Raw genomic sequence first — 72089 nt, forward strand, 5'->3', positions numbered from 1 at the left:
CATAGAGGCACACATACATGCAGATACACACACGCACAAACACATACATATACATACAAACACACACACACACATACATACATACAGACACACACATACACAGTGGTGGAACTACCAGGCACTCCAGGGTATGTATGTGTGTGTATATGTTTGTATGTGTCTGTATATGTGTGTCTCTGTGTGGGTGTGTTTGTACATATGTGTCTGTATGTATGAATGTATGTGTGTGTCTATGTGCATGTCTGCATGTATATCTGTTTGTCTGCGTGTGTGTGGGGGGCGTATGGGAGGGGGAGGATAGACGTATGGAGAATGGCGGGGGGTAGACATATGGGGGGGCCCAGGGCAATTTTTTGCACCTGGGCCCTGTGGGCTACCACACTGTCTCAAAGGTAACATTACCAATCGGGCAAATTTTAATGTGAAACAAACGGAAAAAAGGAATGTGCTATATTTGACCCTGTAACTTTCTGAAACACTGTAAAACCCTGTTAAAGGGGGGTACTGTTGTACCCGTGAGACTTTGCTGAATACAAATATGTGCATTTTTTTTGCAATAAAAGCTAACAGTATTATGACATTTACAGCTTTAAAGGACCACTATAGGCACCCAGACCACTTCAGCTTAATGAAGTGGTCTGGGTGCCAGGTCCAGCTAGGGTTAACTAATTGTTTTATAAACATAGCAGTTTCAGAGAAACTGCTATGTTTATCAATTAGTTAAGCCTTCCCCCTAATTCTCTAGTGGCTGTCTCACTGACAGCCGCTAGAGGCGCTTGCGTGATTCTCACTGTGAAAATCACAGTGAGAGCACGCAAGCGTCCATAGGAAAGCATTATGAATGCTTTCCTATGTGACCGGCTGAATGCGCGCGCAGCTCTTGCCGCGCGTGCGCATTCAGCCGACGGGGAGGAACGGAGGCGGAGAGGAGGAGGAGAGCTCCCCGCCCAGCGCTGGAAAAAGGTAAGATTTTACCCCTTTCCCCTTTCCAGAGCCGGGCGGGAGTGGGTCCCTGAGGGTGGGGGCACCCTCAGGGCACTCTAGTGCCAGGAAAACGAGTATGCTTTCCTGGCACTAGAGTGGTCCTTTAATGTCAGGCGGAACTACAATTTTTAAAAAAACATCTTAGTTTCTCACTGTTTATTTTATTTTATTCATAATAAATTATGTTTCATATATGAATAGTTCATGAGAAATTAAAGCCCTGTTTCTCCTGAACAAAATGATATATAATAAGTGAGGATGCACTTAATATGAAAGAGGTGAATTACGGTTGAACAGACATATAGCGCAAATTCCAGTTTTTGTTTACATTTTGTTTTAATCAGAACGTGTACAATGGAGAATGGCGGGGGGTAGACATATGGGGGGGCCCTGGGCAATTTTTGCACCTGGGCCCCGTGGGTTCTAGTTACGCCTCTGCACAAACACAAAGAGAAACATACATACAGACATACATACACAAACACACACATACAAACACACAAGGTTCTCTACAAAACATTTAATTGTTTAACCCTTTTCATGACTGCACAATGTTTTTGTTGCAGTGAAACAACATTTTTGCTGTGTTCACAGTGACATCAGCCTCATTCAAATTGTGAAGTAAGATTTATCTTGCACTTTTCCTACAAACATTGCATAAGATTTCATGCACTGGGTGTGTAGCTATGTTGATTAGATTCAATTCTTTTTTTTTTTTTTTTTAATTCTTTATTTTTGATGTGCACGATAGTTACATGAATTCACACTTCGACATACCAGTAAAAGCAAGACAGATTTTTACATTATGCTGAACAGTGGTGGCATATAAGCAATACTGGTGCACATTTTTTTTTTTTTTTTTTTTTAAAGAATCAAGTTTGGTACATCTGTAAATATAGATATAATATGAATAAAGAAAACAACCGATTAATTAGTTAACACGCTTGTACATGAATGTGAGTAGCTTGACAGGGTAAGTTGCATTTTTCTAGAAGTACTTCACACACGGATGTTTAATAAGGCAGAATAGCCAGTGGTGTATCCTGGTTTTGTGCTGCCCTAGGCAGGACAAAACTCAGGCGCCACCCCTCCCCCCGCGCCACCCCCACCCAACCTTTCCCCCCGCCCCGCATTCTAAATACACACACACACACACACACTCGCTAACAGAAACACACACACACTAACAGACACACTCACTAACAGACAAACACACTCACTCACTAGCAGACACAAACTAACATACACACACACTCACAGGCAAACACACACTAACAGACACACACACTAACAGACACAGACACACACTAACAGACACACACACACTAACAGACACACACACTGACACACACACACTAACAGACACACACACACACACACTAACAGACACAAACACTGACACACACACACACTAACAGACACACACACTAACAGACACAGACACACACTCACCCACCCACATTAACCCTTTTTTTAAATTTATTTTTAACACATTAACACATTTTTTTTAATTTATTTTTAACAAATTGTTTTTTAAATTTATTTTTAACACGTTTTTTTTATTTTATTTTTAACACTTTTTTTTTAAATTAATTTTTAACACATTTTTTTTTTTAATTTAACACCCCCCTCCTTACCTTTGGGAATGCTGGGTGATCGGGCGGCACTGCCTGGCTGGCGGGCGGGCGGCTGGCCGGCGAGGGAGCACTTCCCCTGAGCTGTCTGCTCAGCTCCCTCGCCAGCCGCAGAGTGAGGCTGGGAGGCGGAGCCGGAATATGACGTCATATTCCGGCTCCCAGACTCACTCTGCGGCTGGCGAGGGAGCTGAGCAGACAGCTCAGGGGAAGTGCTCCCTCGCCGGCCAGCCGCCCGCCCGCCAGGCAGTGCCGCCCGATCACCCAGCAGCCCGCCGGCATGTCTGTTAGCCGCAAGGCTAACAAGACATTTGCCTTGGGCATTTTGGGGGCGGCTTTTTTTGCCGCCCCCTGGAAAATGCCGCCCAAGGCAAATGCCTTGTTTGCCTCGCGGCTAATACGCCCCTGAGAATAGCGTAATATATATAGCACAATGCTGGACACTTTAAGACACGTTAAGGGAAATCTAGTTGAGAGGGACAGCTTACACTTGAGGTTATGCACGCTTGATTTTAAGTAAGTGTGACATAGGCCTATAGGTAAATGCACAGGGTTTAATACACAGAGGTTGCAGCTAGCTAAAACTAATGTTGCATAAATATGATAGTGCCTGAGAGGTCATGGATCTGCTAAATTGGGACATGCTAAATTAAACATTAATATGAGGTGGATGTAGGAGACAGAGCCCCAGGCAGAGCTTTAGTCCACAGATCATTACAATGTCCCGTAGGGTGGCCAGCTGCACAAACATGTCCCCAGCTCCACATAACTCACGGCCCATCTCCTTTCAACCTATGCCCGTAGGGTTTACCGGAGTGTCCAGCATGGTGGTGGTCTGCCAGTCTGTGGCTCTCCCGCTTGGTGAGTGGATGCCTAGGCCCGGTCTGCTGAGGGGGAAGCCAGGAGGTGGCCAAAAGCCGTCTAGCAGGGCCCCCAGGGCGTCCGGTGTGGTGGTCGTAGGGCCTGCTGTGGCAGTGTGTGGCAGTGACAGGCCTCGCGTTGCTGATCCTGGTGCGGTCGCCATCTTGTGAGGCTCCTTTCCTGCGCTTGTGTAGCTCAGATTTGTTTTGCACGGCTGCAAAGTTTGGAGCTGGGTTCGCCGTCTCTTAGTGTTGCACGGCCGGGAGGTTTGAGCCGCCTTGTTGGCTGTGGGCGGGAGATAGGAGCAAATCTTCCCTTTGCCGTCGGTGCACATGGCGTCCGCCATTTTAAGTGTGGCGGGCGGGCTCCCTGGCCTCAGTTGGCGTGTCGTGGTCAGTGCCGCAGAGTGAGGACCGGGATCACCCCCCCGGTCCAGAGGGGGGGGAAACGGAGCCGGACCCGCTCTGATCTGCACTCGTGGCTGGGTTCCGTGGCGCAGGATAGCGGGGCAGCGGCCGTCTGCCCCACTCACCGCAGGAGAAGGCCCTGGTTGGGGCAACATGTTCCTCTCCCCCCGGGGGACTGAAGCACAGTGAGCCAGCCTCTCCCCGGGTCCAGCGGTCTCTCAGCCTCGGGTAACTGCTCTGACGGTCTGATTTTAGGCGATGAAATTTGGTTTTAGAGGGTGACTTTCAGTGATTTGCAGGAGCTTCTCAGGCTTGCGACCGTCCAGCTCGGCGGTCCGGCCCCGCCCCCGATTAGATTCAATTCTTAATAGATATAATTTTAGTGTTTCAGATGTGCTATTTTTTTTTGCTTTTTAAATTAAATTGTCCTTCTAGCCAAACATTTTTTTATTTCCTAAAGTACCAGTCATATAAATCTGCTTTATTTCCCACTAACCCACCACACAAACTACCTACAGTGCCTACTAGTACAAAAGGAAATATAAAAAAAGAACCCTTTAGCTTTAATGGGGTTAGCAACTGTGGGCCACACCAGATCTGACCCTTGCAATCAGTGACTTAACTAGAAACCACAGGGCTCCAATGCGAAAACAGATACACATGCAGACACACATACACACAGACACAGACTTGACACACACACACATACACACACATAGAGGCACACATACATGCAGATACACACACGCACAAACACATACATATACATATAAACACACAAACACATACATACATACAGACACACACATACACAGTGGCGGAACTACCAGGCACTCCAGGGTATGTATGTGTGTGTGTATATGTTTCTATGTGTCTGTATATTTGTGTCTCTGTGTGGGTGTGTTTGTACATATGTGTCTGTATGTATGAATTTATGTGTGTGTCTATGTGCATGTCTGCATGTGTATCTGTTTGTCTGCGTGTGTGTGGGGGGGCGTATGGGAGGGGGAGGATAGAAGTATGGAGAATGGCGGGGGGTAGACATATGGGGGGGCCCAGGGCAATTTTTTGCACCTGGGCCCCGTGGGTTCTAGTTACGCCTCTGCACATACACAAAGAGAAACATACATACAGACCTACATACTCAAACACACACATACAAACACACACATATAGAGACACATACATACATACAGATACACATACACTAACACACACACGCAAAATGTTTTAGTCACCCTCCTGTTTCCTACCTTTTAGGTGCAGGAGGGTGACTTTCCGTGGGGTTCAGTGACTCAGGCTGATGGCAGTCAGAGTTCCCACTCTGACTCCCTCCTCTCTTTCCTCCTCCCGTGCGGTTCTCTATGATTGCTCGGAGGAAGTGACCCGGGCAATCACTTCCACCCAGCATCTAACATAATTTAACAGTGCGACCGGGCCCCCTGAACATTCATTGCCATTTGGTGGCACTAACAGCATGGGTCAATGGACCCCTGAACGCGCGACTATGTAACCGCCGGGGGGAACCTCAGTCGCAATTGTCCACAGGGTGGCTTGACCTCCTCGAGTGACGGGCCCAGTCACAGCTGCGACCCCTGCAACAGAGGTAGTTCCACCACTGCTTGCAATGTACCGACCTGTCACCTTATGTACTGGAATAACAGGCTCATAGAGCTCCGCACACAGCACTGGGCAGATCATACTGTATTGATGCCGTGTGTTAGTACAGAGCGGGCCGCAAGGGAGCAATGTGTAGAACTAAAGCAAGCTGCTCTTCATGGCTCCCTCACATGATGGCAGATTTGGGCATATCTGCTAAATGTTTAAAACTAGTCACTGGGCAGCAATGGCCATATCCCATGTTAAATAACTGGAATGGGGGGCATTTTCCACCCCCATGTCTCATCATGTGTTTTTTTTTAAAATAAATAATTGGAGCTGGACAGATCATTGCCAAGCCCCCCTGTCCTGACCCATGTTTTGAGAGTGGAATTTGTAAAAGTATAGGGGGGCCTCTAGCATTCTCCCCTGCCTCCACACATTGGCGATGGGGCTTCCAATTGTAATATTCAGGGGGAGCATCCAGCGGGCAAATAGTTTCGTTTTTTTTTTTTTTAAAGATTTGAAGCATTTGGGTCCAGATTTCAGCCATCCATTTGATCTACCTGAAATCCAGACCAAATTCAAGCCCATTTCTTTACTGTAAATGCATTTGTAGTTCTCACTTTTCCAAATCTCCTGATAGCGTAAAAAAGCAATAGTTAATAATGTGCACTAAATTTAAAATGACTATTAAACAAACATATAGCAAATAATGTCCTTGATTTTTTTTTTTAAATGTAAAGCTTGAATCCTTTCTAAATGACATCAAGAACCTCCCATTGCACAGACTAAATCTAATCCCAGATCTAGACTTTGCAATTGAATTATTTTAGTCCAAACTCCTACAAGTTGGGAATTTGCATGCCACTGCATAAGGTGCGAGTAAAAGGAGCATATATGAATTGGATTACAGCTGACCTCATTCAAACGTACCAGTTTAGAGATTCATTGTGGTCAAAGTTCAAGCATACTGACTCCATGAACGATCACTGTGCATATAGACAATGGTGAAATGCATGCATAAAACAAAAAATTTGGCCATGGCCCAATATTTCAGTGAAAATCTGAACATTTCAAACCCTAGAAACTTTTGAAAAATCATAAATAATGTACAAACTCCCCCAATCCCCTCCCAACCCTGCACTGTCAAAGTGGACAACGAAACCCTGCAACACCCCTTAGATGTAGCAATTGCCTTTAATAATTATTTTGTTGGTTGTTCCACCACCCTGATTGCCAAGCTACTAAATGTCATTCTGAAACTACAAATGTGGATCAGGCCCCACTAAATTTACAAAGTCCCAATATAGAGAAGTTCAATTTTAGACCTGTACCTATAAGTATCATTAATTAACACCTTAATAATCTAAAAATGAAAAAACAGGCTGGACCTGATCAAATCCCAGCAATGCTTTTGAAGCTCAGTGCGCTGGCAATTGCTAAACCTGTTGCGACCCTAACCATCAAGTCCTTGGTGTCTGAATACATACCCAAACTTTGGAAGATTGCGAGAGTGGTACCTATCCATAAAAGTAGTGACATTACTTTGGTTTCTAACTATCGCCCAATATCATTGCTCCCTGTATTGTCAAAAATCTTGGAAAAATGAGTCCATACGCAACTATGTGAGTATTACCAACAATCAAACTTTCTGATTAATCAGCCTTTCCACTGAATTAATCAACTACAACTGCCTTCTCAAAAGTTTGCAATTACATCCAAACTGGCAAGGTACAAGACCTAACTGGAATTATTTTCCTTGATTTTGCCAAGGCCTTTGAGACAGTAGAACACGACATTCTACTGCTAAAACTCAAAAAAGGTATTGGTGATCGTCCGCTAACCTGGTTTCGATGATATGTATTGGATCGATCGCAATATGTGACCATTTCTGGCACGACTCCCTCCCTCTCCCTGTCACGTGTGGTGTTCCCAAAGGTTCCATACTTGGCCCCCTACTATTAAAATTATTCATAAATGATATCTGCAAAGCCTCAACTGCACACGTGTATGCAAACAGTAATCTGCGTAAGCAAACCAGATCTATTGCAGCTTTAGGCTGTTCTCCGAGACCAATTCAGAGAGGTAAAAAAGTGGATTGCAAAGAAACAATCTCTTCCTAAACACTGACAAAGCTGTCATAATGATCTTTGGAACAGTACCTAAATTACACAAAATACAAGAATAGCATCTATGCATCAAAACAAAATCAAATAACACACTGACCACAGTCCATTCTTTGTGTGTTGTTGGACCCCAATCTATCTTTTGGCCTCCACATAGAACAACTTTCATCAAAACTCTATCCAAAACTAGGCGCCCTGGACAGAAACAAATCCTGCCTAAGACCTTGAGTAAAGGAAAAGATTGTACAGCAAATACTAATGTCAATCATTGATTATGGGGATGCAGTGTATGTACCTGCACCGCAAACCCACCTTAATAAACTACATTGTATAACTCATTCTGCCACTTTGTGCTAAAATGTAATTACAGGACCCACCATTGTGACATGTTAAAATAACTAAACTGGTTATCGCCGCAATCCAGATGCACTCTTCATCTTTCCAGCCTTGTGTAAGAGCTTTTCTGGGAAACTCTCGCCCTACCTGAGCAGAATGCTCTCCTCGGCTGTTCCCACCTCCTATCACCTCCGTTCCCTTAAATCTTCCCCAAGCCTAAAATCCTTTAAGAGATCCCTCCCTACATATCTTAAAACAGAATGTACTTGTCATGGTTGATTATATATTTCTTATCTGTTCTATGTTAAATTTTGTATATATTTTGTATTTTATTGTACCCTATTGTGACGATGCAATGCTTTGTGGACCCAGGACATTCTTAAAAACGAGATTAATCTCAATGTATCCTTCCATGTACCTTCCTGGTAAAATATTTAATGAATAAATAAATATTGTTGGATAAGCTTTTCAAATGATTTAATAGTGGAGTTTAAACTTTAAAAATTATCTTTTCATATTATATATATAAAAAAGATATAAAAAATATTTTAAAAATATCAGAATATTAACAAATATTTTTTTTTCACAATATTAAAAATTGTTTAATTCAAAAGCTTATCCAACATTATCAAGCTGAGACCAATGTTTTTATGATGTAACTGCATTGCAACATTGAGCAGTCGGGTGTATGATTAAAAGCAAGCTTTAGGACTTGCTCAGTTTTACATAAAGTGGCTATTCACAAATTGTTTAAAAGGTACAACATGAACTTTATCCCAGTTCCACACACTCTATGTCACACCCCTTTTGCAAATTAATAAACCCAGCAATTTTGAGAGCTAGAACACTGCTTACAGCAAGATGGCTGAGACTGAAGCCGAAACAATACAGGCAAAAATGCAGAAGCTTTTAGCAGAGGCTAGCAAGAAATCCCCAGAAGAGCTAGTGTTCAACTATAAAGGGGTCCTGTACCCCAGATTCATGTGCAGTAATGAGAGCTTTCAAGCCTTGGAATCTTTGGAAGCCAGAGAGGATGATGTGATGGTTGTGACATATCCCAAATGTGGTAAGTGTTTATAACTAAAAACAAAAGGTCTGGTTTTATAGCAGTCACTTAGCATTTTAAAGAGTGATTTAAACCAAAACTAGTGTTTCCATAAAGTGAATGCAGATTTTGTGTTTAGTGAATGTAGTGTGTTTGTATAATGAATACAGTGGATGTAGTGTTTGTGTGTATAATGAATGCAGAGTGTGTTTGTGTAGCGGATGTATTGTGTATATAGTGACTGCAGTGTGTGTCAGTGTAGTGGGTGTAGTGTGTATAATGAATGCAGAATGTGTGTTTGTGTAGTGGATGTAGTGTGTGTATCGTCAATGCAGTGTGTTTGTGTAGTGGATGTAGTGTTTGTGTGTCTAATGCATGCAGAGAGTGTGCTTGTATAGTGGATGTATCGTGTATATAGTTGACTGTTAAGTAGTGGATGATGTGTTTGTGTAGTGGATGCAGGGCCGGTGCAATACAGTTTCTTGCACCTCCCCTCCCCAATAGAAAATGATTTTTTTTATTTGTTGTTGTTGTATTTCTATTAATCTTTTAGTGTATCCTGGGCCCCTTTCGGAATATATGCACATTTGAGGGTGGGGGGCCCAGGCACAGAGAGGATTACCAGTGCAATTCTGGCCCCCCAGGACCGTCGAGCCTGTGACAACCATCATGGTTGTCACCCTCTGATTGCGGCCATGTGTGTGTATGTCTATGATTATATGCATATCTGTTGTATGTGTTTGTGTGTATGTCTGATTATGTGTACGTCTGTGGTTGTGTGTTTATACGTCTGTGAGTGTGTGTGTATGCAGTTATGTGTGCATGTGTCTGTTGTTATGTGCGCCTGTATGTTTGTTTTTTACTGTATGTATTTGGGCTGATGTGTTATATATAGGGATTAAAGAGAGAGGGCAGGTAACCTTTTTTCTTTGGTTTTTACTATATATTGTGGCTGATGTGTACTGTGGTCGTTGCTGCCGCCCAGGAGTGATGGGAGTGAGCGCAGGACTTATCTTTTTGTATTTGTATTTACTTTTTGTATCACACAGATTTTCCCTATTTCCCTATTAAGGGTTAATAAGTATTATATAGGGGTCTATACAAAATACCCCTCTCTGTCTCATTAGAGATATCTTTGCCAGAAGCTCAAAGAAGCAAGGTGAAGGGTCAGTGTTAGGACCCGCTTGGGGGGTCTGCCTTGATGTTGGCAGGCAGGCATTCCCTCCAATGGCCATTGGAGTAACTAAATGACCTCCATTTGTCTAAATATACATAGGAGAGAGCACAGGTCACTTTTTTTCCTTTGGTTTTTACTATATATTGGGGATGATGTGTACTGTGGTCGTTGCTGCCGCCCAGGAGTGATGGGAGTGAGCGCAGGACTTATCTTTTTGTATGTGCGCCTGTATGTCTGTCAGTGTGTATTTCTGAGTGTGTGCGAGTCTGTGGTTATGTGTGTATATCATTGTGTGTGCATGAATATGTGTGTTTAGTAGATAACTTCCTACTATCCATTAAACAGCGCTCTAATTTGGTGTCCTTAAATATGGCAATTCCTCATAAGGATAACAAATAAGGGAGTTATCTACTATACAACTTAAAGATAAAAATTCAAAAAGGACTATTCAAAATTTTGATCTTTAAGCTGTTTAGTATATAACTACCTAAATTTGGTATCATTATTAAGGAATTTTTATATGCAAGGATACCAAATGAGGGTGCTGTTTAGTAGAAAGCTCCCTTACTTGGTGTCATTAAATATGGCAATCCCTCATGAGGGTCGGAAATTAGAGAGTTGTCCACTAAGCAACTGAAATATCAAACGCTGGTGGCAGCTTGCACATTACTCCCCCCCCCCCCAGTGGAAATTAGTAGTACCCCCTCAGTTTTGAATGTGATATCTTAGGTACCCCTGATATATTGCTCTTAGAGTCTCCACTGAATTATAAATATATTAACCCTTCACTTTCTCACATAGCATGACAGGATTGAGGGGGCTATTCACTGAGCATACACCCACAAAAAGTTTCCTGACTCTTAGCTGCACTCAAGTTTGCATCTCTACTAATCTAGTATGGACACGTATTTGTTTAAACAGTGGCATACTAAGGGGGGGAGGCGAAGGGGGAGGTACGCCTCGGGTGCCACTCACTAGGGGTTGCTCGGGGCAGACTGTCGGGTCCTGGGTTACTGACCGAGGACCCAACACCAGGAGGGGGCCCGGCGGCTTGCTCGATATGCCGCCGGGTGCGATGTTCCTTCTGCGCCCATCGCAGACACCGGTCTGCAGCTCCGCAGTGTGCAGAGCTGCAGACCATGTGTCTCGCAAGATCGGATCAATCAGAGCGTTGCCGCGGGTTACCACGGCAACGCTCTGACTGGATCTCGCGAGATTCATGGTCTGCAGCTCTGCGCATTGCTGCAGACCGGCACCTGATATCACCACCGGACCACGAGGGAGCCCACACTTGATCACCAGGGTATTAAATAAGGTATTTAGTCCCCCCCTCCCTCCATCACCCCCTCTCCCTCACACCATCACCCCCCCTCCCTCCATCACCCCCTCTCCCTCACACCATCACCCCCCCTCCCTCACACCATTACCCCCCGCCTTCCTCACACCATGACCTCCCTCCCTCACCATCACCCCTTCCCTTTCACCATCACCCCTTCCCTCACACCATCACTCCCTCCCTCACACCATTATCCGCTATACAAGCACACACTGCATCCACTACACAAACACACTGCATTCACTATACAAACACACTACATATACTATACAAACACAACTAGACACACACTTCTACATGTGTGTCTGTATGTGTGTTGGTATATGTGTATCGGTATGTGTCAGTGTGTGTCTGCGTATCTGTTTGTGTGTTTGTGTCTGTGTGTCTCTCTCTGTGTGTTTGTATCTATGTGTGTTTGTATCTGTGTGTAAATCTGTATGTGTGTCAGTGTTTGTCTGTATCTGTGTATGACTGGGTTTCTATGTAACTGCATGTGTGTACCTATGTGTACCAGTATGTGTATATGTGCATACATCTCAGCATTTCGCCTACACTACACTACACACAAATACAACCCTGCATCCAAATGTCAACACTACATAAAAACACACCACCATATTTAAAAAAACACACTACAGAAAAATGCACGCCTGCATTCAAATGCCAAAACGTGCAAACAAACCCGTAAATTCACTCACACATACTCCATACAAAAACATGCTTACATTCAAACACACAAACGCTGCTCAGTGCTAAATACATAAAAAAATATACAAAAAACTGCTCAGTGCTAAATACATGTAAAAAATGTGGTGGGTGTTTTTAAATTTTTAAGCTGGGGGGTGCAAAATATAGGATCCGCTCCGGGTGCCAAATGCTCCAGGTATGCCCCTGTGTTTAAGGTCAACTTTTGTAGTATTTAAAACAGTGCAATCCAAAAACACATACAGTACATATTAATGACAAGTTATATTAAAACTAGACAGTGGAAGAAGAGACAGGAAAAAAGCTGGCTATGTTTTGCACTGAACTCAGCACTTTGGCAACAGCCTCCCCTGGGGGAGCTCTGGTCATTCCTTGCCTTGACATCTTTAGGACAATAAGGTAAAATGTTGGCTATATAGAGTTATTGTCACAGACACACACTCATACATACAGACACATGCTCACAGACAGAAGTTAGAATTGCCTACATCCCATTCTTACAAGGCATTGAATAATAATCTTAGAGGTTGTGTTATTTAAATGTTTCGGGCTCTTTATTCTTCCCTGTAGCTGGGAGGACTACAAGTATCTGCATCATCTCATTCTTACCTTTTCCCGACACACAAACATTTTAAAGGATATCCCACAAACACTGCCAATAAACTCTTTGTTATTAGTAGTCTGGTCCCTACGTCTGGTGATTCAGTCTTTTATATTTTGGAGCCTCTTCTTGTACACTTGCCTGTCTAAACTGATAGGTATAATGTCATCTAGCCTTGAGGCCTTCATCAATGCATTGTAAGGGAGCAATGGCCTGCCACGGCTCCACGCATATCCCATCCCCTGCTTGGCCTGTCCATTCTGCAGACATTTAGGTACATGTGTATGTTATTTTTTCAAAGTTTTCATTGATGACAATTAGGCTCACAAAGGAGAGGCTTGGTAGGAAATATCTGGATTTGTTGCTGCAGTTCACCATAATAAAAATGAAGTGGTACAGTTTAATACATGGAATTATATATTGTATATTACATATCAGAGGCTCATAGATTTGCCTTTTTCCCCCTTAACTTTAAAGGAACACTACTATCTGTATGTGTGACTATGTGTAGTATGTCTGTATGTGTGTCAGTGTGCAGAGCATGCAGAGCAAGGAGACACTGAACGCCAGTGCTGCACACTGTGGCCTCTAGTGGCCATCTGAGTGACTGCCACTAGAGGTATTATTAGGCAGTAATTTAAACTCTGGCTGTAACGGATGTTCTGGCACCCCCACTGGGTACCTCTGTTGAAGGATGCTCCTAGCACTTCCTGAGGGCTCCAAGCACTCCAGTCGACACCATAACCACCGTGGACTCCTTCAGAGAGCAGGACAGGAACAAGCTCTTACAAGAGCTTAGCAGTGAATATAGCAAGAGAGTATGCAGAGCATTGCAATCCCTTGTAGCAGATTCCCCCAATAAGAGACGGCACTCCAAATTGAGGGTGACGTAGAACTGACTGTACTGGCACATACAGCCTCTTTTATTCACATTCTACAAACATAGTACTGCCCACAGGGTTTTGAAGAACAACCAATCAACACATTACAACACAGTTAACACTGCCATTCATTACATCAGAAATCCTCCCCTCTGCCTGTGATACAATTATCTCAACCCAATAGACTAACTTAATTATCACAGGCAGGAAAATACAGTATTATAAAACATATCACAGGGACCCCAAAACATGCAATAACCCCATAAAAATATATACTCGGAACCGGGTGATCTGGGTGAACCACATATCAAAAATTCACCCAGATCCGTTCAGTAGTTTGGAAGATACGGTTTAATGCAGATTCAGCAGAACATATGCAGGCTATATGAAAAATAATTACTGTTAAATGTGTCCCCAGTTTTGTAGTTTAAAACTACTGAACGATGTCTTTGTGCACCAAATACCGGCGAGATGGCACCGTGTAGAAAAGTAAAAAAAGTCTGTGAGTTAAAATGGCCGTCATCCATTGTTCTCACCATGTGCCTCTGATACATGACATGGTGGCCACCCAGTAACTCCACAGTTTGTCTGGTAATCTATCCAGCCGAACCAACAGATAAAACACATTGGGAACAGTGCAACAAACAAAGGGAATCATAAAAAATATGTGCACAATCTCCAGTTTTGTCACAGAGCACAAATAGTGTTTTCAAATGCCATATATCCCAGGGCCATAGTCAGAAGGTAGGAGGCGGGTAAGCAGCCCCCTCCAAGAACACGTGGCGAGGTCTGTTCCGCCACACTGGCTTTTATCTGAAAAGGTGTGTTTACATTAAAGAGCCTGCAGGGACTGGATATAGATACCAGAACCACTACATTAAGCTGTAGTTATTCTGGTGACTATAGTGTCCCTTTAATGACCATACTGCAGGGATTGAGCCTGGAGATCCTGTTAGTATGGGAGGCAGAGGGGTATTTGGAAATTCTGGTCAGGGTCTCTAAAGTTTCATATTGCATAACACCAGACTTCATAGTTAAGTTTTTAGAACTTCACCATGATTTTAGAGCTGCAGGTGATATCCGTGTAAGGTTGGTGCATCCATTCATTCTTTCTCCATTGTCAATAAAATTAGTCCTATTAAATAATATCTAAACTCCATGATATAGTTCCTAACTGTCAAAAATAAACATACCTTTCCTGGTTAAATAAATACATTGATAATATTTGATTTGAAGTCATGCCTATATATATTTTGTTTCTGGTGCCCTATTCTTGCCAGTGACGCAAAATTGATGCATAGGGCCTGGGCCTATATATGTCCGCTCTGTTGTAAGCTCAGGGCCCTTTCATTAAGTTTGGTAACACCTTTTTTTTGTCACTATTTTTTGTTTTATTGAGGAGAATGCTTTTAATAAAGAATATGCCAAACAAAGCTGTTTTCCTGGCACGATAGAATCCTACAGTGCCCCCCTCCCTCACGCCCCCCCTCCTGCAGCGCTGAAGGGGTTAAGACCTTTTCAGTCACATAACAGAATCCAACACCTATGTCCCTCGGTGCTAGGTCAGACTCAGCCCACGCTCATCTCCTGCTGACTTCAGCCGATGGGGGAGACCTAATGCGCATGCGCGGCAATGACCGCACATTTGCATTAGGATTTCCTCGTAGGAAAGCATTAGCATAGCATGAGGTTGTCCAGCATCATTTAGGCGACCGAAAGTCTCTCTTGTAAATGTCTACTAAATGTGGTAGACAGCCACTAGAGGGGGAGTTAAAGAAACAGATGTAGACGCTCACTATAATCAATCAATAAGAATGGGCTGCAGTAGATCAGCAAGGATTCCCAAACCTTGCGAAGTGTGCAAATTGTGAAAAAAAAACAGCAATGATAAACCGCGATAAAAGAGGGAGAGTTAACCTCTTAATTACCACTGTAGGGTTAAGGGATATGGGACATTGCACCCAGACCACTTCAATGAACTGAAGTGGTCTGGGTGCCTACAGTGTCCCTCTTTTTTGGGGTGCATGGAATACAAAGCAAAAGAAAACTATTGTAAATAAGTACACTTATATCAGACACATAAGATCACCAGAGAAACACATACTATTAGGTAAAGCTTGATCAACAAAACATTTGAGTCCTTAAACATGAGGTCTACAGCCTAGGTTAACCAATTCCAAATCTCAAGGAAAGGTGAGTCAGAAAGTATCTGTAAAGCACCCATATTCCATTACTTCAGCCATGAGCCTTGACTAAAACCCTGACACATCGCTCAGAAATCCTACCCCCTTTGGTGCACAGGTCAATGTCCCCAGTGAGAAGATTAGGTCTCTGACCATGCTGAACCCTCCTGGGAAGTGAAGAGGAACAGTGTTGAGAATCCCTTATGGCTCCAGGCCTAGGAAAGAAGCAGTTTATGATTTCAGCACTGGCATGTGCGCTCCTGTGGTGGAATCTCAGTAAAAATAAATTTACTAGGACAAGATTGCCATGTGGCATATGTGTAAATGTTGTATCAGTTAGTTACACGTAGCTAAGATACAATCAACACCGTATTGAGCAAATGCAGGAATGCAGAAACTGAAAACACTTCCCCCCTCCTCCATTGTTCTGGGTGAGCCATGTGGTCTAACAAGTAAGGGAAGTTAGGCTTTGTTCAGCTGATTGTGTAAAGAATATATGTGGGTAGAGTTAACTATAGGAGGAGCTATATGTCTATATCATGCATTTACACAGTCAGTTCTGGGCTCAGATCTTGTTGTATTTTGGTGACATAAGTCCCTCTGAGCCCCGGTCGGTGAATCGAATAAAGAATCTCTTCCTTCCTGAAGAAACCTGTGTCCATCTCTCTGTGCTTGGCTTCCGTCAGTTTCTCCGGTATCATTTGGTGCATTGGGCCGGGAAGCTCATCGTTCAACGGTAGCTGAGAAGCAGAGGCGTGAGACGGTCTATCTTTGCCCACGTTCTCTACGGCTGCACCCCTGAACTTCTGCGTGGACCTCCCTTTGTCTCGGCGCCACTGGTCTTTTGTCCAGGAGATCATCGGCCTCTACGTAGTAAGTGCTGGGGTGTCCCCGTCGATGAGTGTGAACCCAGGTTCAGGAACGAGGAGGTAAGACAACTGCTGTTTTAGACGGCAGACCCACTAGGGGTATACCGATTGTGCGGTAGGCCCAAAAGGGGTTTAAATCTGTGTATGGAATCTGCCCCCTCTGTCGGAGGGAAGGAGCAAAGGCGCACCGCTCAATCGAACGCTCTTTAGTAAGACCGTTTGATTTGGTTAGTCAGGCGGGGTTGTGGTGTAAATAGCCCTAGCCGGACACCGGTGTCTTGTCTAGACTAGCGTTCTAGGGTGTATATTACGTTCGCTAGGTCGGAGGGACCGGGAGACTAAGCGGCGTCTGTGTAAATTCGGTTCGCTAGCTCTCAACCTATCTTGGCTAAGTGGGAAGGCGTGTAAATTTGGAACCCACTAGATTTTTGATAGTAATCGACTAAGAGGCGTCTGTGTAAATTCGGTCCTCTAGCTCGCTATATGTGGTGCTTGGGCAGTGTGGCTAACCAAAACGGATGTAGATAGTTTTAGGTAGTCCATTCAAGGTACTGGCCAATAGTTTAGTTGGGATTGTAAATGTGTTAAAGATTGTTTAGTAAAGTGTATATCTTGTTAGATAGCGCGAGCTCAGCCGTCTAGCGAGAGTGTTAATAGTGTGTTGCTGTATCATAGTGCACGGTACCATAACCCTGTATATTTACTGACACTGTATATAAGTACTAATCATTGTCGTCTAATGCATGTTTAACACCATAACCACTAATAATTGTATTGTAACCTTAAATTGTGCTTTGACTTATGCTAACCGTACTGTAACCGCTATTTGTAAAAGACGATGTTACTGGGGTGTGTTATAGACGGGTAATTCATATATAGAGAATTATAGCGTGGGTGACTGTATAGTTTCGCCAAAGGGCATAATATTAGTTACTTAGTGACTGGTGTAACAGCTGTGTGTGTACGGGAATTCCCTGTATGTTTTGTTGTATGAGTTTGACCTAGTAACTGTGCCACATGGCGCTGTTGCCAGGGAAACGAGTGTGACTGTTGGAGGTGTGTTTGTTGTGTTTCTTTGAATTAGACGCTCCGTTGCTAAGTATGGCAGCGCCGGAATTTAAAGATTGTTGATCCCTTAGAATGTATGCTAAATAACTTTAAAAAGGGATATAATGTGTGTGATTTTGGGGACTACCTTATGTAGTAGAGAATGACCAGTTTTTGACTGTTAACACAGTTTGTGTTACTAGATGGTTATCAAAACTGGTCTGTCCATCCCCAATGGAATCTGACCCATCTGACCATCCCTCAACTAAATTCTTTAGCAAAAACTGGTGCAGCTGGTATGTCCCCCTGTGCTCTAATTGTCTCTGGCTCTCAGATGCCTGTCCCCTCCTTTTTCTGTGCCTACCTACCCCCCCAACTGGTTCTTTGTATTCAGTTTTATTATTAGCAGTCAAAATTGTGAGGAGAATTCTTAATAACAGTAACTGAATCCACTGAAATCAGATAATTCTCAGCAATTACAAAACACCATAACCACTGAAAATACCATAACCACTGATAATACCATAACCACTGAAAACACCATAACCACTGATAACACCATAACCACTGATAATACCATAACCACTGAAAACACCATAATCACTGAAAACACCATAACCACTGATAATACCATAACCACTGATAATACCATAACCACTGAAAACACCATAACCACTGAAAACACCATAACCACTGATGATACCATAACCACTGATAATACCATAACCACTGAAAACACCATAACTACTGAAAACACCATAACCGCTGATAATACCATAATCACTGAAAACACCATAACCACTGACATAACACTATAATTACTGAGCCTTGTGTGCCTTTAGTAACAGTAAATTAGTTTTGAAATACAACTGGATGAAATGGTCAATGGTATAGGACGCTGGAATACACTTTTACCATTTTTGGTTACTGGTCAGGCTCCTCCTAGCCCTGTCCGAAACATTTTGTTAACCAAGTTACTGACCAGTAAAATTAATTTATCCATTTCCACCTACCTCACCACTCCCCGACCGGAACCTATGACTAAACAACCCTATCTAAGTCCCACCCTAACCTGACAAATGACCGGTGCCCTCCAACTTTGACATTTACAAATGCCACTGCAGCTTAACCCTGGTCCACCACACATTGATATTAATGGTCAATTACAGTTGGCAGACCCTGTATTTGTTTATGTCCCGTTCACCATGACTGATCTGTTTAATTGGAAGACCCATAATTCCTTTACGAAAGCAGACGAGTAACCTAATGCTTTCTATGAGAGATTGCTGGAGTCATATAGTTTATATACTCCTTTTAATCCAGAGGCCCCTGAGAACTCTCGAATGAACAACTCAGCATTTGTCAGCCAGACCCAAGGTGATATCAAAAGAAAATTGCTAAAGTTAAAGGGATTTGTAGGAATGTCCATATCACAGTTCAGGTGTATATGAACAGGGAGATTGAAACAAAGCAGGAGGAAGAACGTAAAATGAGGATGAAGGCAGATATGCTAGCTGTAGCTATCATAAGTGTAGAGAGACAGGGAAGGGAGGTGAATAGAGGAGTTGAGAATAGCCTGAGTAAGGGAGGAAGTAGGAATCACTGTGCGTATTGTAGAGAGGAAGGATATTGGAAAAGTGACTGCCCACAGAGGGAATATAAAGCAAGTTATAGATAAGACAAGAGAGAAGGTTACGAGATGGTTACAGAGGTGGCTATAGAGAAAGTCTTGGAGGGAATGACAGTAGTATACTATTCCCCTACCTAGAGATTAAGGGATAGAGAAGATAGAGATTTTGTCAGTCTGGCTGACACTGTCATGGAAGACTATTGATACCGACTGGGCTCCATCCCCCTTTAGCCAAGTGCAGCCTATGGTCGATGTATCAATAGAGGGAAAGAGGAGCTTTTTCATGATTGACACTGGTGCTGAGTACTCTGTGGTAACTAACCTAGTTGCTCCTCCTTCAGGAAGACTATAATTATGATAGGAGCTACTGGGAAAAGCGCTGCTAGACCAATTCTCAGGAGTCATACTTGTATTCTAGGAGGCCATTTGGTTAAGCACCAGTTCCTATATATGCTGGAGTGTCCAGTTCAGCTTCTAGGACGAGATCTATTATTAAAGCTTCAAGCCCAGATAACTTTTAAACCCAACGGATCAACGTCTCTGAAGTTTAATAGATCACCAGGCATAATATCAGTATCGGTGCAAAGGGAAGAAGAATGGCACTTCTACTCTATAATAACAAATACAGACCCTAAGAGTGATGAATCCTTATTTGACATTTCAAGAATATGGACAGAGAATAATCCTCCAGGACTTGCTCGCAATATTCCACCAATACACATTGAATCAAAGCTTGGAGCATATCCTGTTAGCCTTAGTTAGTACCATATATTATAGAGGGCTAAGGAAAATATACAAACCTATGTGGATAAGTGTGCAAAGTATGACATCCTAAAATTCTGTACCTCCCCTTGGAACACTCCATTATTACCTGTTCAGAAGCCGGGATCAGATGAGTATCATCCTGTACAAGATCTAAACGCAGTTAATAATGCAGTAGTCAATATACACCCAGTGGTACCCATCCCCTATAATCTGCTTGCTTTAATACCAGGTGGGGCAACCTACTATACCTTCCTAGACCTCAAAGATGCTTTCTTTTGTTTCTGGGGTACTGCTGAAAAATTATGTATGGGCATCCACCTTCCATACTTGGTAACTTAACGGGGGATTTGAGTCAGTTGGGAGAAGGAATTACCCGGCAGCAGGTTGTAGAGTTGGGTAAAACTATGGAGGAGGTACAGAAATGGGTACAAGATAGATTACCTGTGAATATTTATCCACCTGTTCATTCTTACCATCCAGGGGATCAAGTGTGGATAAAAAAATGGAACACTGTTCCATTAGGTTCCAAGTGGAGAGGTCCCTATGTTGTTCTTTTATCTACCCCAACAGTTGTAAAGGTTGTAGAAGTGACTCCGTGGATTCATCACTCTAGGGTAAAAAAAAACAGCGGCAGATTCCTGACAAGCTACCATAGATCCAGAGAATCCTTGCAAGATCCAGTTGAAGCGTGTGACCGAGTTGGATTAAAAGTGTTTTTTTTTGCGAAGATAATATTGTTAAAAGGGAACATCAACAAAGATCTACAAGTGAGTGTTTTTGACGGCCATAATAATGCCTGTCCGCTCACCAACGTGTTATTAAAAGCCAGGAAAGTCTCGAAGGGACCCCTGTGAAGACGAGCAGAACTCCATTCCCTGCAGCCCTTACATCCTGGAAGCTGAGGTGCCATCGCACGGACGAAGACTGAGGATGAAGACGTCGAAAGAAGTGCTTTTGATAATGTATATTTTTGTGTCTTTTTATATTCAGGAAGGTAGAGGTACCGACACTCCTAGCTGTGAGGTTTGCATTAAGACTACTAAGACAGGTTATCATATTTCCCAGACCCTAATTTGGCATTCACAATATGAGTGTAAAGGTGATGTGTCTAGGTGTATATATCTAGGTATAGAATATAGTGTATGCCATTTAGGAGTAGGAGAACCTAGGTGCTTCAATCCGGAGTATCAACCCCGTACAATTTGGTTGACCCTCAGGAATGGAGATCCTCAGGGGACCCTAATAAATAAAACTGAGTTAGAAACCGTACATTCTTCGGGTGTTCTGCTATTTGATGCATGTAAAGCAATATCAAGTGGTAGAAAGCCGTGGAATGTATGTGGGGATCTTAAGTGGGAGAGAACGTATGGGTCTAATGATAAATATATTTGTCCCAGTAGTAAAAACAAGTATGTAAGTCCGAGATGCCCAGATAGGGAATATAACTTTTGCCCATATTGGTCTTGTGTGGGGTGGGCAACTTGGGGACCGACAGTAGATAAGGATATGATTGTTACTAAGTTGCCTACAAAGCCATATTGTAAGTCTAGGGAATGTAACCCAGTCCATATACTCATAAATAATCCTGAACGATTCATAGATAGGTTCGGTAACTTATTTGGGTTCCAAATATATGGGACGGGTTTAGATCCTGGGACAATATTATTTATAGGGATAGAGACCGATACGGTAACCTCCCAAACTCATCAAGTATACCATTCTTTTTATGAAGAGATGAGTATAGATAATAAGATCCCCCATAATGCTAAAAACCTGTTCATAGATTTAGCCGAAAGTATTGCCGGTAGTCTTAATGTTACCAACTGCTATGTGTGTGGAGGTACTAACATGGGAGACCAATGGCCTTTGGAAGCAAAGGAGGTAATTTCCGGTTCTGAGGCAGTTGACCAATTAATATCTACACAAGCCGATTATCATATGAGTGTTAGAGGTAAATCTGAGTGGAGATTAAAGACCTCCATCATAGGTTATGTTTGCATAGCGAGGAAAGGAATGATGTATAATACTTCTGTAGGAGAATTAACTTGTCTAGGGCAAAAAGCTTATGATGATGATACGAAGAATACAACTTGGTGGTCGGCTTCAAATGTCTCAGAACCATCTAACCCGTTTGCTAGATACGCCAATTTAAAGGATGTGTGGTTTGACCTATCCATCACATCTACCTGGAGAGCCCCAGCAAATTTGTACTGGATCTGTGGTAAGAAAGTATATTCGGAGTTACCACAGGACTGGGAAGGGGCATGTGTATTAGGTATGCTCAAACCATCCTTCTTCTTGTTGCCAATTGAAACAGCAGAGACCTTGAGAGTTAAAGTTTATGATGTGAATCATAAAAAGAAGCTAGCATCCTTGAATGTAGGTAGCTGGGAAGATAATGAGTGGCACTGGCTACCTTAGCGCGCTTCATTGCCAATAGGAGGGATGTAATATGTGAGGGAACTGGTTAACAGCCAAACTGTATGCCCATGAAGTGTTATTGTATTCTAATACAGGGATTCAAGCCTCATTCTACCATTAGGCAATTATGGATTCCTCTGTAAAGCACATAGCCTTCTTACCAGGTAAACCAGTTGGGCTGTTGATAAAGTCCTCCATTCACTTCCAGTGCAAATAGAAGGAGGTGTATGTGGAAAGTTCAATCTCAGCAACTGTTGTCTGCACATAGCTGATGAAGGGCAGGCAGTGGCTGATCTCACAAGCCACATGGCTAAACTGACGCATGTACCGACTTAAGCCTGGAACGGGTACAATTCTAGTAGTTGGTTTGGAAGTAGGTACGAGCAGCTTGGAGGGATCAAGACATTGGTAGGAGGAGTCATGTTGATTATAGTGTGTCTCTTTCTACCATGTTTGGTTCCATTGGTAATTAGGTCCATACAGAGTGTCATAGAGAGCACGACAGAAAGGAAACCAGCTGCGCATGTAATGGCTGTTTGCAAGTATGAACCCTTAGCCCAGAGAGAATATATTCAGAATGAGGAGTGCTGAAGGAATTTGTAAGGATGCTAAGATGCTTACGAGGTCTGTTCTGATTCATGGCAACCTGAGGTGTAAGCAAACTATGGGTAAGTGATGCATCTGGAATTGTGAAATATCAGAAGCATCAAAGGGGGGAATGTGGTGGAATCTCAGTAAAAATAAATTTACTAGGACAAGATTGCCACGTGGCATATGTGTAAATGTTGTATCAGTTAGTTACACGTAGCTAAGATACAATCAACACCGTATTGAGCAAATGCAGGAATGCAGAAACTGAAAACACTTCCCCCCTCCTCCATTGTTCTGGGTGAGCCATGTGGTCTAACAAGTAAGGGAAGTTAGGCTTTGTTCAGCTGATTGTGTAAAGAATATATGTGGGTAGAGTTAACTATAGGAGGAGCTATATGTCTATATCATGCATTTACACAGTCAGTTCTGGGCTCAGATCTTGTTGTATTTTGGTGACATAAGTCCCTCTGAGCCCCGGTCGGTGAATCGAATAAAGAATCTCTTCCTTCCTGAAGAAACCTGTGTCCATCTCTCTGTGCTTGGCTTCCGTCAGTTTCTCCGGTATCACTCCCAGAATTGTAAACACAGGGATCCAATTACGTTTTTTGGTGAATGGGCTCAATGTTCAGAGATTTGAACAAAACACAGTAACTTAAACTCTTTATTGATTAAACAAATGGCATAATCTGGAAAATCCAGGGAGTAAACAAATGTAATAGGACCATTCAACAAATAAAGTTTAGAAAGTCTTCTAGACAGGATAAGCAAACAAACGTACTAAGTCTTAGGTTGGTAAATAAAATAGGCAAAGTTTACCATAAAGTCCAACACTTGAGATGAACAAAGGCAAAGCCCAAACTGGAAAAGGTCTAAAAAGGCAAGTTCAAACTGGTAAGGATCAACAAAAGCAAATCCGGGCTGGCAAGGATTAACAAAGGGAAGTCCAAGTTGATAAGGGTTAACAAAGTCAAGTCCAGGCTGGTAAGGTTAACAAATGCAATTCCAATTGGTAAGGTAAGGCAAAGTCCAGGCTGGTAAAAGTTAATAAAGTGCGCTGTTCCTTTAAGACCATCAAACAATATAAGTGAATAATTTTCACACAAATATTAATTAGTAATAATTTTCAAAAATTATATAGAGTGCACTGTGCTTAAACACACTACAAATCACTTGTTGAGTGATATAAATACCACATACATGTGCAATACCATAAAAGTGCACTAGTGACAAAACACATAAGTGCAAAGTGAGAAAAATTATTTAAAAGATAAACTCACTTTTAAAAGTTTTGAAGTTGCACATGGCGTGTTTACACGGAATGAATGTTAAGTATTGCCAAGCACACATATAATGCATATGGTAATACACTAATACAGAAAATGTGGAAAAGATCATTGCAAATCAGTCTTAAAGAAGCCTGAAAAGGACCGACGAAACTGTTTGGGACTATACCACATTTGCGAGGAAGAGGACGCATAGCCAGACAACTGCTTTTAAAATTTGGAGTGTCAAATAAAGGATTTTTACTGCCATCACAGCCTCAAGCCTCTATATACTGAGATGCCAACACAGTCCAGAGCAGACTTCATTGCTCTACTCTTGTGAGTGTTTTTGATCTATATTTTCAGTATTTATGTTTTATGCATATTGCCCTGTGAGGTTTTTTGTTCTGTTTTTCTTTTTGAGTATTTCACTGAAATTTTAACAGAAGCAACTTCAAAACTTTTAAAAGTGAGTTTATCTTTTAAATAATTCTTCTCACTTTGCACTTATGTGTTTTGTCACTAGTGCACTTTTATGGTACTGCACATGTATGTGGTATTTATATCACTCAACAAGTGATTTGTAGTGTGTTTAAGCACAGTGCACTCTATATAATTTTTGAAAATTATTACTAATTAATATTTGTGTGAAAATTATTCACTTATATTGTTTGATGGTCTTAAAGGCACAGCACACTTTATTTTTGTTTTTTGTAACTTGTGTGAGAGGAGCTTTTTCACGACATATAGTGCTGCTTTAAATTTGTATTGTACTGTGTATATTAGTTTTATCGCCATTTTTACTTGTTTTTTGGTACCATTTGGTAAAAGTTAATGCAGGCAGGTAAATCCAGGCTTGTGATCACTAGGGAATTCACACAACAACTGAGTACAGAACCCAGGCGGTTATGTGCTTAAATGGAAGAGAGGGAGTGGAGATCCTCCCACAAGGAGGCGTCTCTGGGCCTATATAATAAGGAGACCCTCTAGTTCAGGTAGGCCACCTATGTGGGTGGGATGCTATGTCCATTTAGCTATTCAACTGGTTGTTTCCCACACTGCCACTGAGAAAGCCACCATGGATCCCTCAAGGTTCCAACACTCGAAGGGAGCCATGGGGCAGTGTGGAGAATATAGTAAGCATAAAAAAGGTGTCCGCCGGAGGGCAGACAGTGCTCGCCTGCCTTCCCCTGCATGCCGCCATTCATTTGGAGCAGCTGCTCATAGACAGATATATTCTGGTGGGGACCAGGATAATTGGGATGGTGGACTGGGTGGACCTCTTAATAAAAAAGGTGTGTATCTGTGGACACTGACTCAAGAGTCCTTTAAGGGCACTGGTCGCTTCCAGGCAGGTAATTGGCCACTTCACTGTTCTCAAGTCGTACCAGGCTGCAACTTCAAACAAAAATTGGAGATTTGTGGGTTCTTCCGGGATTGTCAGTAAAAGTTAAAAATAGCAACCCCAGATTAGTTTATGGCAGGCAAGGTTAGCTCTCAAATGAACAACACGTCTGCTTAGCTTAGCCAACTGTTCCTTTATTAGTAGCTGGATTACATTTACAATAAAATAACCAAAGCATCTTAGAAACTGTATATCAATATATACTTAGCTTGCTAAGCATGGCTGTATTTATAATGACAGCTACCCATTAAGGCTCCTCCTGAATAGCCACATTAACATCAATCATACCAAATCCATACACATGGGGTATCAGCTGTTCTAAACAACAATATAGATACAAATACAATACTTAGTTATTATCTATATTTTTGTTTAGGAACAGCTGGATTACATCTTGCTGAGGATCCAAGCTTTTTCTGACAGAGCCCAGTCTGAGGCTTCATTGAAGCCTTAGATATCACTGGAAACCTGGACATAAGGAGAATGGGCACCGATTTCAGAACTATGGAGTTAAACTGTTTGTAAATAGTTTTGACCCCTTAAATGGATTCTATAGTGTTAGGAATACAAAGTTGTATTCCTTATACTTTAGTGCCCTCTGGTCCCCCCCCCCGTCCCCCCCCTCCCGGCCCCCTCCTCTGGCATGGAAAGAGTTAAATAAAACTTAAATTACTTACCCAATGCCAGCGCCAATCTCCCTCTGCGCTGGGTCCTCCTCTGACATCATTGGACGGGGAGCCTAATGCACATGCACGGCAAATGCCCTCCCTAAAGGAAAGCATTGCTTCAATGCTTTCCTATGGGGATTTCAGTGATGTTGATGTCCTCATGCAGCGTGTGAACACATCCAGCAACATTTAGATGACCAGGAGTCCATTAGGATCCAGGAAGTGCCTCTAGAGGCAGTCTTAATCCTGCAAGGTAATCATTGCAGTTTCTATAAAACTGCAATGATTTACATTGTAGGATTAAGTGGTACTGGGTCTCTGCACCCAGACCACTTCAATGGGATGAAGTGGTCTGGGTGACTATAGTGTCCCTGTAAGGTAAGACAGTGCTCTGGATTTCCCGACACCAAAGCAACCTTATAGACATTCAGCGTTTACCATTAAGTAGTGTTTCAGAAAAATGATAGCGTTACGATAGGTTCATGATAGCGTTACGAATACAAATCTGTATTTCTAATGCCATAGTGCCCTACTTGCAGAGTAGTTTTAGGTTATACAGACGTGCACCTGGCAGGTCTCTGTGCACAGCATCACTTACACACTGGTTTTGATGAAGAGCAAAAACAGCAAATGAGCAGTAAATATGCCTTTATTTGCTAAACTTTATCTGTTGTCTTGCAAACCAAATTGAAACTTAGCACAAGTATACAATGTCCCTATCAGAAATCATTTAGAACCCATGCCCTGTATAATGATTGCACTCATGTTTTCCAAATGTTTGTTAAATGGGTTTAACTTGCTTTATAATGTTTATTTTGCTTGTTTTATAGGAACTCATTGGGCAATCAAGGTAATTCATGAATTGCTATATTCGTTGCAAAACAAGGACGTGCCAATTGATCAAGCAATAATTGAATTTCTAAACCCAGAGAAAGTTGAGGTCAGTATTTCATGGTTTTTATTATTTTATCCAATCAATGCATATAGTATATAACATATTGCTACTATATACATATGTACATACATATAGGACAAGTGGAGAGCTATTGCACCTGGACTGAGTATTGTGCTTCAAGTGATAACAAAAATGTAATGTGTTCTTTATCTGCCCTCTGCTATTCAGGCACTCATTGGGCATACATTGTTTAGTAATTATGTTGCTAAGTGTTGCAACTGACTGTCTAAATTTATGTCAGACTCAAACGTGGGCCTATACATGGGATTGAGGAAAACAGAAATATACATTTGTATAAACATTCTCTGTACACAATTGTAAAAATTCCTTCTCCTCTTTAAAGGGTAATATCTTCTAAATATCTAAAAATCTTCTTACTAAAACAACCTCAAACTCCTAAAAATGTATCATATGCATTTCAATTAGTTACCCTACACTGTATTGTTTCGTTATGGCTGCCCTCTTGGTATTCCAGCACTCATTGGGCCTACATTGTTTAGTAAAAATGTGGCTTGGTCTTGCTACTGTCTGTCTAAATGTATGTCAGGCCCAAACTTGGGCTTATGCATCTGGTTAGCATTTATGGTATTGCCTGTTAATAATCTGTTTTATTTCACTGTCTGTCACTACTTACATTGGTTCAGCCCTTTCTGTGCTCCACACGGGCCTAGTCAAACATACTTTAATATTATGTCGTTCATAACGTCAGGTCCAAATTTGGGCCTATACATGTTGTTAGCCTTTATGGCACTGCCTTGATAATTATCTGTCTTATTTCACTGCTCCACCTGCTACCCGTACTGCCACCGTATTCGTGGTCTTTGCAGCGCCCGGCTTTTTACAATGGTAAGAGTGGCTCCCGTGTCACGGAGCCCTTGGACCTCCTTCCCTTGCAGGATTACGGTCTGCCGATGATGTTGGCAGTTATCTGTGTTGACCTGTAGTGGGTCCGCTTCGTGCAGGACTTCCCTGTGCTCTACGGATGTTGCAGGGGTGGCACACTGGGCAGTAAACTCTGCCCAGTAGTAGTGTGCTGCTGCTCCGGTGGGTGGTGGTGGCCAAGGGCTGTTCCACGGAGCTGGTCGAGGTTCTGGGGGCAATCCCTGCGCACATGCCCCATCTTTTTACAGATGTGGCACTGGATGTGGTTTTGCGGGTGGAAGCGGGCTGTGGGGCATTAGCATTATTAAATTGCCTGGGAGGCGCTACTGGAACGGGAGGTGCTGCTGTAGGTCTGAAGAAGGGTCTGGATTGAACCGGTCTCTGCTGTCGGCGGGCATCCATATATTCGTTGGCTCACCTTACTGCTTCGGTGATGGAAGAGGGGTTGCGATCCCTTACCCACTCCTGGATGTCTGGTGCCAGTCCGTTAAAGAATCGTTCCATTAACACCAATTGTAGCAAGTCTTCCATTGTACTGGCTTTATGTGCTTGTACCCACCCAAGAGTGGCTCGGTGCAACTGGCAGGCCCATGCAGCATGCAAGTCTTTGTCCGCCTTTATCAGGTCTCTAAACCGCCTTCTGTATGCCTCCTGCATGATGGCATACCTTGCGAGTATCACCTCTTTTACCCGGCCATAATTCCTGATTTTCTCGTCTGGGACAGTGCGGTAAGCCTCCGCTGCTCTCCCTGAGAGTCTGCTTGCCAATAGGGGAACCCATTCATCAACATTAATTTTATGTAGGGCACACTGTCTTTATAAAAATCCTGGAGGAATGCATCATTATCTTCCTCCTCCTTCTTGCACCATTGTCACTGCTTGGGTTCTTTCAAGGGTTTGTTGATCCCTTTGCCTTAGCACGAACTCCTGGACCTCCGACATGGTTCGTGCAATAATGTCTGTAGATGGTCTTTCGCTGTAAAAAGACTACCGGAATTGTAATTCCCTTTGGAAATCCGTCTGTTCCCATTCGTGTACCGAACCGCTCCGTTCGGAAACCGAACCGCCATCTGTAAGGTATTCTACCATTACTTCAGCAATGATGTTAGCCTTTTTCTTTTTCCTTGCTGATATCCCTCTCGCCTCTAGGAGATCCTTTAGCATGGACAGTTTCAGGATGGAGTAGTCAATCTCCATCCACTGTCCATCTGTCACTGCTAAATCCACTGGTTCTTGTTCCTCTGTGAGCTGTGTATCTCGACCCTGCCAACCAATGTAGCAGAGCCCTAGTCCTGGCAGAGACTTTCCTCCACTGGTTACACCAAATTACAGTCAGCAACAAGTAATACGATCCAATGGAACAGTCAGGCACAGCAAAGTAATCCAAGAATCTCCCACACCATCCCCAGCAACTGGACGACACCCAGCTCTGGGGGTATAACCGAATTGCATTCACACATACACAGCTTTTATGCCATTTCCCATTCGGGAGACAAGATGGCCGCCCTCCTCTCTGCCACATGTTCGGTTATATGAATGGCGGCAACACAGGGGGAAGCGCTCATTAAATGTTTTCCTTGCGGTCTTACACTTAAGTGGTGGGTGACAACATTCTAATGGGTCACAGGAGTGGTCCTCGTTCGGGAGGTGAGCGGCTTTCATTCGGATGAAGTCTCCCGAACGGAATAAAGTGTAATCACATGAAATATATAGGATAAAACACAGTATGTAACAGGGTCGTGTACAGACAGCCAAGGCAAGGAATAAAAGTTGTTGGTGCGGATCCGTTCCTCTACAGCATACTACCCCATTATGCTACATGTTATCAAGAATGCACCTATCCTTCAGGCCCTCATTAGGCATTATCCTTGAGTAACTAATTCCATTATCATCTACATTATCTTTACCTCACATTAAGCACTTCAGTCCACCTGCTTCTACTTGGGTGGTTTCATTATCTCCTTCATAGGTCTCAGATTGAAACTGTGCATATGTAAATATGATTATAACTGGTCTTGTTTCAGTTCCTAAGCCTTCACACGTGGCCTTATTAGGCATTCATTACATTCCCATCATATGGCCCTCTGTGGGTGGCATTGTGACATACCCACCCCTAATTTGGGCTTTGCATAAGTACCTTCCTGCTGCATGAGGTGTGTATATATATATATATATACACATATATACACACACACACTACTCCTTCTAACAACATTTCATTACATCACTTGCTAGGCCTAAACCAACCAGCCTTTATGGCCCTATCTTGCCCCACGACACTTACTAGTAAATTAATCCATTATTCTAAGCATTGTGTCACTTTTTTATTGCACAGTGATAACAAGTATTATGAAACACGTCACCTACATCAGGACACTACATACTCTTCGGTGTTGGTGATGTACTAGTCACACTTTGACTTTGGCCTCAGATGGCCTCCACTAATTACTTCATTATTACCCTTCTAGCCTAACTGATCTTCCACAGGGATTTCACAACTCCTATACCACGATACGAGTATCCTTTATTTCTTCATTCCATATATCTTTTCCCCGTATACACCTCTATTTCTGTACCCTGCCTCTCATGACCTATTCTCCAGCTTTATTCTTCCTACACATTTTCTCCTTACCTCTCATATTGGGCCGCTTCTATCCTGCAAAATATTTGTAAGTAATAGGTGTTGATTCACCTACTTCATAACACTATGAAATATCTTTAGTGCCAGTTACATAATCGTCATCATTTGGCATCGATCTTATAGATGGCCCTCCACCACATTCCACGTTGACACCCTTCAGTCTGACTACTCTTCTTACCTTTACATTTGTACATGTTTACACAAGGACATCCCTAATCAGTGGTGTATTTAGGATTTGTGCTGCCCTAGGCAAGACGGTGTTCGGGCACCCCCCCCTCCCTTTAATTTAGATTTTACCCACCCCTTCCAGTCAAGGTCTCACTTTGACTGACAGACGCACACACTCACTGATAGATGCAAACACACTGACAAACAATGACAAACACACACGCACTGATTTGACACACTGATAGACGCTCATACTCACAGACACAGACACATTCACTCAGACACACACACATTCCCTCAGACACACACACACTCACACATTTACTCACAGACACACACACACAGACATTACCACCACCACTCACAAATTATTATTTATTTATTTTTTTAAATCCACCCCGCCTACCTGGGAGAGCTGGAGTGGATTACTTACCTGTCCAGTAGGGCTGCTGGTCGGGTAGGCAGGGGGCGGACAGGCTGAGTAGGGGGCGAGGGAGCTCTGATTTTCCTGCTCCCTCGCGCGCCGCTTAGTGATGCCGGGAGCCAGTCTGACGTTATATTCCTGGTCCCGGCTTCATTAAGCGGCGCGGAGGGAGCTGAGCAGGAAGAGCTCAGGTGAGTATGCTGCCCGCTGCCAGCCTCGGGGGGGCTCAAAAGTGGCCATCTAGCCAGCTCTTGAGCCCCCTAGGACACGAGGCAAGCAAGGGATCTGCCTGGGCGTTTGGGGCGGCTTTTTTTGCTGCCCCTGCAAAGTGCCGCCCAAGGCAGATGCCTTGTTTGCCTAGTGTAAGCTACGTCCCTGTCCCTAATGGCATTCTAAACATACCTTGGCTTATCCTTAAATTGTTCACTCCATACATCCGTTACCCTGTTTCAGCCCACCCACCGCTCCCTTTATCAAACCATTCAATTTGGTGGGCCCTCTTTTTACAGGCCTGCCCGGACATCGGTTTCCGCACACCACAACCGACTTAGGCCACCACTACTATAACTCGGCTTATTGTCCCTGACCACAAATATATATATTTAATATTGTTGCTTAAAATATCACACTATATTGTTTTCATTTTTTTTTTTTACATATATTCTATGAATGGAACAAGTTTTGTTAGTGAATTCTGAGCACTTTTTGCACTATGTTTGATGCACTTTTGCATTAAGTGTATTCATATTTACAGCACAATGTCTTTACTTTAGAAGTTCTTATGCCCCGATCTGTTAATTGAACTTTAATCACACTCAGGAGACTGATGTAGGATCTAGCAGGCAATTTACAGAGCAGAAGATAAGAAGTTTTAAATTAAACACACTTTAAATAGCTAAAAATGTAGGCTTTTTCAGCAAGTGTATTGTGAAGCTGTGTGAGACATTGTGTCCAAGGATACAAAATTAGGACACTGTTTATCAGATAGCGCCTTTATTTAGTAGCCTTAAAAATGGTAATCTCACATAAGGGTACCAAATTAGGGAGCTATCTACTAACAAAACGGCTGAAAGATCAAAAGTAATAAAATGGCATTTTTTAAATTTTGATCTTTCATCTGTTTACTATATAACTCCCAAATTTTCCATCCTAACATGGGATTGCCCTATTAAGGTATACCAAATCATGGAGCTATCTGCTAAGCAGAGTTTTATTTTGTTATCTTTAAAAATTATGATACTACATAAGGGTACCAAATTAGGGCGCTGTCTACTAAACAGCTCCCTAAATTTGTACCCTTAATTATGATAATGCCCATAAAGGTAAAGAATCAGTGAACTATCTACTAAACAGATCCCTAATTTGGTACCTTTAAATATGGCAATTCCACATAAGGGTAACAAATTAGGGAGTTGTGTTTAGTATATAGATATTCACAAATGGCATTCCCACATGAGGGTACAAAATTAGCGAGCTATCTACAAAATAGCTGAGAGTGCAAGATAATAAACATTTTTGCTTTGTCAGTTGCTTAGTAGATAAGTTCCTAACATGGTTCCCATTAATTATGGCTACCCCACATAAGGATACTAAACACAGTAAAGGAGTTTAAGCATGCGTGGGATAGGCATAAGGCTATCCTAACTATAAGATAAGGCCAGGGACTAAGTAAAGTGTTTAGAAAATTGGGCAGACTAGATGGGCCGAATGGTTCTTATCTGCCGTCACATTCTATGTTTCTATGAGCTAGCTACTAAGCAACTGAAAGGGGAAAAGGGAAAGACATTTTTTTTTCTTAATTTTGCTTTTCCATTTGCTTAGTAAATAAGTCCCTGAATTGTTATCCCTATTGTTTCAATTTAAAAAAAAAAAAATCTTTCAATTTACTCCAAATGTGTTAATTTTTTGTTCATTTTGTAAAGAATTTGGCAATTCGGATGCTTCCGAACTGGAATGAATTCGGAATAAAATTTGATTTGGAATGTAACAAATGCACATGCCTAGTCAGGATGCCAATAAGGAAGTATGATTTAAAATTTTAACATGGATATGCAGACCCAGAAGGACTGGGTACACCCAGGGCCGGATTAAGAGCCCATTGGACCTGGTGCCGACAATTATGATGGGCCTAATAACAGAATCTTCTCGACAGAAAACACTAAAACACCCATACCTCCCAAGCGTCTAGTATTTGGTGGAAGTGGTGCTGGAGGGAAACTCACAGGATATAGCTATAAGACAACACAACACACCCTATGCTAATCTCTAGCTTTCATCTTTCAAGTAAATCCATACCCCGTAAAAGTGGTGTCTGGTGAAGCAGAATGTCGGTGGACAGAGTAAAAAGTTGGGCCACTGATGCTAATCAAGTCTGCCCGAAGAACTAGAAGGACAGCCTGGTGTAAATGCATCTATGTACGTAGTAGGGAATCGTGATGCAGCATAGTAACAAACTATCCCAAATCAGCACCCAAATAATGACAGAGAATGTAGTATGGATGAAACAGGCCACAGCATTTATTATAACGTATGACAAATACTGCATAACACATCCATAATTTATTTTAATATTCTCCTTTCTTTGATATAACCAAAACGTGAAACATAAATAACCAGAACTTAGCATATAACTTAAAACATATTGTCATACAGTGAAACCCCAGCGTCCTTGCCAATATACTGACCATGATCCTATGTGTCACTTCCTCTCACCTCCCCCCTCAACATAAATTCCTTTTCCTTCCAATGCTTACCACCAGCCGACCTTTTTCCACACTCGGTGGGCACGTCCAAACAGGTAACCTAAGGTTAACCCTTTAGAGCAGGGCAGGTTGAGACCTTAAACTTGATCACTTCATTCCACATATTAACCTAACCGCCTCAAACCCATGGGGCGGGCGGGACCGAAGCTGTTTGCTGGCCCGAATCCCAAGTGTCACTGTGGTAAGACCACCCCCCACCAAACACACACCACATAATCCCACCCACACATTCATAAACAACCAATCACATGCATCCATCCCCACACTCATACATGTGCCCTTGTCCGCTTAGCTGCGCTATCTCCCCAGGGCCTTGACAGGCTGCCTGCCAATCATGCAGACTGGCCAGCAAAAGGCATACCATGCAAACAGCACCCTGAGCTTAGCATAAATGCATCTAATGATGCGCTCGCTCCATACTTTCTAAGAACTGTCCCGCTAGCACTCACTTGTCCACTACTCTACTTACCTTCTTACTAGGAGGCAGAAGCTCATGTTATACAGTCTGGGACAGAGGAAAGGTGTATGTAGTAAATTTAGAAGAAAGGGAACATGCTACAGTGTCAGAGAAACTAAAGCAGCAAAAGTATTTGTATACTGTGCAAAGACAGCTTTACCTTAACTCATTTCTTTGTCAGTCAGGCCACACAGGCTTTGTTCCCCTACATCCCTCTTATGTTTTCATACTTAAAGGACCACTCCACACCCCAAAAAGCACTTCAGTTTGCCCTGGGGACACCTACAGAGTCAGGTAAATATCAAAGGTTTGTAAATAGTTTGAGAGCTTATTTTGAGATGGTGCCAGGGAACTCCTGGCACCATAACTGCTACATCATGCTGCAGTGGTCATTGTGCATGAAATGGCCCTTTAACAATACCCAAAACATTTTTGTCATTATAAAGTAAAACCACAAGTACCAATGTAAGCAGCTGAAAAACTTTGTACTTAGGTTTTTTTTTTTTAGTTTTTTTTTTTTTATTCTACATATTTTATAACAGATGGTTTATTCACTAAGCAATAAATAGTGAATAATGAAAAAACAGATTACCAAACTGCAAAAAAAATTAAAGTGATTTGTTAAGTGGAGAAGTCAGACACAACCTAACTCTACCCTTTTTGTTTTTTAGCATTTGAAAGGAAAACCATCTCCAAGACTCTTTGCAACACATATGTATCCTGATGACCTGCCTAAATCCTTTTTTGAAAAGAAAGTGAAGGTGCAGTTTCAAGTCCAATGTATTTTCCTTAGCTAACTGTCATATGTACAAAACAGTAATGACTCGCAGTCATATTATTTTTCATACCAGCTTTTTCTTCAGATATAGTTGTATTCTAAATTAATCAGCCCCTTTTAAAAATAAGGTTTATTATCAAAATTTAGACTTTCAGCTGTTTGCAATGTACACATCAGACAAACAATTAATGTTTCAAGTGGTTTCCCCAAAATCAACTGAAAATGCAACTTTTCAATTATTCAACCCTCTGAATAGAATACTTCACAACACACATTTATGCAAGACAGGTGTTGTCTCAAGTATACATAATGCAGCTAATCAAGGACTTCATTAGCTGCACCAGATGTGCTTGAGCTGGAACACTTGAAATACCTGAACTGGCTAGAGCAGGCTTCCCCAAACTCCGGCCATCCAGATGTTGCTGAACAAATTCTCAGCCTATTTCATTCATAGAATCATGGGAGTTGTAGTTCAGCAACATCTGGAGGGCCACAGTTTGGGGAAGACTGGGCTAGAGGTTTGTTGAGTGTCATGTTTTACTGCATGTTAGAAATATGGCCAAGTCAAAAGAATAGTCCACAAAGTTGAGAGAATAGATTATGGCTCTTCACAAACAAGGAACAGGATTCAAAAAGATAGCGGAGGTACTGAATGTTCCTAGAGACACCAATGGAAGCATAGTTTGTAAGTTCAAAGTTGAAGAAACACCTGGACAGTGGCAGATAAAGGAAGCTATCATTGGCTGCAACTAAAAACCCCTGGGTGACTGCAAAAGACTTGATGGCAAAAGGCACTGAGGTTGCAATGAGCACAGTAAGGCGTGTACTAAATGCAGAAGGTTTCCATGCCATAACTCTAAGATGTACGCCACTACTGACCCAAAAGCACAGGAAAAGTTGTCTTCAATAAGCTACAGATGTTTTGGAATTCTTTTCTGTGGAGCAATGAAACAAAACTGGAACTTTGAGGCTCAAAGTATCAGCGGTATGTCTAGAGGACGAAGAATGAAGCATACGCTAATAAGAATACTCTGCCTGCAGTTAAGCAAAGTGGTGGCTCGGTGATGCTCTGGGGCTGCTTTGCATCCTCTTCACTGGAAACCTGGAGTGTGTGGAAGACAATTCATTGGAGTATGAGAAAATCCAAGGAGAAAACGTATTGCTATCTGTGAAGAAGCTGAAGCTTCTGCATCACTGAGCCTTCAAACAAGACAATGATCCTAAGCATACCCCAAATTCAACCAAGGCTTAGTTGCAGAAGAAGTCCTGGAAAATTCAAAAGTGGCCATCACAGTCAATCGACTTGATCCCTATAGAAAATCTCTGTTGGGATTTGAAGAAGGCAGTTGCAGCATGCAAACCCAAGTCAATATCTGAGCCAGAGACCATTGCTAATGAGAAATGGGCTAATATTCCTCAGGAACACTGCTAGAAGCTTGTGTCTGGCTATGCATCTTATTTGCAGGAGGTCATCCGCGAATGTGCTCTACGAAGTACTAAAGATGCTTGCCATAAAGGCGTTGAATTAGACTGGAGAAATCATTATAAGTTGCATTTTCAGGTGAACTTGGGGAAACCACGTGAACCATTTGTTGTGTTTAGCTATTTCAATTGCTTTTGTTTGATTTGTTCATTGCAAACAGCTGAAAGTCTGTAAATTTTGACAATAAACGTGATTACAACTGTATAACCTTTTTATGGTGCAAGAAATAAAGGCACGTTATAGATAATTTACAATTTTAAAATCTTAAAATGTTACTCAGAAAGTGAACATGATTATGATTTACATTTTATGTCCTCTTCTTTAGATGCTACTAATTTTCCGTAATCCAAAAGATACAGCAGTGTCATATTACCATTTTTCCAACAAAAATCCTGTCCTTCCTTCATTTGACTCTTGGGAATTGTTTTTCGAAGCATATATGGAAGGAAAAGGTAAACCTAAACAAATACATTGAAAATGCACAGAGCCACCTAATGTTATTTACTTTTCATGTATATTCCTTTGTTTTACTCTTCTCAACTGCGTTTATATAGACTAGGCTCAATTTGTCTTGCTATTTGCTTTAGGTTATCAATTTTGGTTAAAATTTCTAGACTTGGGCATTCATTTTAGTCCAAATTTGAGCTATTCGTCCATTCATCTAAAAGTCGAATGAACGAATTAAAATTACAGTGAATAAAGCTAAGAACACATTGCTAGCTAGACGAAATTTCATTCTGCAATTCATTCTTGCCTTTGTTAGTTTTATATTAAAATGAAAAAGCTACACGCTTGCATCTCCCTCCTTGTAAAGAAGTCCCCCCCATGCCCCTCTCTTCCTATGGGAGTGAAAATTACCCCCACATTAGTAGAAGGGAGGTGAAGTCTTCCCTCTTTCCCCAACCCGTCATCCCTCTTTACTGGATTAGCGACTGGGCAGCAACAGCCCAACTGAACTTCCTCTGACATCATTAGAAGTGGTAGCCTGATCCAATCACAATGCTTCCCCATAGGATTGGCTGAGACTGACAAGGAGGCAGATCAGGGGCAGAGCCAGCATGATTCAAACACAGCCCTGGCCAATCAGCATCTCCTCATAGAGATGAATTGAATCAATGAATCTCTATGAGGAAAGTTCATTGTCTGCATGCAGAGGAAGGCAGCCATGACCCAGGAAGAATCTCTAACAGCCATCTGAGGAGTGGCCAGTGAAGTTATCACTAGGCTGTAATGTAAACACAGCATTTTCTCTGAAAAGACAGTGTTTACAGTAAAAAGCCTGAAGGGAATGATTCTACTCACCAGAACAAATTCAATAAGCTGTAGTTGTTCTGGTGACTATAGTGTCCCCTTAATATATAGCTCCCTAATCTTTGTGGGATTGCCATAATTATACCAAAAGGAAGATATCTACTAACCATCTCCCTAATTTGGTACCCTTCATAATTTGGCAATCTCACAAAGGTACCAGTTTAGGGAGTTATCCATCTACTAAATGAGTGCAAGATGCCCTGAAACACAGACCAACATTTTTTTATTTTTTTTTTAAATGAAATTCCAAAAACAAAATAATGCTGAATTTCAACCAGAAAAAAATGAACAAACAGCCGAATTCAGTTCGGACAAAACATTTTTTAGTTTGTCTGAATTTATTTGGACTAAATTAACATTTAGGCGGTGCCCAAATCTAGAATCTCTTTATCAAGGAAGGAATATATCCTTAATTTTACTTTGTCTAAAATACTTTCTCTTTGTGCTAGTGTGTTTTGGATCATATTTTGAATATGCTCTTGACTGGAATAAACACATAGATAAAGAAAATATTATGGTGGTCACATTTGAAGATCTGAAAGAGGTGAGTTTTATATACTTGAAGACTTATGCAAATGATAGTCACATTGCAATTCTGAATTGATTAATTACAAAATGAAAAAAAAACATTTTCTTCTTATTTTATTGTTCAGAGTAAGCTAATAATATAATGGTGATAGCAACTACCTATATATGCTGCTAATGGCTAAACCCCTTAGGGACACATGACAGAATTATTCCGTTATGGATGTCCTTCCCTTAATGTGTAATTTTACCAGTAGGTAGTATTTCCCTGCTGGTAAAAGCTGAACAGGTATCATTAGGTACCTGGGGTTCCCCTCTGTCCGCTGGGGCAAGAACATGTTGACAAATGAGCTGCATGCAGAGCTCAAAGTGAACACTGCACTCAGCTCTTTAAACCGGGGCTTTACATCCCTATTGACAGCAATTTGGTGTGAGCAGGGTTACATAACTGCTCACACCAGGAAGACTCATTTTTAATGGCACCAGACTGACATATTATCTATATGTTTAACTGATCGTCAGTGTGGCATGCAGAAATTAAAATGGGAATTTAAGTCCCTACAGACGGCAATGCAGTGTGAGCAGGGATTAATCGATACCTGGTATCAATCGATACCTGGGGCTTTCCCAGTCAGTGGGAGCCACAAATAGTGGCCATCGACTGACAGATGAGCTGTATGCAGTGCAAAGTGAATACTGCATTGCATTTTAAACAGGTATCTAATCTACTACGTTTTCTTTTGTTTTCCTATGTGGACACCCAATAGGGATATTTACATAGTATAGCATTTTTTATGCTTTAATTCCTACCCTCTGGCGTTCAAGCATATCCACTGGGAATTTCGTAGTCGTTTTCACAAGCATTTATTAGACACTGTCCAATTGTATCCTTTCTATAGTCTGCTCAATAAAGTTACAGTTTTTACTGTTTATGCTAGGATACATATCTTTTTAGTGTTTCTAATATTTTTGTGTTTAACTTTTAGATACCTAGTTTCTTGGACTTAACTATAGGCATATCTCTATATTATTCACTGCTCTATTTTTTCTCCAACATACCAGGTTGATTGATAGCTCTTCTCTCCCTTTGCTTGGCTGTGCAAGTGAGAGAGGGGGGAGCTGTTTAATCTGTTCAATCTTTTGTAAATTGCATATCTATATCTGGGTTCAAGCCCAACTTAGGTGGAACTGGTACCACCATCCTGGCCCGTTACCCCAGTCTCAGATTCAACAGTTTGCTGGTCAGAGACAGGGGTACTCTATATCCAATCCTCTCATTTCAAAGTGAATACTGCATTGCATTTTAAACACCGTGACTTAGTGATCATCAGAACCTGACATGGTTTTCCTGTATTCCCGAACGCCTTTTGGAACAGTGCTGGGCAACTGGCAAAGTCCTCAGTGTAACGGCATTGATTTGTTTTCAGTATGACAGGGATTTGTAATGCTGAATCAACCAGTAGTAATGCTGAATCAGCAAGATACTGCTCTAACTGTTTTATTTTAGAATTGGATTAAGGATTATGATTAACCTTAGTATTAGGGTTAGGACTAGGTTTATGTTTAGGATTAGATTAAGAATTATGTTTTTTGGGGTTATGATTAGGGCTCGTATTAGGGCCAGCATAGGAATCTTTCCAAGGCTAGGATTAATATTAAAGGGACACCCCACTGCCCATTTAAAAAAAAAAAAAAATGTATTTAGTAGATTGTGCATTTCTCGTTGGGGTATATCTAAAAATGGTTTGCAAAAGTTGCATATCTCTTGTCTGCAGCCTTTACATGCCCTCCCATTCTAACCCAAGCCAGACTTTCTGCGACTGTCCATTTACAAACGTACCAATGCAGCTCAATGAAAAGGCTTTGTAAGGCATGCACTCTAAGCAATTTCTTAGCTCTTTAATTTAGCTCCACTGAGCCAATCAACCATGAAGTAACAGGACCTGTTGTCTGATTGACAAGCATAGGGCATGTAACAAGGGTAATTCATAAAAGTGCCAATTTCTATTGAAATCTGCACTTTTTGTAAAATTTAAAAATAGGACACTATCAAAAGCTGAAGTGTTTTACATGTCCCTTTAAGAATAGGATTAAGGCTAGAATAAGGATTATGATTAGAGTTAGGAACATGGTTGGGGTTCAGATTAGGATGAGGTTTATGATTAGGATGAGGGCTACATTTAGAGTTAAGATTTGGTCTCTAGAATATGGGTTTAGTTTAGGACTAGGGATAGGATTAAGACTGATACTTTGCAAAGTTGTATGGGTATTACTGTAGCCAGGAGATGTTGCTGAGTACAGTTAGGCTAATTTATTACTGTGGTACAAATGAGATTTAAAAAATAAGCAGCAAAATACAAAGTGTGTTTGTATGTAAGTGATATTTTTTACAAAATAAGATGCAATGTGCATGTAAAACAAAAGTGGGGAAAACAATACCATAACCTTTTAACCCCTTAAGGACACATGACATGTGTGACATGTCATGATTCCCTTTTATTCCAGAAGTTTGGTCTTTAAGGGGTTAAAGAAAATTATTATTATTATGATATTTATAGAGCGCGTCAAATTCCGCAGCGCTTTACAGAAGGGTGAGGCATGGGAGGTGCGGGCAGACAGGAAGATGAGCCTGGCCGCCGTATTCATTATGGACTGTAACGGCGCAAGTGGACGAACAGACATGTAGTTGTAACCAGACAAGTTGGACACACAGGAACAGAGGGGTTGAGGGCCCTGCTCAATGAGCTTACATGCTAGAGGGAGTGTGGTAAAATGACACAAAAAGGTAAGGATAGTATTAGACTAGTGACAGTTGCAGAAGAGGAATCAGTTGGGAGCTATTAACAGTTTAATTGATACGCTTTTATAAAGAAGTGGGTTTTTAACGATTTTTTGAAGGAGTGGAGACTGGGTGAGCATCTAACGGAGGAGCGAAGCGAGTTCCACAGGAACGGTGCAGCCCTCGAGAAATCTTGAAGGCGAGCATCAGAGGTGGGAGTACAGACAGAAGATAGACGTAAGTCTTAAGCAGATCGTAAGGGCCTAGACGGGACATGTCTACACGGGACTTGTGTATAGGGGAGGATAGATAGGTGGGAGCAGCATTATGTAGAGATTTGAAAGCAAGAATCAGAATTTTAAATTGAGCTCTATATTTTATAGGAAGCCAATGTAGGGACTTACAGAAGGGTGAGGCATGGGAGGTGCGGGCAGACAGAAAGATGAGCCTCGCCTCCGTATTCATTATGGACTGTAACGGCGCAAGTTAGGAGCACGTAAGACCACTGAGAAGCGGATTACAGTAGTCAAGGCGAGAAAGGACAGTGGAATGGACCAACACCTTAGTCGCATCTGGCATTAAGTAGGGGCGGATGCGCGCAATGTTTTTGAGATGGAAATTACAGGATTTGGCGATCATGATTGAACATGAGGCTTGAAGGAGAGGTCGGAGTCAAAGAGATGGTTCTCAATGGCTTTCTTATAAGGCTCAAAATATACCATATGACCAGTGGCGGAACTAAAGTAGAGAGGGCCCGAATGCAAGAATTTATTTGGGCCACTCGTGTCGCAAGGATTGCCAAAAGATAGATCCCACAATGCTTTACCAACATGGGATCTACCATTTGCTAATCCTTACAGGCTTGTATACAGCACTGAGCAGTGGTTGTATGTTTGAATGTAAGCATGTTTTATATGGAATATGTGTGTGTGAATGTAGGGGTGTATCTGTGTGTAGTGTTGTGTTGTATGTGTGTATGTATTGCTGCCATTTGAAAGCAATGGTTTACTTGTATATAGTGTTTGCCTGTTTGAATGTAGGGATGACAAAAGGGATGGCAGGTCATAAACTGTAGTGTTGTTATTTGAAGGCAGGGTTGTATTTGTGTATTTGTTTGGAGTTTGAATTCTGAAATGCATACACATATACACACACTGACACATGTCCAGTTACCCAGATACACACACTGACACACATGCAGATATACTAGCACACACTCAAATACACAGAAACATGCAGATACACAGATAAACACACATGCCGATACACAGACACACATATATGCACAATGACATACATACAGATACACAGACACATAGATACACAGGGGCACAGATACACATACAGACACACAGAGACACATACTGACACAAAGACAGATACACTGAAACACAGATATACATACACACAGATATATATACAACCACACGGATATATACACAGAGACACATACAGACATTCAGATAGATACACAGTCACACATGTAAAATGTACACATTTTAAGCCACCCTCTTGTTTTCCTAACTTTTGGGTGCAGCATGGTAACTTCCCTTGGGTCCAGTTGGCTGGCCGAGGCTGTTGGGAGTAAGAGGCTCTCCCATTTAAGCATACCATCTCTCTGCCTCTCCTGCACTCCTATATGTTATCTCGGATTAAGTGGCCGCCTCTCAATTCCTCCTATGCTGCCAAGATTACAGGGGCACTGAAAACACTTGCCACCTGATGGTTTCCCACATGGGCTGAACTGCCGGTAGTTTTGCAGCTGCATGCAGATACACACTAACACACATACAGATACACAGATGCACATGCAGATACACAGACACGCACACTAAAACACACATACAGACACACATGTAGATACACTATGTAACGGAACTCCCCGTACTCCGACCGAGTACCTTCCGTTGATGGACGCTTCCTAGCTTGCGCCGAGGACCACAAGCACCACACCGGACACCACAACCACCACAGACTCCACAACCGCCGGAGCTTAACTGGAGTCTCGTCGTCTTCTGTCCACCCTGGATCAGCTTCTGTCCTCCAGGACCATGTGGGGAAGACCTCTCTTCCAGGAGAGCGTATCAGGAACAAGCTCTTAAAAGAGCTAAGTGATTAAAGCTCAGGGGAGTATGCGGAGCATAGCAATCCCCAGTGTGCGTATAACTGTCCCCTCCAATCACGAGACAAGACTACGTGTTGAGGGTCAAGAAGAACTGACTCCAATGAGCGTTTATTCCTACTTATATACAACTTTCCCAGCAAGGTTACCACCCACGTGGACCTTGTGGGGCACTGTAACTGTAAATTTAACAACCAATAAAATAAAGGCACATGGATAAGCACACCCACTTTTTACAATGAAAATCCTCCCCTCTGCTTGGGAGATAATTGAGTTAATTACTGTATCAACTCAATTATCTCCAAGCTAAACAACATACTTTTATGCCATTTTTGTAACTTTGTGAGTTTACACGTGATATCAATAAACTTGTATTTTTATAACCAGCATAATTTGGGGATAAACATATCCAAAATTCACTTGAATCGGTTAAGTGGTTCAGGAGATAGGTGGAAGTCATATTTTGACCGAGGAGGGACAAAGCAGCTAGTTCCAACTGGTTTGGCAGTGTCCCTGGGACAACGCCCTGCTGGAGCACAATGGGACAGGGGGAGGGGAAGAGGCACACCTTCCCATGGATTCAAAGGGGCAGAAAAAGTGTCCCAAAAGTTTCAATATGTCCATACACTGTTTTTAAAGGCCAAGCACTATTTAAAATAAAAGTCAATAAGACCAATAGTGTTTTTAACTGGCAAAGTATCACAGGGACCATAGCACATGGCAGGAGGCTGGCAAGCAGGCCTCTCCAGGACCAAGTAGCGAGGGGCACCTCGTCACACACTAGTACACAGGTACACTCAATAACAGATACAATATACAGATACAAATACTGATACATACAGATACACAGAAACTCAGATACACAGGGGCATAGAAACATAGAAACATAGAAACATAGAATGTGACGGCAGATAAGAACCATTCGGCCCATCTAGTCTGCCCAGTTTTCTAAATACTTTCATTAGTCCCTGGCCTTATCTTATAGTTAGGATAGCCTTATGCCTATCCCACGCATGCTTAAACTCCTTTACTGTGTTAACCTCTACCACTTCGGCTGGAAGGCTATTCCATGCATCCACTACCCTCTCAGTAAAGTAATACTTCCTGATATTATTTTTAAACCTTTGTCCCTCTAATTTAAGACTATGTCCTCTTGTTGTGGTAGTTTTTCTTCTTTTAAATATAGTCTCCTCCTTTACTGTGTTGATTCCCTTTATGTATTTGAATGTTTCTATCATATCCCCCCTGTCTCGTCTTTCCTCCATGCTATACATGTTAAGATCCTTTAACACACTGACATACTTGCAGATACATAAACACACAGATACATGTACAGACATTCTTTTACTCCTTATCAGCTTTAGATATTTGGCTTGGTAGTTGTGGTCGCCTCTGAATTCCTCCTACACTGCCAAGATTACAGGGGCACTGAAAACACTTGCCACCTGATGGTTTCCCACATGGGCTGCACTGCTGGTAGTTTCGCAGCTGCATGCAGATACACACTGACACACATACAGATACACAGATGCACATGCAGATACACAGACACGCACACTAAAACACACATACAGACACACACACATGTAGATACACTAGTACACAGGTACACTCAATAACAGATACAATATACAGATACAAAATACTGACACATACAGATACACAGAAACTCAGATACACGGGGCACACACTGACATACTTGCAGATACATAAACACACAGATACATGTACAGACACTCTTATACTCCTTAATTGCTTTAGATATTTGGCTTGGTAGTTATATAAAACCATCTTTATTGCTGCACTCTGCTGCACTCTTACTATATAATTAGTTTATTATTACTGAAAGGAATATACGTCCTCCGCAACATTACTGCTCCACACTCTGACTGACTTAGGATGACTGCCATGCTCTCTGACCTGTGTGTCCACAGTGGCAGAGTCTCTAGTTAAAGTGAGAATGTGTAGTAAATTCCAGGTATAACAGACACACCAATAGATACACAGATACACATAGAGACACACTGATAAATACACAAACATACAGGTAGATACACATACAGACACACAGAAACACAGACAGATATCCTAATACACAAACACGTGCAAAATGTAATTTTCTTTTTTAGTCACCCTCCTGTTGGGTGCAGAAGGGTGGCTCTATGGGGTCCAGTCTGCTGGCTGAGGCTATTGGGAGTCAGATGCTCTTCCAGTCCACGTTCGCCTCTTCTCTATCCTCTGTCTCCTTTGAGGCTTGGTGTTATGTGGGAGGAAGTGACTGTTTCTCATATCCTCTAAGGCAGCCATTATTGAAGAGGACCAGTCGAATTGTTAAAGGATCAATGACATAAGCTACTTCTCACTAAAAAAAATTGTAAGTGGCACTGTCAGTGGCTAAGCACAGTAGTAACCTAAACAACCACCTTACCAGTCTCATGCAACGATCAAAAACACATCTCCCACCCAGGTATAACCAATCACTGTCTGCTGGTCTGTCTTCTTCAGTAGATGTAGACCAGTGTCTGAAAGAATCCTGATTGGAAATATATAGGATTTGTTTTTCTGCTTCATCTATTTTTACCCTTTGTTGGTCACTTTTCATTTGACCTCTGAATAAAATTAACATTTGGTGGCTGTCCCCTAACAATCAATAACCTTTTTTTTTTCCACCTTGTGATTGGATAATAGATACAGCCCAAATGCTTGGCCAGACCTCTTGTCCATCATGGCAAACTTAGCTGCTTATTTGCACCCCCATTCCTTCTATCCATACCATCCTAATATTTTTGGCACCATGGAAGGAACTCCAACTCATGGAATAAACAAAATGGTTCAATCATTGCAGTTTCATTCATTTCACGATTCATCCATATGGTGTTACAGAGTTTGAATGCGTCAGCCAAAATTCGGACTAATCTAGATTCAGATGAAACCGAATGCAGAAGTATAGTAACAAATAATGCCCAAGTATACCTTATCTTCTACTAATTTGGTATCGTTCAACGATTTGCAGGGTTGCTTCTGCCGAGTACCTCTTTTATTTCTTGGCTTCCTTGGCTATTTTTGAAACATCCTGTAGCACTTTGCGAAGTTAAAGTATTCAGTGCTGCTAGGAGTGCTCAGATTTCCATCTTAAAATACTCTGAAAAGCATTCAAAGGTGAGATATAGATAGTGATTATCTCCTTTAACCCACACCATTAGCCCAGACTACATAAATGGGTTAAACAGAACTGACTTTATTGCAGCTGTGCAGAGGTATTTATAGCAACAGAGGGCCGTTTGCATGCCATATGATAATTAAAAGTACATACAGTTATTATTATTATTTATATAGTGCCAACAAATTCCGCAGCGCTTTACAATGGGTGGACTAACAAACATAATTGTAGCCAGGCAAGTTGGACGCACAGGAACAGAGGGGTTGAAGGCCCTGCTCAATGAGCTTACATGCTAGAGGGAGTGGGGTAAAGTGACACAAAAGGTAAGGATAACATTAGAGACGTACTGACAGTTGCAGGAGAGGAATCGGTTGGGAGCTATTAACAGTTTAATTGATACACTTTTGTGAAGACGTGAGCTTAATGATTTTTTTGAAGGAGTGGTGACTAGGTGGACGTCTAACAGGGAAAGGAGTTCCACAATAACAGTGCAGCCCTAGAGAAGTCTTAAAGGCGAGCATCAGAGGTGGGAGTACGAACAGAAGATAGACATAGGTCTTCAGCAGAGCGTAGAGGCCTAGATAGGACATACTTGTGTATTAGGGAGGATAGCTAGGTGGGAGCAGCGTTATGTAGAGATTTGAAAGCAAGAACCAAAATTTTTAATTGAGCCCTATATCTTATGGGAAGCCAATGAAGGGGGTGAGGCGTGGGAGGTTTGGGCGGTCAGGAAGATGAACCTCGCCGCCGCGTTCATTATAGACTGTGATGGCGCAAGTTGGGAGCACGTAAGACCACTGAGACTACAGTTCCCCATCAAGTCTTCTTTCCATAATTCTTTGTTTTTCTTGCTGAAAACAACCCTCTGACTCACCAAAACAAACAAATGCTCAACTTAATTTTTTCCATATAATTCAAAAGACCTAAAACAACAAAGGCCCCTTGTAACTTTCCCACCGAAGCAATTGGGAACCCCTACACTAAGGGTTGATCTGAACGAAATGCCCTCATTTGCTATTGCACACAAACATATATTCCTGACCCTATAGTGTTAAAGACACATGTAGGGTCCCTGGCCCCCCTTGACCCATTTAAATAATATGAAAAGTTACCTTAATTCCAGAGCCACGAGGGTCAGCTGGCACTGGCCTTTGCCTGTGATCTGCCTCCTTGGCTGACATAATCAGAATTGCTGATCTCATCCAAATACAATACTTTCAGATAGGAAAGCATTGGATTGTCTGAGATCGCCCATTCTGATGATCTCAGCCAAGGAGGCAGGGTGAGGGCGGCGCCAAACGCCACCCTAGCCAATCAGAATCTCCTCATAGAGATGCAGTGAATCAATGCATCTCCATGCATATAATGGAGACGCTAAAAGGCAATGCTGAAGCATCTCTAGTGGCTGTCTGAGGAGTGGCCACTTGAGGTGTCCCTAGGCAGCAATGTAGACACTGCCTTTTCTCTGAAGTGTTCACAACAAAAAGCCTGCAGGGACAGGCTAAAGACACGCGAACAACTACAATAATTTATTAAAGATGTTATAGTGTCAAAAATATCTCCCCTTTGTCTTATCGTTTACCTCCTCTCTTTCACTTGTTTTAGGATGTCAAAGCAGGGCTTCAAGCCATCTTATTCAGAGAGCTGAGAATCATAATTGCCTGCACTCATACCATGACATCAGATTTTCTATTCTTCTACCTTTCAATACCCTCATCTTCTATAAAAAGCATTTAAAGATTGTGGCATGTGCCTTGGGTTCACCAATGTCATCACACTTGATGACTGCAAAGGGGGCAAGGCGATATGCTGCCAGGGGCTGCTGTTGGCACTGGAATAAATGTAAATTTATGTTTAGTTTAGTAATGTTTTGGAATGCAATACATATAAATAATTTATAGAAAAGTGTATTGATAGAGAACAGTGTTCCTTTAATGATGGTACATATGTATATGTCTATGTGAATATGTGTATGTGATAAGAAGCATGATTGCTTATCGCTACAATAATGTGATGTATTGAATTTTGCATAAATATTTTTCAAGCAGCTCCTGAAACCATTTTGCTCCGTCAAATACTGTCCTTCTAAAATGGCTGGCTGATTACCATTGTATAATAATGGATAGTATTTAGGGCCATTAAAATTATAAAAGATTTGTTTGTTTGGAAAACTTTTTCCCTCAGATGAGTTTATATATACACATTTTGGTTTGTTTTGTTTAATAGGATTTTAAATCAGAACTTCTGAAAATATCTGATTTCCTAGGACTGTCATTGACAGAAGAACAAGTTGCTTTGGTTGAAAGTAAAACCACATTTAAATCAATGAAAGAAAATTCTTCCAATACACATGGTAAACTTGGAGATGTTTTCTTTCGAAAAGGTAAGCAATAAAATAAACAATATTAGAAGTAGAGTATATTGATGTATAGCATGAATATAAGTAAAATGATTCTCATGTGTAGTAAAGTTTTATAAATATATATTTACACATAAATAACATTAAAAAACAACAAAAAGTGTTTTCAGAATTCATTAGTGATAGGCAATGGACATGATAAATCTCTACAGTGTTCTTTGTTTAGCCTTGTTTATACTCAGTTTTTCCATTTGCAATATGCTTGTTCCAGTATATGAATGTATTTCGATTTAAGTTCAGCTGTACCTTAAAATACATTAATGTAATCCATATAAAACACTATGAAAATAATGAGAATAAAATTGGTCGGCAGAAACGACGTTTTCATTGCTTACATCTTGTTCTCTTTTTTTAAGGAGAAATAGCGGACTGGAAAAACTATTTCACTGAAGAGCAGAGCAAAGAATTAGATGCCAAGTTTGAAGAGACGCTCGCAGGAACAAAACTGGGAGAGAAGATGAATTACAATAAATACTGTACTTTTTAGAATGTAAAAAAGTAGTATGGCAACCTATTGCTTAGAGTTTTAATGAAGAACTGCAATATGGTAGTTTTCCATTTCATATATTTGCTTTTCACTCACTTTTTATATGACCAATAAATCAATTATTCTAATCTAGGCCTCAAATTAATATTTGTTTTTGATAGGATTTTTAGAGGATTCAATATTTTAGGATACATTTTTTTAAATTATTTCATATTGTGAAAAATATTTTAATATTTAGATTTATTTTTCACATGGATATATTTTTTTTAAAATAGGACATATTTTTGATTTAATTTTATTTTAAATATAAAATCATTTGAAAAGATTATCCAAAAAAAATAATTAGGGCCTGAATATTTTCCTCACAACATTAATAAACCATTCACTCTTATTCCCCTCTTCTGTTCCCACTCCACCCCCCACGCCCCACCATGATCTCTCTTCCTATATCATGCTTTCTCCTTCCTCTTTTTGATCTGTCTTCCAGTGGAATTGGAGGGTGTCAACATCCCGAGTGTGACATGGTAGAGAGTGTCATCTTTGCTTTGTCCAGTTGCTACCTTCCAAGCAAGATATCGCAAACATGTGCGGTAAGCTGGAGGCATCATTCCAATCCAAGTTGGAACATATTAGCACAGATCTCCGCCATGATGCCAGAGGGAGGCGAAATAACCTCAAAATTAAGGGTCTCTCTGAGAACGATACTGAGAACCTGATGTACTAAGGGAGCTTTTCAATCTTATGGGGAAACCAGCTGACTCCGTGATGCTGTTTGACAGAGCGCACAGGGCACTTCGCCCCTGAGGGGCACTGCTGGATAGTCCCAAGGATGCGATATGTCGCCTGCATTACTTTTCACAAAAGGTTGACATCCTCAAGGCACTGAGGCAGTCCACACAACTACTGCTTTACCATGAAACTTCCATCTCTGTGTATCCAGATCTATCATGGATGACCTTACAAGCTAGGAGAGCCCTCAGACAGATTATTGACAACCTGTATGCACAAAACCTGCGATACAGATGGGGGTTTCTTTCGCATTTAGAGTCACATACCAAGGAACTGTACACACTTTCCACGATGTACCGGTATTCATCCAAGCATTGGACTTACCGCATACACCAATAACAGACTGGTATGGCCTCCCGCTGCCGGCACCACAACCTCATCTACCACAATGCCAACAAATGTTGAAGAGAAGGAGATCCGAAAAAGCAGAAGCAGCGACCCGCCCAGCTACACGGAGAGGAAGAACAGCGCTACAATAAGTGAACTCTAAACCCTTCACAAAGCAATCAGTTGACTAGGTTTAAGGACTTTGCAGAAGATGTATTATTTATTTATAAAATATTTTACCAGGAAGATGTATACAATGCATAGACCCACCTCTAGACCTCACAGAAAATTATACAACGAAACAGAGAAGGTATTTGGAGCTTTGGGGAGGCAGCGCTCCACCTGGTGGGATGCTGCATCACCGATGATACCTAATCAGTGTTTATGTGGTTAAGCACATTCCAAACCCTGAGACCTGTGTCACCCAGAGCCATTTACTACGGCTCTGTTACTTAAACTATACATCATTTATGTCAGATATCCTCTCTATAGGCCCAGTGACCCCCCACTCCCCAACCCAAAGGAATGCTAAAACACCACAGGTTTTGGTCGGACATAACATTCACTGACAACTAGCACTGCCACGGTAATGCCTAAGTGGGACAGGGAATACCAGATCCGAGACTTTGGTCAGGAAAAGGGGGACACTACATAAAGCTTAGATAATGAAGAAAAAAAATAGACATGTGCAATTTGTTTCGGTCCAAATTGCCGAAGTGCCAAAGTCCTGAATTGCGGAAGTGCTGAACCGAATTGCCGAAGTCCCAAACCGAATGACCAAAGTGCCGAATTTCAGAAGTGCCAAAGTGCTTCGGATTTCTGAAAAGTGGCAAAACAAGAGAGGGAGGGAAATTACGTGGATGACAGGGGTAGAGTTAGGGTTAAGGGTAGGGTTAGGGTTAAGGTAGAGTTAGGGAGCCCTACACATTTTCCGAACTGCCACATTTTTTTTCTTACCTGAATTTATGAACCAAATTACACCCTTAGAAAAAATATATACTTTTTTTTTTTGAATATTTTTATTGTTTTCACAATATAAACGCAGATATCAAACTGAGTCGTAGTAAAGCAAATAGTTGCCCGCGCAGGGGCATAAGCATCAGTAAATAAAGGTGCATACACATTGTCGCTTACGTAGAAGCGGATTTATCATAACTGGTATAACAGAACATATTGGTTCATATTATCAACTGATTCATGTACTTAATTTGGATTAGCGCTTCATGAGCTGATTGTGTACTCTATGCAGTTAATCTAACTTATAAGATCCATGCAAACATTATAGATCCTTACGTAAGTGAACGTTCCAGGGTATTCCTGTGCACTGTTAAACTAAAGGCTGCATGGTCCGACGTATAGCGCAGGTAATCAACTGAGCCTACACTCTGTATAATCGTTAGAAGCATATTTAATTTTTGGCCGAGGCGTGAGGATATAATTATCTATGTATTAACCATGCTATTTAATATGTAAAAAACATAAGCACCATTTAGGTTAAACAGTATGCTCCTCTATTGGCTACATATCTAGTTAATTTAATTAGTGTTGCTCTGGCTGGGCCTCATCAAAGACTCAGTAAACAAAGATAAACTAATGAAGGAATTAAATAAAGGTAGGTCTCAATTTGCGTCCGAGAATTATCGTATAGCGCGTATTAACTATATGCTCCCTATAGAAGCTCAGGTAACCGTTGAAACGTGTAATACTGTAATCATACATGACAGAAGCACGGTATTAGTCTAGCATCTTGAGGCATCAGTAAATCCCAGCTATTAACATGTTTGCAGCAGTTAGGCACGGACAACGTAAGCACGCCATAAAATGGGAGTGCAATCACTTATGTAGTTATGGAGGCAGTTTATATGCTTAAGTAGCCAGCTATCGTTCCCTGAGTTCTTAAAGGACCTGTACAATGATGCTAACCGTTTAAAAATTAAATGCTTGCGTGGAAATAATAATATAAAGAAAGATACATAAATTTAAAAATGTAAATAGCTAATGACGTGTAGTTACAAGTGTACGTGCGTCTTCCTATTGGGATATGTTAGCATTGTAGCTTACATCCTGTTGTACATCTGTCTGGCTATCTAGTCAACAAGAATAAATGGCCTTTAGCGGGGGCCCATAGGAGCTTTTGAAATGTGAACAGCTAATGACGTGCAGCTACACGTGGACGTGCGTCTTCCTATTGGGACATGTTAACATTGTAATTTACATCATGTTGAAATAAGCAAAAAACAGGGAAAAACTAAAATTACATAGAGAACGGTTTCTCAAACATATTATCTAAATACTGTCCCTATATCCTTATCTGTCTTTCGTTGCGTTATTTATTCCTTGTTTGGGACAGAGCTCAGGCAAAGTAAATAATAATAAAAAAGTCCTTCCGCTGGAGGTGGCATAGCCGTGCCTGGTTCGGTACGGTGCATCTGTGCAGGCCGCATCCCACTTTGGCCTCTGGTGCGCTCTTGCCAAGGGTGCTCCTACGTGTCCAGTCGGTCGGTCTTTGCACGGTCTCCCTAGCACCTCCGGTGCATCCGTCCCCCCCATTTCTCCATCCAGGCCTGCTCTGGCCGTGCAGCCAGGTACACCGCAGTGCTGTGGGCACTCAGGGATGTCAGCAGTCCGGCAGACTCCCACCCCTGAAAAGTCCTCGGCCCCTTATCCCCTGCACCTCCCCAACTACTGCAGTACCCCGTCGGAGCTCCAGCCCCATGGTGCCTCACCCTCCTCCGGTCACACGCTTGTCACCAGTGCTCGCCTCCCCGGCTACCGGTCTGCCGGGGGTCCAGCGCGCCCCTGCGACACAGGGCTCACAAAGTTGGGGGCATCCTTCCCTGGACCACCACCAAATCCTGGGGTAAGGGCCGGCTCCAAGCCGTCCATTCTGCCGCCTGGATGGGTCTATCTGTGGGATCCGTCGCCCCGGAGGCCCAGGCGACCCTGCGTACCTCCCTGCGGCTAGCACATTCTGCGGCCATCTTGGCTCTTCATAAGGAAGGATTCCCCATAATGTAGGCCCCTCTCCTCCAGGCTCCGGAGATGTGACCTATGGGCCGGGATCACCCCCGCCGGCCCGAAGGTGGGGGGGGGAGCGGGGCCGGGTCCCCCTCTCTCCCTCTGCCATGTTGTTTCTCGTCGCCACATGTGCATGGGCCCCGTGGGCTCAACCTGCAAGTCGGGCAGATTTTCAATCATGATCCAGCTGAGGCTCACGTGATGTGTTCCCGTTCCATCTCTCACTCGATGCCCGTATTTGTCTCGGGTCCAGGTGGGCTTTTAAAGCATTATTTTTTTATATTTAGGCTGCTCGTTGCCGGAGCTAGCTCGGATGGCTGCCGCTCAGCACGGCGGCCCGGCCCCGCCCCCTATACTTATTTTTAATTCTCTACTAGCACACCCTTTTAATTACCTAGTGCACAGGTGACTATGGGTCAAATTAGAGTTACTCCTTTGAGTTGTGTTATATACACTATACTATACAAGCCCACTAAACACCATCCATATGGAGATGTTAACACGCTAATCTACACTTTATAGAGAAGTAGTGCACATTGACTCCCTGACATTGACTCCCTGCCCATCTGACTTATCATAACTAGCATAAATTAGATTTGTGTTCTCCGGTGCATTCATGTCTTTGGCCCGCTTCATACAGTCTAGCAATACTCCAAAACATTTTGCACTAAGCAATGTGGTATCCAACGGATCCATAAAACTGCTAGTGACACTGATGCTGGATACACAGCCGACTTTAATGGACACTTTCCAATACTCTCAATTGACTCATTTCATCGGATGAGCTCAGATGAAACTCTTCTACAACCCTCTTACCCTCCCTTGAAGAGACGTCAAAAACAAACTTCTCTCTACATTTTACAAACTACTTCAACAAGACCGTATGGACTCACTCCCAATGTTTACAACGACTTGGGGAGCAGACTTAAAGGTCACCATGACAACCTCAGATTGGACAAAAATCCTAATAAGGGCACACACAACCACCACCAGCAGCTCTATTCAAGAGAGTAACTACAAAAAAATAACTATGTGTCACTACACATTGGAAATGTTACACAAATTATATACAAATCTGACTAATGCTGGAGATGTGCACAGGCACCAGCCATATTAGGTGGTCATGCCTCACAATACGGGACTTCTGGAAGAGAATAACGACCACAATAAAAATCGATCACAGATATCCCACTCCCTTTTACATCAGAGACTATGCTATTTCCCCGTCTTCCCTCTATAATCCCCAAAGCATAGCTCATACTTATATCCCATCTCCTGATGGCAGCAATCCTACTAATTATAACCAAATGGAAACATAACCTAGCCCCTACTATTAGGAAATGGATACAGAGGGTTGAGGATATATGAGTATTGGAAGAACTACAGTACTCACTCACGCACAAATGCACTCTATGTACACTGATATGGGAACTCTGGCTACAATTTATGGAAAAGGATACACGCTGACTTAAGATATAACACCAATAGGTAACAGCAAGAGATAAACAGCTGACGAGTCACAACGGAGAGTCCCTGATGTAGACACCAGTGCGGGCCCCCACATATTTGATGGGAACCAAATTCCGGAGGGAAGCAATGACCATATATTACACTGAGAACATAATTTCTTATGTTATTACCCAACGAGATACGTAAAGGGAATGAACCCAAGAGACCCAAGTACCACACAGTTTCCATTCAATCTGGTTTAGTCAAAAATATACTTGTTAATACTAGACATGGATATAGACAGTTCAGATAGAGCATTTGTCTTGAACCTTTTTAAAATATTAGAGAAAATTTTGCCCAATAGTGAGAAACGGATAAGGTACGACTCATGGTCCAACACTGGTATCATATGATATATAAGGCTTAATCATAACAGATATGACCGTAGAAAGTAGGAATAAACAGACTTTGTTAATATCGAACTCTGGATCTCGAACTAAGGCGATACCAATGCACACATAGCCTTCTCGAATGGTCATTTGAGCCAGGCACAATTGTCATTGTAGCATTATGGTTAATTTGAACTAGGACATATTTGAATTTTCTATGCCCATTATGTATGTATGTACACTGAATTGTTATTAATATAAGTTATGATAATAGAGCAAGGTTTAAAGTCAAAGCTTAGTGTGTAAATGTAAATTAGTGTACTTTTGTATGCAATAAATATTTTCAATAAAAATTATACTTAAACAAAAAAATAACTGTAAAAGCACTCAAATAGTGCCAGCTTTGCTGGGAAAATAACTGATAAAAATGTCCATACAAGCTCAAAATGGGTTGCCTCCTACATAGAGAAGTCCATGTCATTTCTAAAATCTTTCTTGGTAGAAGGAACACCCCTATTTATTAAAGGAACACTATAGTCAACTAAATTACTTTGGCTAAATAAAGCAGTTTTAGTGTATAGATCATTCCCCTGCAATTTCACTGCTCAATTCACTGTCATTTAGGAGTTAAATCACTTTGTTTCTGTTTATGCAGCCCTAGCCACACCTCCCCTGGCTATGATTGACAGAGCCTGCATGAAAAAAAAAAAACTGGTTTCACTTTTAAACAGATGTAATTTACCTTAAATAATTGTATCTCAATCTTTAAATTGAACTTTAATCACATACAGGAGGCTATTGCAGGGTCTAGCAAGCTATTAACATAGCAGGGGATAAGAAAATCTTAATTAAATAGAACTTGCAATAAAGAAAGCCTAAATAGGGCTCTCTTTACAGGAAGTGTTTATGAAAGGCTGTGCAAGTCACATGCAGGGAGGTGTGACTAGGGTTCATAAACACAGGGATTTAACTCCTAAATGGCAGAGGATTGAGCAGTGAGGCTGCAGAGGCATGTTCTATACACCAAAACTGCTTCATTAAGCTAAAGTTGTTCAGGTGACTATAGTGTCCCTTTAAATCAGCAATAAACACAAATCCATGACTTAGCCACAAACCAAATACTCCAAGGACATGTCCAAAGCTAGGGTTAAACTTCAAGTTATCCATAATTAGGGACATTGCCAAGTGGGAGAGGGAAAGGCCATCTTTCACACATCTCTTCTTTCAAAAGATTATAGGTGTGAAGTAATGAAGGGAGGACTTTTTTTAATCATTGTGTAAAGTAAAACTGACTGTGATGATACAGACCCCTAAAGCAACTTCTCCATACATGTATTGTACAAAAGAGATCGTTGTTGAGACCTAATTGACGATATCTCCCCCAGGATACTGATCTCAGTAAAGCAATCTCTTTGAAGAGAGTCGGGAAGGTTGGTAGTTGGGAAAAGGTAGAGGGTTATAACTAGGGCCTGGGTAGGATCAAAGTTCCTCAGGAGCTTTTTCAGCGATGTGTACACTAGTGGGTAGTTATAAGGGTATACGTCTTTACTATCTGCCATTGACTTGACCCCCAATATAGCAGATTTTATCACCACATTTCTTTAAGTCCAAATGCCTCAGTTAAGGCATCAAACTCACCATTGGTTATTTCAAGCACCAAAATAACTAGCTTAGTGGAGTGGTTTTGGTGTATAGTTTATACCCCTACAGTCTAAATGCTCAATCTTGTACCACTTAGGAGTTAAATCACTTTGTGTAGGCATCCCTAACCACACCTTCCCTACATGTGACTTACACAGACCCCCTACGCACTTTTTGTAATGAGAGATCTAATGTGTAAACTTTCTTTATTGTGCAGTCTGTAAAATGTAGAATTTCATATTGTGATGGTCACCCCTGGAGTAGTCAAGGTATTTACTGCCTAGATGCAATCTGGAAGGGCGCTGTGGAGTACCAATACGACATCCTAGTAGATTGCTATGAGGAGCAATTTCCTTAGAGCTCTGAAAAGAGCTAGTGATTAAAGCAGGTATAGCATTTCCCTACAACACGAGACAAGGCTGCGAGTTGAGGGTATGAAGGTCTGAAGGTTTATTGAACAACATGAGTTTTTATACAGTTTTTTCCCCACAAGATTGACGCCCAGGTGGACCTTGTGGGCAGGGCCGGTGCTTGGATTTTTAGGTACATAGGCGAAGATGCATTTTCCGCCCCCCCCCCCCAAAAAAAAAAACCATCTTCGCCTATGTGCCTCTTAACCAGCCCCTCTCCCCTCCCCGACCATTAATGGTCCCTTCCCTTCCCTGTCCCTTAGTGTTCTTTTCCCCTACCCCCTCTTTTCACTGTCTTTTGGTGTTTCTCTCCCATTCCCTCCCTGTCCCTTAGTGCACCCCACACCCCTTTAGTGGTCACACTCCCCTTCCTGGTGTGCCTCCTACCTCTATTGTTGCATTGCCGAGCGGAGCATATCCCCTAAAGGAGCTTCAGTTTGCTCTCTGTGAGCACCTCCTGTCAGTCTGGCCAGGTACAGGAAACAGAAGCTCCTGTACCGCGCTCCGCTCCACTACACACTGTACACACTGACAGTCACACAATCAGTGACAAACACACAGGCGTCACTGACAGACACAGACTCATTGATCTGACACACACTAATTCATTGACACTGACAGACCCACACTGATTGACACTCATTGACAGACACACTGATAGTCACACACAGACTCAATGACAAACATACTCTCACTGATTTGACAGACACACACTCATACACTGACAGACACACTCATACACTCTAAAAAGCACAACCTAAAAAAGTACAAAAAGGGAGACCAATAGTGCAGACTGAAAATAAAAAATCCGTGTATAAAAAGCTAAAAAACACACTCACAAACAAACGTAAAAAGTAGGCAGGGTATACTTGGTCCTCTTCAAATACTTCTTCGCTTCTCAGTGTAGAAACGGGTACTAGAATGGAGCACAAAGACGGACCATAGTGCAAAATGTATAATATAAAGAATACAGCTTTATTGGACACACTTACAAAATTATGGTAGTAAAAAGGCACTTCAAATCAAACATCGATGTCTTCCATCAAAGGAACGATTTTATCATCAGACAGTCCCAAAGACACCCGAGATGAAGAAATTGCACAGTAAAAACAATAAATAGTGAAATAAAGCTTGCCACCCTACGCGTTTCGTCTATTAAGACTTCGTCAGGGGCTTGTGGCATCAAAATATACATGATACATACATTACAATTCTTAAATACCCTGCCTTAAAAACAAAAACAGCCATTCCTGGAGGTTTCTTCAAACGGAGCCAGCTGTAGAAAATTTCTTCCATCCGATTTCCTCATTTTCGCTCTCGAAAAGGGCGCGTGCGTTCCAAGCCTCTTTTTCGTACACCCGGAAATCTCAGTTCGTCTCTGCGTGGAACGCAAATGCGTTCCACTCCGTCGAAAAACAGGAAGTAAGATTCTTCGTTCATGCGCAGATGTCTCTACCTGGAACGCAAATGCGTTCCACTCCACTGGTAATCAACAATTTCTTCCTTCAAGCGCAAATATAACTCAGTCTCTCTACATCCAGGAAACATAAAATAAAGAATGGAACGCATATGCGTTCCAAATACCGTGATGCTCAATTCTATAACTGTAAGGTGCAGATGTGCTCCAGACAAAAAATATAATCATAAAATCCATAAGAAAAAACACATAAAGCACTAAAAACACATCAGACATATCCAATTCTCAGAAAATAATATCAAAGGAAAAAATAAAAAATAGGTATAAAATTTAGAAAAAGATATTCTTTTACAGAAAACATGCCATGTCGAAATCTACATTCATACCTTCTGGTTGCATAGTTTTTAAGGTATGGATCCAAAAGCCTTCTCTTTGTCTTAATTTTAAAACTAAATCCCCACCTCTCCCATCTAGAGACACCTTTTCAATCCCAATACATGAAAAATTATTTAAATTAAAATTCTGACATCTGTTGCAGTGAACGGGGACTGAGTGAGTAAGCAATTGATTTTTAATATTATTAAAATGCTCTAAAAATCTTTTTTTCACTGATCTGCCTGTTCGTCCAACATACTGGATACCGCAACCACATGTTAGTAGATAAACCACATGTGTGGAATTACATGTGATATAGTCTTTGATTTTAAAATTCTTTTTCGTCTGTGTACTAGAAAAATATTGGGTTTTAAAAATTCTGTGATTACAGCTCTTACATGAACCACACGTGAAAAAGCCTGCAGGTTTTTTAGCTTCTTGCTTATCTCCTTTTCTAAAAGTGCTTGGTGCCAACACGTTTTTAAAACTTTTCCCTTTTCTGAAAATAATTTGTGGGACAGGAGGGAGTTCTGTTCTTAAAAAATCATCCTCTAATAAAAGTGGCCAATGTTTTGTTAAAATTTTCTTAATTTTTTTAGCATGTGTGTTGTATTGGGTATTAAAAGAGAAGGCAAATTTGTTATTAATCGATGAGATTTGTTTCTCCTTATTTCTTAACCCCTTAACGCCGTTACGGCGTTCTATGCCGTCGCGGCTTTAAAGGGCTTTAAAGCCGTTGCGGCGGCATAGAACGCCGTAACGGCTGAAGCCCCCAGGAGGTAAGCTATACTTACCTCCGCCGCGATCCTCTTCTGGGGGTCTGCCTGAGAGCCCAGGCAGCCCCCCTCCGGCAAATGAGGCCCCCGGGGGCCATGTGATCGCTCTCAAAGAGCGATCACATGGCCCCCTATAGCTGGCTATGGATCTGCCAGCAGGGGGACTGTCTAAAATAAGAGAGTCCCCCTGCTGGTAGGTAGTGTAAAAAAAAAAATTAAATACACATGTTAAAATAAAATACAAGTATTTATATATATATAATATATGTATATATATATTATATATATATATACATATTATATATATGTAATGTCATACGTAATGTATTTTAATATTAATATTAGTATATATATTAGTATTAAAATACACTTAGAATGACGTTACATATAATGTATATATATATTATATATATAATAGATCTACATATATATAATATATATATACGTATAATTACAATAATAAATAAATACAATAATAAAATAAATAAATAAAATATTGAAACAAAATTTAAAATAAATTATATATTCATATGTAATTTCATTCTAACTGTATTTTGTTATTAATATATATATATTGAAAACAGAATACACTTAGAATGACATTCTATATATATCTATCTATATATAAAATACAAATAACCGCAAATATATATAGATAGATAAATACATATAATTACATGAAAGATTACATTAGTATACACGTAGAATTTAAATACCTATAAATGCATATATATTAAAATTCTACGTGTATATTTAAGTAATTTTTTAACATAATTATGTCATTTAATTAATTAAAATTTGATTGACATGCCTGACAACACAGGGAGAAAGTGCAGAGAATTTAATTCGCAAGCACTATATTTGACCCTGTAACTCTCCAAGACACCATAAAACCTGTATATAGGGGGTACTGTTTTACTCGGGAGACTTCGCTGAACTCAAATATTAGTGTTTAAAACTGGTAAATTGTATTACAATGATGATATTTTAAGTAAAAGTGATGTTTTTTGCATTTTTTTACAAACAAACGGCACTTTTATGGACTATATTATTGTTGTAATATGTTTTACTGTTTTAAAACACTAATATTTGTGTTTAGTGAAATCTCCCGAGAATAACAGTACCCCCCATGTACAGGTTTTATGTTTTTTTGGAAAGTTAGAGAGTCACATATAAGGCTCGCATTTCATTTTTTTGACATTGAAATTTGCCAGATTGGTTATGTTGCCTTTGAGACCGTATGGTAGCCCAGGAATAAGAATTACCCCCATGATGGCATACCATTTGCAAAAGTAGACAACCCAAGGTATTGCAAATGGGGTATGTCCAGTCATTTTTAGTAGCCACTTAGTCACAAACACTGGCCAAATATTAGTTTTTTGCTTTTTTCACACAAAAACAAATATGAACGCTAACTTTGGCCAGTGTTTGTGACTAAGTGGCTACTAAAAAATACTAAACATACCCCACGTTCAATACCTTGGGTTGTCTACTTTTTCAAATGGTATGCCATTATGGGGGTAATTCTCATTCCTGGGCTACCACACTGTCTCAAAGGTAACATTACTAATCTGGCAAATTTCAATTTGAAAATGGAACGTTCTAGATTTGACCCTGTAACTTTCCAAAACACCATAAAACCTGTTAATGGGGGGTACTGTTGTACTCGTGAGACATCGCTGATTACAAATATGTGCATTTTGTTGCAGTAAAACCTAACAGTATTATGACATTTACAGCTAAAATGTGAGGCGGAACTACAAATTTAAAAAAAAAAATTCTAATTTCTTACAGTTTTTTTTTATTTTATTCATAATAAATTGTTTCATATATAAATATTTTATATGAAATGAAAGCCCTGTTTCTCATGCACAAAATGATATATAATAAGTGTGGGTGCATTTAATATGAAAGCGGTGAATTACGGTTGAACAGACATATAGCGCAAATTCCAGTTTTTGTTTACGTTTTGTTTTGATCAGAACGTGCACTATTGACTCCGTCCTGAAGGGGTTAATAGATCTCCTCTTTTTTTATTATAGGAGTGCAAAATCTCCTTGTTGATAAAATTATTTGCATATCCTTTTTCTAAGAACTTGTTTTTTAAAACCGAGGCCTGATCTAAAAAAGTTTTTTCATCCGTACAATTTCTCCTAATCCTTGTAAATTGACTCCGTGGAACACCCCGGAGCCAATTTGGGTGATGATTGCTCTCTGTATTAATATAACTATTAGCATCAGTGGGCTTAAAAAAAGTTTTCGTCTTTATCTTTCCTTCTTCGATAAAAATAGTCAAATCTAAAAAAATAATCTCATTTTGACTAAAAATAGGAGAAAAAATTAAATTAACTTGATTGGAATTAATGTATTCAATAAAATCCAGGAGAGTGCTCTCGGAGCCATTCCATATAAAAAGAATATCATCTATATACCTTCTCCAAAATACCAAGTTCGCGCCGAATGGGTTGTTTGTCCAAATGAAATTCCTTTCCCAATAATCTAAAAAAATATTTGCATAACTCGGCGCGAACTTGGTACCCATGGCTGTCCCCTGTAATTGTAAATAAAACTCTTCATTAAAAGAAAAAAGTTGTGTGTAAGAATAAAATGAATACTATCTAATAAAAATTGATTAAAATCTAGGGATATCTCTACATCTGAATCCAGTGCTGCCTTAATTGCTGAAAGCCCTAAATCGTGTCTAATGATTGTATATAATGAGGTAACATCAACTGTTACCCAAAGAAAATCTTTTTCCCATTCAAGACATTCTAATTCTTGCAAGAGACTTTTTGTGTCTTTAAGGTAGGATCTAGCCCCCTGAGCATATTTTTGAAGGTAGAAATCTATAAATTCCGATAATTTTGATGTTAAAGAATCTATTCCGCTAATAATAGGTCTACCTGGGGGGCTAGTTACTGATTTATGCACCTTAGGCAAAAAATAAAAAGTTGGAATTCTAGGGGTGTCTGAATAAAGAAATGAGAAGTTTTTTCCATCAATAATGCCTTCTTCTTTATACTTAATAAGTAACAGCTTAAGCTCTCCATTAAAGGTTGCGTTAGGGTTAGAGGATAATTTTTTATAAGTGGCGCTGTCGTCCAAAAGTCTATTCGATTCTTTTAGATAATAATCCGTGGACATAACCACAGTACCTCCTCCCTTATCCGCACTCTTAATAGTGATATCTCTTCGATCTTTAAGGCATTTGAGGGTTCTATTCTCTTCCCTAGTTAAATTAAAATTTCTCATTTTGAAGTCCAATTTGTTCATATCTTTATTAACCATTTTAAAAAAAGCCTCTATCTGGTGTCCTCTTTCATTAGGGAAAAAAATTGATTTTGGTTTAAAATTAGATTTAGGAGAACTGTTTTGTTTATCATTCCTATTATAAAAGCCTTCTTGTTCTTTCTTTTTAAAAAAACGTTTAATCGACATCTTCCGTATAAATTTATTGAGATCAATAAATAAATCAAAGGGTTTAGCAGCACTGTTTGAAGAGAATTTTAAACCTTTTTCTAAAATTACAATTTCTTTTTTTGTCAAAATGACATCTCCAATGATAAAAATCCCTTTTGATAAAGCTAATGTCTTTATTTCGAGCGGGTCGTCCCTTCGCTTATTCGCCTCCTTTTCCCTGGGGCATTCCATTCCCCCAGGGGGCGAATCTGTTTGTAAGATCTATTTCGGGTAGTTTGGGGGAGAAAAACTGATTTATTTGTCCCTTTTTCTTTAGGTTTCGCCCCTTGTCTAAAAAATGATCAATCTCCTCAAAAATCTTTTGTGAATCAGAATGGATCCTGGAGAGATCCTTCTTTTGTTCAGGATTTTTTATTGGAAATTTATTCTGTTTATTCATAGTACCTTGAGGTTTCACTACTTTCCAAGGGCTCTCAACAGGTTTATCTTTATTTATTTTCATTGGGGATTTTTTCCTAAATGGAACTTTGGGCCCACCTGTTCTCTTGTAACTTGGACTATAATTTCCTTTTTCTCCTTTTCTATCCACCCTAAAATTGTTCCTAAAATTATTATTATTGTAGCCACCATTGTGATTAAGCCTATTCGGCTTGTTAGTAATAGAATGGAAATTTGATTCTTTATCGTTCTTATCCCTGACATATTTCCTATTTAATTTAAATAATTTTTCATGTATTGGGATTGAAAAGGTGTCTCTAGATGGGAGAGGTGGGGATTTAGTTTTAAAATTAAGACAAAGAGAAGGCTTTTGGATCCATACCTTAAAAACTATGCAACCAGAAGGTATGAATGTAGATTTCGACATGGCATGTTTTCTGTAAAAGAATATCTTTTTCTAAATTTTATACCTATTTTTTATTTTTTCCTTTGATATTATTTTCTGAGAATTGGATATGTCTGATGTGTTTTTAGTTCTTTATGTGTTTTTTCTTATGGATTTTATGATTATATTTTTTGTCTGGAGCACATCTGCACCTTACAGTTATAGAATTGAGCATCACGGTATTTGGAACGCATATGCGTTCCATTCTTTATTTTATGTTTCCTGGATGTAGAGAGACTGAGTTATATTTGCGCTTGAAGGAAGAAATTGTTGATTACCAGTGGAGTGGAACGCATTTGCGTTCCAGGTAGAGACATCTGCGCATGAACGAAAAATCTTACTTCCTGTTTTTCGACGGAGTGGAACGCATTTGCGTTCCACGCAGAGACGAACTGAGATTTCCGGGTGTACGAAAAAGAGGCTTGGAACGCACGCGCCCTTTTCGAGAGCGAAAATGAGGAAATCGGATGGAAGAAATTTTCTACAGCTGGCTCCGTTTGAAGAAACCTCCAGGAATGGCTGTTTTTGTTTTTAAGGCAGGGTATTTAAGAATTGTAATGTATGTATCATGTATATTTTGATGCCACAAGCCCCTGACGAAGTCTTAATAGACGAAACGCGTAGGGTGGCAAGCTTTATTTCACTATTTATTGTTTTTACTGTGCAATTTCTTCATCTCGGGTGTCTTTGGGACTGTCTGATGATAAAATCGTTCCTTTGATGGAAGACATCGATGTTTGATTTGAAGTGCCTTTTTACTACCATAATTTTGTAAGTGTGTCCAATAAAGCTGTATTCTTTATATTATACATTTTGCACTATGGTCCGTCTTTGTGCTCCATTCTAGTACCCGTTTCTACACTGAGAAGCGAAGAAGTATTTGAAGAGGACCAAGTATACCCTGCCTACTTTTTACGTTTGTTTGTGAGTGTGTTTTTTAGCTTTTTATACACGGATTTTTTATTTTCAGTCTGCACTATTGGTCTCCCTTTTTGTACTTTTTTAGGTTGTGCTTTTTAGTGTTTTATATTTTCGATATCAGAGACATTGAGGAGTCTCTTGCACCTCCTGAATTGGGGTATTTATATTTTATATATTTTTTCCCCGTTTGATAGCCACAAGGGTTTTTTTTGCATTGTTTGCAAATCACTTTATTGTTATACACTCATACACTCACATGCACACACACTCATACAATCACTCACACACACACAATCAGACGCACTCACTCACACAAACACGCTCAGTCACTCACAGACACACACGCTGTCACTCACAGACACACACACGCTGTCACTGTCATGCCTTAACTATGGTATCCTCTTACTTCAAGGTTCCACGGAGCCTAGCCACACCCCTTTATGACACGGTCTCCTTATTTAATCCGACCGCACCAGCTGATCGACGCTGGATTATTGAACTACGTTCCGTACTCACGAACCGGCTACAACTTCGTTGTGAAAGCCTTCTGTTACCGGACCGGACTGGAAGACACTTCAAGTTCCCTTCACCTCTCCTCATCCACGACTAAAGCTGAACTCTCTTCACTTATGATAACCGCCTCTGAGGAGATCTCGGGAACCAGTGTTCTATGTGCCGGAAGCTAAGTAAAACCTCTGTGATAAGCGTTACATCTCAAAGCCGTTATTTCCTGTCTCCAAAGTCCTTCTATAAAACAACCCAGTTACAGCTATCTTCAACTCATTCACTATACAAGTTAGCTGCATCTGTCTTGCTTCAGTTAAATGCTATGGAACAGCTATTGTAACTTCTTATCACCTAATTCGTTAATACTACTAAGAGACTCTTTCTGATTCAGTGTCTGCTAATTACTACCGTTTACTACTTAAAGCTACAGTGCCTGTAATTGTGGACTTCAGTTATCGTTTACTACTTAAAGCTACAGTGCCTGTAATTGTGGACTTCAGTTATCATTTACTACTTAAAGCTACAGTGCCTGTAATTGTGGACTTCAGTTATCGTTTACTACTTAAAGCTACAGTGCCTGTAATTGTGGACTTCAGTTATCATTTACTACTTAAAGCTACAGTGCCTGTAATTGTGGACTTCAGTTATCGTTTACTAATTAAAGCTACAGTACCTGTAAATTGGACTTAACGTCACAATATCTTCTACTTTTTATAATAGATATTCAAACTATAAGAAATCTGCAGTTGTGTTCCTTCATAACAAATGTTTAAACGTGACAGAATAATCCAGCCCTTGTAATGGATCCAGCAGATTTCGATTCTACGATAACTACTCTGAATCAAAGAGTTGATACACTAGCCCAAGGTGTGCAAGACCTGCAAGTTACTAACGAAAGAATTCTCACTTATGTCAGAGATTTACAAACTCATACTCCTCATACTATTCTGCACTCGGCTAGCGATCCTGCTGTATGTAACCCTGAAAAGTTCTCTGGAGATCGTTCTAAATACAGGGAGTTCCTTAACTCTTGCAAACTATTAATTGCTTTGAAACCTAGATCTTATCCTACAGAAAGAACTAAGGTTTGTTCGGTTATTTCCTTTCTAAGAGGTGAACCTATGTCATGGGCCCATTCCTTTCTGGAAAACGATGACCCCATCTTAGACTCACTGGATGAATTTTTTGAAGCCACGTCTCTTCTCTATGAAGATCCTAACAAACAAGCAACAGCTGATTTAACAATCAGAACTCTACAGCAAAGACATAGACCCGTTGAAGATTACATTGCTGAATTTAAAAGATGGGCAGTAGAAACGCAATGGAATGACATCACATTGCGCAACCAATTTCGAATTGGTTTATCTGAAGCTGTAAAAGATGAACTATCTAGAACAGAACTCCCTACTACTTTGAACGCTCTAATTCACCTATCAATCAGCATTGACAGAAGATTAAGAGAAAGAAAGGCCGAAAAAGCCCTCTTACATTCTAAAGACCGAAAACCTTTCACTCCCTCAAAAGCTCCTGAATAGACTTCCTTACCAAGCGAACCTATGGAAATAGGGGTAATAAGAAGTCCTCTCACTCCTGAAGAGAAGAACCGAAGACGTCAATTAAACCTATGCATGTATTGTGCTTCTCAAGATCATTTGGTTCCTGATTGTCCCTTATTGAAACGGACAAAGGGCGGTAGGCAAGCCTATGCCTCTGCTATCTTAAGTGCACTCCCTTCTACACCAACCACTCAGTTCACTCCTATATCTCTCATACTACAGTGGGATAAGGTGAGAATTATGACTGAAGCTATCATCGATTCTGGTGCAAATGGGGTATTCATCGATTCAACCTTTGTAACAAAGAATAAAATTCCTTGTGTTCGAAAAAACACTCCTGTTCCTATTAGAGTGATTGACGGCTCCCTTATCTCCTCGGGACCGATTCTTCATGAAACCATCCCTCTAAAGGTAACCACCAATCATATTCATACTGAATTTCTAGTATTTGATGTTATTCCATCACCTCTCTATCCCGTTATAATAGGGATCAACTGGTTAAGGAACCACAACCCTCAAATTTCTTGGTCTCCCTTCTCTCTCACCTTTAACTCCCATTATTGTAAAGAAACATGTTTACAACAAATTCCCATTCTTCAGATCTCCAAAGAACCAACTATACCTTCTTGTTATTCAGACTTTTCAGACGTATTCAGTAAAAAGGAAGCTGAAACGCTCCCACCTCATCGTTCCTACGATTGTCCTATAGACCTCATACCTGGTGCCCCAGTACCTTTTGGGCACATCTACCCTCTCTCTGAGTCTGAATTGCAAATTCTCAAAGAATATCTGGATGAAAACCTACGGAAAGGGTTCATTAGACCCTCTAGTTCACCTGCTGCCTCAAGTATGTTTTTTGTGAGAAACAAAGACCAGACTATACGTCCTATCATTGATTACAGAGCTTTAAACAAAATAACAGTTAAAAATCGTTATCCTCTTCCCCTCATCAATGAACTGGTTGAACGATTAAAAACTGCTACCATCTACACTAAGCTTGACCTTCGCGGGGCATATAACCTCATCAGGATAAAGGCTAATGATGAATGGAAAACTGCTTTCCGAACAAGATATGGCCTCTTCGAATATCTGGTGATGCCTTTTGGCCTCTGCAACGCCCCTGCAATTTTTCAACATTTCATAAATGATATCTTTAGAGACCTATTGGACGTCTGTGTTATCATTTATTTAGATGATATTCTCATATACTCCAACACTCCTGATGAACATAGAAAACATGTCAGATGGGTGTTATCCAGACTCAGAACTCACAAACTATTCGCTAAACCCGAAAAATGTATTTTTCACGTCAATGAAATAACCTTCTTAGGTTATGTTATTTCCCCTCATTCAATAAGTATGGATAATTCAAAAGTCGATTGTATCATCAACTGGCCTGTTCCCTCTACAGTAAAAGAATTGCAGCGATTTCTAGGGTTCGCCAACTTCTACAGAAAATTTATTAAAGACTACTCTGAGATAGCTCACCCACTCAATCAACTTAACAGTAAAAAATATCCCTTCAATTGGAACGAGAAGGCTCAAACTGCCTTCAATGAATTAAAGAGAAAGTTTATAACAGCTCCTGTTCTTCAACTTCCAAATCCTTCATATCTTTATGTCCTTGAAACGGATGCTTCGAAAATTGCAATTGGAGCTGTCCTTTCTCAACATAAAACTCCTCAGGAACCTCTTCATCCAGTCGCCTTCTTCTCACGATCATTATCTCCTGCCGAAAAGAATTATCCTATAGGGGAAAAAGAATTATTAAGTATCAAAGTGGCTTTAGAAACCTGGAGACACCTTCTTGAAGGTGCTCAGACCCCTTTAATCGTATATACTGACCATAAAAATCTCGAATATCTTCACTCCAATAAAACGCTGTCTGCTCGACAAGTAAGATGGAATCTCTTTTTTTCCCGGTTCAATTTCCAAATCGTCTTTAGACCTGGGTCTAGAAACAAAAAGGCAGATGCCCTTTCCAGGATCCATAAAGACACTATATTTGAACCTCCTCCGCCTACAGTCATTGGAATCTTATCTTCTCTTATTGACGACATTAAAGATCTCAGTGAAGATGCTCTTGAACTTCCTAAATCAATTAAATTATCCAAGAAAAACGGTCTCTACTATTTTAAAGACCGGATTTATGTACCTCCCTCTTTCAGAATTAAAGTACTTGAATTTATTCATGATTCTCCTCTGGCAGGTCATCCAGGTATAAAAAAGACCCTTGAATTGTCTAAGAGATACTATTGGTGGCCTCGTCAAGACCAAACTATTGAATCTTATGTCAAATCTTGTTCTATATGCCAAAGATCCAAACATGTCCATCATCAACCATTCGGTCAATTATTGAATTTACCGATTCCTGAACGGCCCTGGCAATCCATTTCTATGGACTTCTTGGTGGAACTACCTCCTTCTCACCATCATACCACCATTTTAGTGGTAGTAGACCGCTTCACGAAAATGTCTCATTTTATTCCTTTAAAGAAGTTACCCTCATCCTCTGAACTTTCAAAAATATTCCTTGACAACATAGTTAAACTTCATGGACTGCCAGACAAAATCATTTCAGACCGAGGAACTCAGTTTACCTCCAAATTCTGGAATGCATTATGTGCTACTCTTCATATCCAACGTAAACTATCATCTGCATATCATCCTCAAACAGATGGACAAACTGAAAGAGTCAACCAATGCTTAGAGCAATATCGACGATGTTATTGTTCTCACTTACAAGACGATTGGATAACATGGTTACCCATGGCAGAATTCGCATACAATAACTCTTTTCATACCAGCAGCAAAATGACTCAATTTTTATCCAATTATGGATTTCATCCCTCCTCATTTCCTGCTCAGACAGTTTCTTCATCTAACCTCTCCGATTCGAATCAAATCTCTCATATGTCCTCTTTATTCAAGAAATTGCATGAAAATCTAGAATTGGCCTCCTCCAATCAAAAGAAGTTTTTTGATACAAAAAGACAACCTCCTCCCTCTTATGAAATCGGTGATCTTGTCTGGCTTTCCTCAAAGAACATCTCTACAAACCGTCCATCAAAGAAGTTAAGTTCCCTTTTTCTTGGTCCTTTTCCGATAATATCGGTTATCAACCGTAATGTTGTTAAATTGAAGCTTCCACCTACTTTGAAACTACATCCTGTTTTTCATGTGTCCTTGCTAAAACCTCATCATCCTGACCCTTTCCATAGAAATGTCACTACTTCTCCTGATCCCATATTGGTCCAGGGTGAAGAAGAATACGAAATTCAAAGTATACTGGATTCAAGGATTCATCGTGGCTCTTTACAATACCTCATCAGATGGAAAGGATATGGAATTGATGAAGATACATGGGAAAACTCCTCTGTCGTTCATGCTGACAAATTGATTTCCAAATTTCACAAGCGTTACCCTTCTAAACCAAGTCAATAGCACCCAGAGGTTGCTCATTAAGGAGAGGGTACTGTCATGCCTTAACTATGGTATCCTCTTACTTCCTGGTTCCACGGAGCCTAGCCACACCCCTTTATGACACGGTCTCCTTATTTAATCCGACCGCACCAGCTGATCGACGCTGGATTATTGAACTACGTTCCGTACTCACGAACCGGCTACAACTTCGTTGTGAAAGCCTTCTGTTACCGGACCGGACTGGAAGACACTTCAAGTTCCCTTCACCTCTCCTCATCCACGACTAAAGCTGAACTCTCTTCACTTATGATAACCGCCTCTGAGGAGATCTCGGGAACCAGTGTTCTATGTGCCGGAAGCTAAGTAAAACCTCTGTGATAAGCGTTACATCTCAAAGCCGTTATTTCCTGTCTCCAAAGTCCTTCTATAAAACAACCCAGTTACAGCTATCTTCAACTCATTCACTATACAAGTTAGCTGCATCTGTCTTGCTTCAGTTAAATGCTATGGAACAGCTATTGTAACTTCTTATCACCTAATTCGTTAATACTACTAAGAGACTCTTTCTGATTCAGTGTCTGCTAATTACTACCGTTTACTACTTAAAGCTACAGTGCCTGTAATTGTGGACTTCAGTTATCGTTTACTACTTAAAGCTACAGTGCCTGTAATTGTGGACTTCAGTTATCGTTTACTACTTAAAGCTACAGTGCCTGTAATTGTGGACTTCAGTTATCGTTTACTACTTAAAGCTACAGTGCCTGTAATTGTGGACTTCAGTTATCGTTTACTACTTAAAGCTACAGTGCCTGTAATTGTGGACTTCAGTTATCGTTTACTACTTAAAGCTACAGTGCCTGTAATTGTGGACTTCAGTTATCGTTTACTACTTAAAGCTA

The 72089-nt window shown here is 40.9% G+C and overlaps 1 protein-coding gene across 1 annotated transcript; it reads left to right on the forward strand.

Moving 5' to 3' along the window:
- Window positions 1-8764: 8764 nt before the first annotated feature.
- LOC134587314 (sulfotransferase 6B1-like) lies at window positions 8765-50017 on the forward strand. The gene is made up of 7 exons (XM_063443601.1): window positions 8765-9016; window positions 27367-27476; window positions 35497-35586; window positions 37412-37538; window positions 38847-38941; window positions 49210-49366; window positions 49759-50017. The coding sequence occupies exons 1-7, from the start codon at window positions 8812-8814 to the stop codon at window positions 49887-49889; spliced, it is 915 nt and encodes a 304-aa protein (XP_063299671.1). The 5' UTR covers window positions 8765-8811; the 3' UTR covers window positions 49890-50017.
- Window positions 50018-72089: the final 22072 nt, after the last annotated feature.

Source organism: Pelobates fuscus, chromosome 2 (genome assembly GCF_036172605.1).
Source record: "Pelobates fuscus isolate aPelFus1 chromosome 2, aPelFus1.pri, whole genome shotgun sequence".
Classification (NCBI taxonomy): domain Eukaryota; kingdom Metazoa; phylum Chordata; class Amphibia; order Anura; family Pelobatidae; genus Pelobates; species Pelobates fuscus.

Coding starts and splice junctions, on each gene's coding strand:
- LOC134587314 (XM_063443601.1), top strand. CDS start 8,812: ATGGCTGAGACTGAAGCCGAAACAATACAGGCAAAAATGCAGAAGCTT. Junction 35,587..37,411: donor TTTTTGAAAAGAAAGTGAAG/GTGCAGTTTCAA, acceptor CCTCTTCTTTAG/ATGCTACTAATTTTCCGTAA. Junction 49,367..49,758: donor AGATGTTTTCTTTCGAAAAG/GTAAGCAATAAA, acceptor TCTTTTTTTAAG/GAGAAATAGCGGACTGGAAA.